General features: G+C 35.1%; 2 protein-coding genes and 1 non-coding gene across 8 annotated transcripts; 1 reads left to right on the top strand and 2 right to left on the bottom strand.

Annotated features, from left to right (window-relative positions):
* The first annotated feature begins 22,222 nt into the window (after nt 1–22,222).
* On the top strand, nt 22,223–33,700 carry IQD21 (IQ-domain 21). 6 transcript variants are annotated; one of them, XM_006852551.4, is made up of 6 exons: nt 22,223–22,362; nt 22,908–23,005; nt 23,303–23,381; nt 26,743–27,030; nt 30,228–30,596; nt 32,897–33,700. In XM_006852551.4, the coding sequence occupies exons 3-6, from the start codon at nt 23,316–23,318 to the stop codon at nt 33,425–33,427; spliced, it is 1,254 nt and encodes a 417-aa protein (XP_006852613.2). In that variant the 5' UTR covers nt 22,223–22,362; nt 22,908–23,005; nt 23,303–23,315; the 3' UTR covers nt 33,428–33,700. The 6 variants fall into 6 exon arrangements, with proteins under 6 accessions (XP_006852613.2, XP_020527996.1, XP_088725230.1 ...); XM_020672337.2 differs by having other exon boundaries at nt 22,881–23,005; XM_020672338.2 differs by lacking the exon at nt 22,223–22,362 and adding an exon at nt 22,424–22,473 and having other exon boundaries at nt 22,881–23,005.
* A 4,331-nt stretch (nt 33,701–38,031) lies between these two features.
* Nucleotides 38,032–39,579, bottom strand: LOC18442329 (uncharacterized). Its single transcript, XM_006852550.4, has one exon. The coding sequence runs from the start codon at nt 39,482–39,484 to the stop codon at nt 38,312–38,314; it is 1,173 nt and encodes a 390-aa protein (XP_006852612.1). The 5' UTR covers nt 39,485–39,579; the 3' UTR covers nt 38,032–38,311.
* A 23,817-nt stretch (nt 39,580–63,396) lies between these two features.
* On the bottom strand, nt 63,397–63,468 carry TRNAC-GCA (transfer RNA cysteine (anticodon GCA)). The gene has a single exon. It is a non-coding gene; the product is annotated as a tRNA-Cys (tRNA).
* Nucleotides 63,469–72,089: the final 8,621 nt, after the last annotated feature.

Below are 72,089 nucleotides of genomic sequence, written 5' to 3'. Positions count from 1 at the left end.
ATGAGAATTCCGTATCTATTTTCTTTTTTTAATTTTCAGTGCAAAAATATCTACTAAAAAAATACAAAAGTAATTTCCATCGATGACGCAAATAGAATGCAAATGAACAAGTTCATGTCTCATGTAAATTTATGTATTTTTATTTTTATTTCTAATTTTTAAAATAATATTTATAATTTGCTTGTTAAATTATTTTTAATTAACTTTAATTTAAAATAAGAAAATAAAAGGTAAAACATATATTTAAATAACCAATAATACGTAAAATAAAAAAATATAATTCCCTTTATATTTTTCGTTTATGCATTTATAGTTTCTCCAGTTTTTAAAATGCTTACTTATAATATTAGTTACTAATATAAATAAAAATAATTTCATTTATATTAGTGAATTATATAATTGAATATATATAAAAAAGGAAATCATGATAGTAATTAACTGTAAATGCAAAATAAAGATGTAAATAATGTAATTGAAATTATTTTTTAAAAAAGAATTAAGTCAAAATGCAAGCTACAAATATAATTATTATCATATTTGAAAGTTTATGTGATATGTTTTTGTATTTTTATTTTTTTAAATTCTTTAAAATAATATTTAAATTATTATCTAATAGAAGCTTCTATGTAACGACGGATCCAACAAATTCTCTCTCTTTCTATAAGTCTCTATAATAAAATACGACTGTTTAAGATTAATATTTTATTTTAGTGATTAATATTTAGTACACATGCGGCACATGTGCATATCACTAATATGTTTTATACAAACAGATTTTGTGGACCCGCTATAATAACATACTAATTAGGATAAAACGTAGATGATAATGATACTGATTTCATCGTGCATTCGTACAAGGCAAAGTATTCCCTAAGTTCGACGAGATCAAACTATTCCCTTGGCTCAAGCTACTAACTTCAAAACAAAGAAGAGGGAAATATATATAAAAGGGTGCAGTTTGCATTGGGACGCATCCGTAGGTGTAAAGGTAAGGTGCACTTTCAAATTTTATCGTGGTATATAATTTTGATGTAAAATGTTTTTAGGATTATCTCAAAATCTATTTGTATATCTAATTATAAAATTTTAAATTAAAAAAATGGTTAAAATCAAGTAGATCTATAAACATATGAAAATCTTGAAAATGGACGGTATAGATAATGTGTTGTAAAATGCACTTTTTTTGAGATTTAAAATATTTTTATTTTTGTAGTCATATATCTCGATGTTGAGATGATCAATCACAAGGTTTTTCAATATTAAAACTACATCACCTTTTCGATGGATCTTTGAGAGACATCCGTAATTCTACATTATAAGGTAACATCCTTATATAAACTTTTTCCTATATAAAATAAGGGTTGAAACCCCTTTATAATATCACAAAAGGGTTAAAAGAGTACAACTTTCATTTAAGAATATGCTTTTAAATTTAATGATAGATTAGATACTTCATCAAAATCAGTTTTGTAAAATTCTCAAATTGCTCTTGTTTCGTATTGGGAACGCTGAACAAGAAGGAGATATTTTAATAATTTTACCTTATTTCAATAGAATTATTGGTTCAAGAAATTTTTTTTTTTTACCCATATTTATTCCTTTAGAAGTGTAACCTATGTGTTCCTAATATGGAACTGTTAGGGCAACCTGGTATTACCCAAGCAAAATGGCCTTTTTGGCCATAGTTATTCAACTGTAGGAAGACGGAATTGAATTTTTTCCGACCAAACCTTTTGTCTACTTCCCTAACGTCGAACAACGAAGGGCAATTTTTGGAAATAAGATGAATAACTTCAATTTTAAGCGTTGGTTAAACCACCAGCCCATCAACTAATGATTAAAGGTGGCAAAGGGTTGGGTCTGATGGATTCGGACCCAAATAGTATTCGGATCCAAAATTTGGACCTGTACCTAGAGTCGTTAGGTCCCGGGTATACCCATTAGATTTCGGGTCTGGTCGGATCCATTGTCCTATGAGTATGAGCTTATTTATTTTATTTTTTTGTCTTTTTTTTTTTTTACCATCATATGCCATATGATTATGAGCTCTTTTTTTTTGTATCAATAATACGGTAAATGTTGTCAATATTATGACAATATGAACACCTAAAGCACACCTAAAAATACATGAATGCCATCATATACACCATAACTATGGGTACGAGCTGGGTACATGGTCTAGTTGGGTCCATTGCCACCTCTACTAATGATGCCTTGAAAATGAAGTTATTCATGTTATTTTAAAAAATGCCCTTCATGGTCCAATTTTATCGAAGTGGAACAAGAGGTTTCATAGGGAAAAATTCAATTCCATTTACCTAGAACTGACTTAGATTGAGTGAAAAGACAAGTAGCTCCTAACAGTTCCTTAGGAGCACAAATAGCGGTAAAAATGTAATTTTTGTGAACCAATAATTCTAATGAAATATAGTAAATTATCAAATTACCCCTTATTGATCAGCTTCCCCAATGCTGAACAAAGGTAATTTGGGAACTTTGAAGTTGATTTGGAGAAAATATTTGATCGACATAGAAATTTAGAAGCATAACCTTAAATGAAAGTTGTGATCTTTTGACCAGTTTTATGATATTTTAAGGGATTTCAATCTTTTTTTTTGATATATTTTTTTAAAAGTCATATTATGTTTGATTTTTGGAGATGAGATCTAGGTATCAAAGAACTCAAAATCTAATTTTTATTTATTAAACATGGTTTTTAGGTAGATCCCAAAATTTCAGATTTAAAAAATACTGGAATTACCTCCTCTCCTACTGGAGGGAGTAAGGGCATTGAAATACTCCGATAGGCACATAGCATACTCGACATCATTTTTATTGTCCAAATAATCTAAATAGTCTCCATAAGCTAGTATAAATTATATAATATATAGAAAAATATATAATGAGACCATTTATCTTTGGTATAAGGCGGTCACAATTAATCTTGACCATTGGATGTGAAATCAAATGGTTGCATTCATTATATTGACCAAACACAAACTTCAAAAGAGATTTTTTCGAACGTTGTGACATATCAAAGCTATCAGATTTCACATCGAAAGGTTATAAATAATTGTGACATCTTTGTATGAAAGGTAAATGGCCTCATTACATACAATCTCCTAATATATACCGTAATCAATCACTACATAATTGACGGATAGGCATTGACATGTGGTGATGGGACCACTAGAACAAGGCCCACGTGCTTGGTCCCACCTCCCCTCCTCCACAATGAATCACAATAACATTTGAACATATTAGAGCACCCTCATACCCAACATGAACATCCAAGCCTTGTATCTAGCGATGAGATTCCTCTTAGATCTTACCCTCTGAAATTTAGATGGACTCTATTCAATCTTAAGATATTTTTTTTCAAGTACATAAAGGGGAGATGATGATGTTGAGATGGATGAGTGACAAGTCAAAAAGGAAGAGAATTAAGAATGAAGACAATCGAGAGAATTTAGATGTGATGGCGATAAGATTAGATAAAGTAGATTTAAGTGGGTTGGCCATGTGCTGCGTAGACACCATGCAATAATCGATAGGAGGTGCTAGTTAGTTCAAGTAGAAGGCTAAAAAATGATAAGGGTTAGCTCCAAGATGACATGGTTAGAAGTAGTGAGAAAAGATATGGAGATTTATGACCTCACTGAATGTATGATCCTTAATAAAGCAGAATAGCGGACCAAGACTCATGTAGCCAAACCTAATTAGTTGGGAAAAAACTCTCACTACGATAATGATAAAAGGTGTATTAGAATTTTTTTATTATTAAGGTAATGGATTTTATACTCCAATTGGAGCATAATATCTTTTGGCTTAAAATTGTCATTTGTATTCTAGTTTAGATTTACCCGCAACTTAAATGGAAAATGAATTTCAAATGCCGGAACATTTACAAAACGATTAAGGGGGTTAGTTAGCATTAGATGGTTACTTTTGAATTTTCATTTACTCGTATCATCATCGTCATTGTCTTTTCCCAACTTCTCATTTTCTCATATATCTTTTCAAAAAAATTTGTTAAGAAATGCTCAAATTATCATCGTTCAGCATAGACATATCAATAATTTCATCAACCCTGAATACACATGTGCACTCTTCATTTGGTTGAGACCAAAGTTTGCAAGTTGGTGTTTAAAACGCAATTTTTTCAAAAATATAGTTTTTTTCAAAAACGTTTAAAACTACGACTTTTTGAAAAGATCTTAAAAAATATGCATTTTTTTTCACTTTACCGACTTTATGAAAAAATTGGTCCAAAAACACTTTGCCTTTTTTACCTGTATTTTTTTTCTTCTAAAAGATGAATTTTTTTTTCCTGTTTTATGTAACTGTTATTTCCATGCATTCTAAAAAGTATATTATTTCTAAAAAAAAAAAATTCCCTAAAAAATAAATTTTTATCCCGAAGTATATTGTTAGGGTTTATTATCTTAGGGTTTATGCTCAAATCCATTGAATCAAATTAGGATAAAATACCATAAAAGCCATTAAATAAAAAATCCCCAAATTTTGATTTGGCAAAATTCCACAAAAAAATCCATCCAAATTAGGGCTCAAAGACCCAAATTATCACAATTTGTAAAACATCTTAAATCCCTAAAACAGAAGCTTAAAAAAAAAAAAAAAAAAAAAAAAAAAAAAAAAAAAAAAAAAAAAAAAAACCAGATTAGAGCTCAATCCCCAAACCAAATTCATGATTGGAAATCTTGGATTAGAAAATCCCTAAAACAAAAGCTTAAAAAAAAAAAAAACGAGATTAGGGCTCAATCCCCAAACCTAATTCAGTACTAGAAATCTTGGATTAGGGTTTATGTCCACCGTGTTCTTCATCTTCTCGAAGATTTTATATCCATCTTGTTTCTCTGTACCTATGCATGCTCTCTCTCTTTCTCACTCTACATTTCTTTATGGAAGATTTTGTGTTTGCTTCTCTCTCACTTTGTGTAATGCTCGTCTTCTTATTATGTGTTTCTTCTTGGTCTACTGCGTTTGTTGCTCGTCTGACCAGAACAGGTGTATATCTTCCCATTGCTTAACTATGGTTATAAATGTGTTTGTTGCTAGTCTAACCAAAACAGGTGTACATCTTCCCATTGCTTAACTATAGTTATAAATGGACGGTCACCATACAGACAGAAATGAATATACCCAACTCAATTCTACTTATCTCACATTACCTTTTTTTTTTTTTTTTGCGTTATATACTAAGTATGTGTAATGTGTGTTAAAGCATTTAATGAGAAAATTCATATCGTATTTTTATCAGCAACTTATTATTTTATTTTTTATTTCAACTTAATTTTATTTTAATTTCTACTTAATTTTATTTTAAACATGTTCGATTTTCTTCACTCCGATTTTTTGAGCCTAGTCCGATATATTTGCAATATTTTTACATAGAGTATTTTTGCCGATCCGTATTTTTTATCCGATTTTTTTATTCAACTTTTTAAAATAAAAAAGATTTATTTGCGATTTTATGTTGGCCGATACAGTGATCTTCCCCGACTTGCTAACTAAGAGTCATTAGTTGGGTCAAATTTCTAAAGAGTTCTCAACCAAACCTTGGTATTTTAGGATATTTTTTAAAGTGGTATTCATATTAAAAGTAAATCCTGCTTTGAACCCTAATAATTTTGTAAGGGCATAGGACTCCTGATGATATTTTTCAATGAGAAAGAAACTCAAAAAATGAATTGAAATTTTTTTAGGAACCCTAGCAACTAATGAATGTTTGGCTTCCCCAACTGCTCCATGTGTTCTTGTATTCCATCCTTTTCCATGTAAACATCTTTAAAAAATTCTTATCAAGATTGGAATCGGTCAATCCATATTGAGATTCAGTGGGAACCACCAGTCCATTTCCCGATTGGAATTTGGAATCAAATGTTCCCCACAAAACTGGCAGTTTTAGAAACCGGGCAAATGGTTCCCGTATTTTTTATTTTTTATTTAATTTTTTTTGTTTTGTTTTGAACTTTTCATTTTTTTTTTTTCCTAATTCTTTAGGCGTGATCACTGATCAAGAACAGCTATTCGCCAATTTAAACCGTTTTCCTTACTTGCTGATTTACCGAACCGATCCAGGTATTTAAACACTCGTTTATATAACAAAGTGGTTGCGCTTCCACAGGTGTTTCATGCGTAAATTATGAATTTCCCAAACTCCTATATCCTTTGAATAGTTCCGGTAAGAATTCTGAAAAGGATAAATAATTTAGCTTCAGTTAGGTAATAGTATTTCGTCATTTATTTCGTATCTTCTATTTAATTTTTTGTAACGTAAGACGTCTTGAAGACTATCTATGTTTAAAGGGTGTGGTTTGCATAAGGTTGCAACCTTAAACAATCAAAGTAAGATGCACCTCCAAACATTATTAGAAGATGCGATTATGGTATTGAAAATTCTTAGGATAGCCCGAAAATCTATTTTCATATTTAATTTCAAATTTTTTTAAACTCTACAAATAGTTTAAATCAAGTAGATCTATAAATGCATGAAAATTTTGAAAATGGACAGTCCAGATAATGTATTTCAAGATGTACTTTTTTGAGGCTTAAAATCCATTTTTGTTTTTTTTTTCCCATATCCATATATCTCGATGTCGAGATGATCAATTAGATGGTTTTTCAATATCAAAATAGTTTATGAGTTTTTAAGGCGCACCTTAATTCTACAATATATAGCCTGGTTCGCCATAATGGAGCCACACTGAAATTTGTTCGCTTCTTTAAGGATTGGGAATTATTGTTCGTAAAGGAATTGCGGGTGTCATAATGGTTGAAAGTGATTCCTTCGATGTTATAAAATGGTGCAAGCTAGAGCAAAGAATCTCCCGTTCTCTTCATGTTTTTTGGCTGAAAATCTATGATATTTGTTCTACCTCTGGACTTTGGATTTTTTTCCCAAGTCTACCGAAAGGCCAATGATGGAGCGATCGTTTAGCCAAACAAGGAATTTTCTTATCCTCTTTGTTCTGTGTCTAACGTTTTGATTCCAAATGTGGAATCTGATGCTTTTTCAACATTCTATCAATAAAAGTTCTTAACCTCGTCAAAAAAAAAAGAAAAAGTGTCAACCTTATGTACACTTTTTCCATGTTTAAAAATTAAAAATATCTATGGAACCGCTTGATTCTTCAAGGAATCAGGCAATTCCCTTGGAATTTACTGAGAATTAAGACAGAAGGGGCTTTGAAATTAGAAATGAGATTCGATTGTTTCAGCTTTCCAAATGTTTACAGAGATATGATTTAGCCCCAAAATGTGATTGGTTTTTTGTTTGGAATTCTCTAATGAAAAATTAGTAGGTTTGGATGCTTGAAAGTTCTCCTTTTCATTTTCAAATTTGAAAGAGCTATCATTGTTTCTTTTTTCTGTGTCATGACATTTTCAAATTTGAAAGAGCTCTTATTGTTCCTTTTTTGTGTGTCATTACAAACTTCAAATTATTTAGAATCATGTGGCCCAAGTCACCACGTACGGCAGGGCTAAAAAATGGTTAAAAAAATTTAAAAAAATTTCAAAAAATAGGAAAACCATGTTTAAAATACATCCAAATGAAATTACAAAAGTAGTGAAAAGATAAATTTTAAAAAATCGATTTGTGCCCAGGGGTATTTGAAAAATAATCTAAAAAAGAATGAAAAATCTAACGAGCCAAATACTTCTCAATCTTTTACAAAACAGTAGAAAACATTAAAAGACCTATTACAAACAAAATTCTAATTTTTTTGAATTTTAATACATTTTTTTATTTATTTTAAAGTTAGGGTGGTCAAGTCGGTTGACCACCCGAAATGGCCAAAACTGGCCACGGCAATTGGCCAGTTCCAGGTAATCCCCCTGGGTCCGAGTGCCGATCCCCAGTAACTCGGTTGGGTCCGAGTTGAACCAACCGGTTTTCAAAACATTGTTCTCAATTTTAAATTTATAAATTTTACACACTCAAAAATATCATCATTATCTTCATTAGAGTCTTTTTTCGGTTACTCTAAAACATATCTAAGCGTATATAACTTAGAAAGTATGCAAAGAGACCATTAACTCCTAGTATAAGGAGGTCATAATTAGGGGTAGCAATGGACCCGGACCTTACCCATACCCGCCGGGTATACCCCACATGGGTCGGGGTATGGGTCCAACTTATGGACCTGCGGATAGGGTCCGGGTCCAATAAAGGATACCTGGATAGTCCCGGGTATGAGTAAGGGTCCTACTATACCCGACTTGGCGGGTACTCGGACTCGAATTTTTAGTTTACTCAAAGACCAAAGCCCCAACCCTAAAATCATTTCAATATTTTTCGTCTTTCCGGGTTTCTCAAATGGCCAAACCCTATCGCCATCCTTCCTCTCAGCAATTCTTTATCTCTCAGTTTCTTGGAGACATAACTCTATCTCTGGATCTCGAATGTCTCTCTCTCTCTCTCTCTCTCTCTCTCTAATTTAAAGATGGATTTACCATACTCATTATTATTCGAACGGTTACCAGACTACTCCTCACTTCGAATATTTGGTTGTTGGTGTTTTCTATAAATTCAAGAATATGCTGCAAACAAATTTAGTCCCTTCTCTCTTCCATATGTATTTTGGGCTATAATATCTAACGTAAGGGATACAGATGTCTACATCCACCCACAGGCTTAATCTATATCTCTAGACATGTTGTATTTGATGAAAATATTTATCCTTATGTTAACTCCAATTCTTTGTTTGATAATGCTTAAGTTCAAGAGGAGCTATCTTTCTATGTAGAATGGTTAGATTGTTATGAGTCTGACTGATAAGATCATTTATCTTTGTTCTAAAGAAGTCATAATTATTTTTAGTCATTAGATATCAAATTAGATGGCTTGGGGGTGTGTCACAAAATTTGAGAATTTTTTTTTTTTTTTTTTTTTTGAGAATTTTGAGTCTTGTTAATGATATTTTTACAACCACCCGATTTAAAATCTGACAGATAAAAGTATTTGTAACATCCTAATACCAAAACCAAACGGTTTCTTTTCGTACTTTTTCTTTTGATTTTTGCACCCCCATCAAAACCAAAATGACTTTTAAGAAAACTTAATCATGTGATTTTTTGGCATTTTCCCACGTCAAATATCCGACATTAACTTCTCACCCTATACACGTTATAAAATATTGGATTCACAATTACTAACATCTCAAAGGTGATTCAGTGAGATATTTGTGTTCGAGAGCAATAATACCTAATTGGAGTAAATTGGTGATATCTTGGTGTTAAAAAAATACTAGTATGTCACTGGTTGGTTAGAAGGATATTGTTGCTTGTTAACACCAATATCGCGTGAAAGCTTGGCATTGTGATTTTTTTTTTTAAAAATAACAACAAGGTGACTTAGTGAAATACTGGCATTTGAAAATACCAAAATCATGATTATTTATTAAGATATTGCTATCCGAAAATCCCTGAAACTCGTATAGTGTTCAAATTGAAACCGTGGTATTTATTTACCCACACTAAGTGGTTTAAGAAATAGATCAGTGCCTCGGATCGGGCACTCCAAAAACCCATTCGGATCGGTGAATTGGTGTTTTGGATCGGGAATCACCCGAATCGATCGGATTCGGCCTTTAAAAAAATCTAAAAAATTTATTAAATTATAAATATTATTTTTTTGGAATCCAATACGAAATAGGGGTACTACATAAATTTTATTTTTTTTGCATCAATATACGAATATTGAGATGTTATTTTCCTATATGAACTACTGTTAACCATTAAATTTACATCACACAAAAGAAGAAACATAGAATTATCATGGATGAAGTATAATCATATATAGACTATAATAAAGCATATAATTCGTAAAATACGACCAAATATCAAAATAAAAGACGATGTTGTTCTTCAACTTGGTCATGCTTGTGCCATTGATTGAATTTGCGTGACAATTCATTGACTCGATCTAAGAACAAATCATCTAACTTAGTGGGCACCTAAGATTAATTCACAGTTTTAATCAACAAATTGTTTAAAATTAATTAGTCAAAGAACCCTAAAATTTTACAATATGTATTTGCATTAAATAATTGACAATAAAATTGAACAATACAAGTTATTTTCACATGATAATTATAAATTGACAATCTATTGAATATAATTCACAATGTTATGATATTAAAAATACTATGTAATGAAATTGAAATTATGTAATGAAATTGAAATTGTTGTTTATATTGTATAATGATTTTAGTATACAAATAAGAACAAATCTAAAATGTCTTATAGTATTATCAAATTTAAAAAATCTTATTTACAACTATAAGAAAAATAATACATTACATAATTTATAATGTAAATAAATAAATAAATAAATAAAATACAATATTTGGTTATCAATATATAGTTATTAATTAGAATATTATAGTAAAAGTGATTAAAAAATTATTAGAAAAGGCTTCCATATCATATGATTAAAATTAAAAATAAAACCTCTAATAAATTCTAATCATACTATATTTAAAATATTTAAAAAGGCTTTACGCAAAAAAAATGAAAAATAAAGATGTCAAAATTAAATAAGAAAAAAATCTTTCGGTAATATGCAAAATAGCTACAAAAAAAATAAAAATAAAAATAAAATATTGTAATAAAGCCCATCGTAAAAATCATTTTACTAATGAATAGCAAAAAAATCTATATGGCCATTTTTTAATTTGACACAGTAATTAATTTATTTAATTAAAAAAATATGTTGATGAGGCTCGACACATTAATTTAGAAACATGATGCACTCATTTTCGTATGGATGCTAAGCGCATGGTTTGCATGGCTATTAGGTTTGTTGTATGTGTTCTCAATATGGACAATGGCTTGCACGCTGCTGAAGGCAACAGTGGGAATTGTTCCACATCGAAAATGTCATAGGACTTTCACGTCTATAAAACACGCGAGGACGAATATGTTGCCAGCTCGTAAGTGAATGGGACATGGGGCACGCAGCTCGTGAGTGAATGGGACATGGGGCACGTGATTGTGCGTGGGTGATATCAACTTAGTGCTCCCAATTACCCTTGAAAACGTCATACAAGCCGAGTCATGATGTCACCTATCGGTGAAACAAATATCCCAATTACCGTTGAAAACAAATATCCCAATTACCTTTGAAAACGTCATACACATCGAGTCATGATGTTGCTGATGAAAACAAATATCCCAATTACCCTTGAAAGCAAATATCCCAATTACCTTTGAAAACGTCATACACACCGAGTCATGATCTCACCGAGTCATAATGTTGCCGATGAAAGCAAATATCCCAATTACCCATGAAAACAAATATCCCAATTACCTATGATGTTGCCGATGAAAACAAGTATCCCAATTACCCTTGAAAACAAATCTCCCAATTACCTTTGAAAACGTCATACACACCGAGTCATGATGTCACTTGCCGATGAAAACAAATATCCTAATTACCCTTGAAAACATACAAATATCCCAATTACCCTTGAAAATGTCATATACGCCGAGTCATGATGTCACTTGCCGATGAAAACAAATATCCCAATCACCCTTGAAAACATCATACACGCCGAGTCATGATGTCACCTGCCGATTCTATACATGACTCGGGATATGAAAACAAATATCCCAAGTCATGATGTCACCTGTCGATGAAAAAAAATATCCCAATTACCCTTAAAAAATGATGTTACCTGCAGATTCTATACATGACTCGGGATATGAAAACAAATATCCCGAGCCATGATGTCACCTACCGATGAAAACAAATATCCCAATTACCCTTGAAAAATGATGTCACCTGCCGATTCTATACATGACTCGGGATATGAAAACAAATATCCCGAGTCATGATGTCACCTGCCGATTCTATACATGACTCGGGATATGAAAACAAATATCCCGAGTCATGATGTCACCTGTCGATGAAAACAAATATCCCAATTACCCTTGAAAAATGATGTCACCTGCCGATTCTATACATGGCTCGGGATATGAAAACAAATATCCCGAGTCATGATGTCACTTGCCGATGAAAACAAATATCCCAATTACCCTTGAAAAATGATGTCACCTGCCGATTCTTTATATGACTCGGGATATGAAAACAAATACCCCGAGTCATGATGTCACCTACCGATGAAAACAAATATCCTGAGTCATGATGTCACTTGCCGATTCTATACATGACTTGGGATATGAAAACAAATATCCCGAGTCATGATGTCACCTGCCGATGAAAACAAATATCCCAATTACCCTTGAAAAATGATGTCACCTGCCGATTCTATACATGGCTCGGGATATGAAAACAAATATCCCGAGTCATGATGTCACTTGCCGATGAAAACAAATATCCCAATTACCCTTGAAAAATGATGTCACTTGTCGATTCTATATATGACTCGGGATATGAAAACAAATACCCCGAGTCATGATGTCACCTACCGATGAAAACAAATATCCCAATTACCTTTGAAAAATGATGTCACTTGCCGATAAAAACAAATATCCCAATTACCCTTGAAAACGTACAAATATCCTATTCTATACATGACTCCGGCGAGTCATGATGTCACCTGCCGATGAAAACAAATAATCCCAATTACCCTTGAAAACGTACAAATATCCCAATTACCCTTGAAAATGTCATACACGCCGAGTCATGATGTCACCTGCCGATTCTATACATGACTCGGGCAGGACAATATACTATTTTTTAGTGACTAAAATTCACTAAAACCCTCAAATAAAATTCACTAAAAGAGGTTATTTTGATGCTAAAAAACCCTATGACTAAAATTCGCTAAAACCCGCAATAAAATTCACTAAAAGATGTTATTTTGATGCTAAAAAACCCTCAAATCGATTATCTCAAGATGTATGGATATAAGAGAAAATGGTTTTCAAGTCTTGAAAATAGTGCATATTGTAAAACATTTTTTAGACCATCAATTTTTAAGATTTTCAAATGTTCATAGATCAGCTCGATCTACATTATTTTTGAAGTTTTAAATCTTATAGTTAGAGATAAACATAATTTTCAGGTCATCACAAAGATTTTCAATTCTGAAACAACATATTTCATAACCATTTGAAAGTCTTTACTTTGATTGTTTAGGGCCTTAACCTTATACAAACCACACCCCTTAAATAATGCATATCTTGGGAATGACTTGATAACTTTTGGTTTGACAAACTCTCATAGAAAGGAAAATTAGTTAATCTTGTTCAGTTGTAGTTAAACAAGCTTCAAGGTTTCAAACACTTGATGTGATAAGGTCCACCACCGGGTTGAAGCCAAAGAGAAAACACAGGTTGCAAGCTTGGTTGGACATACTGGTTGGACTTACTGGAGGGTTCAAATTCTTGACCTTCCTCATTCAAAACTCAATAAAAGAAAAAGGGAAAATTGTTTCACGAGTCAACGGCCACAAAAGCCTGCTGACATCCATAAATAAGATATGGGCGGTGCATAAAAAAATATTAAAAAATTATGTTTTTAATTTTAAAGGTTTATTTTTCTTTTCATATATATGATCATCTTGATGAATATACCAAAAAAAAAAAAAAAGAAGAAAAAAAACATCTAAAATAAATTTTAGTGGGGGGTCGCATATGTACATATGAGCCGGCCGAGTCATAGAAACCTCATCAAAAAAATGTCTCCAACTAATTATCATTCTTTGTTTTGATTTTGGTAGAAAAGGAAGCAATTTTGCAACTTGAATCAAGCTAGTCTCAGTCCCATGGTCTTTCCGTGAATGGCACCTGAAGTTTGAGATTTAGGATTGAGAGGTTCCTCTTTAATATTACAACCCATTTTGTGCACTGGAATAGAAAATTGATGTGGAGAGAGAGAATATGTATTAATAGTCTAATAATTTATTTTGAGAGAGAGTGAGAGAGGGAGTTCTACCAGCACTTTAAGGATGCCAAATTTCAGGATCTACGTTAACCTAGAAAGAAAAACAAATGATACACATTCTATATGTACTTAAATTAATGTCTTAAGATTGAAGAGAGACCGGTCAATTTTTATAAAGTCGAATTCAAATGTCTAGAAACTTAAAAACCAATTGTTTGTAAAAAGATTCATATGTAATTTTGAAGTCTCGGATCAAGAAAATACTCTTGAAGAGTAATTTATTCGAAGGAGTAAATACACAACGTACTCCCAAGGGAGTACGCTAATCATTAAAATTTTGATATAGTTTCTTTTGATTTTTGCCTTTATTCAATGCAAACGACGATTAAGAAACAACCTTTCTTTTCTGCAACATATGTATATCTTTTCTCTCTCTCTCTCTCCAATTTTGTTAAAAATTGTATTTCTATATATTTGGACCTTAAGTTTCCATGGAACTCTCTCTTTATTGATTAATCAAGAATAGAAACAACCTTTCTTTTCTGCAACATATGTATATCCTTTTTCTCTCTCTCTCTCTCCAATTTTGTTAAAAATTGTATTTCTATATATTTGGATCTTAGGCTCCCATGGAAGTCTCTCTTTATTGATTAATCAAGAATATACAAGATTCGTATAAATATACTACCAATAACAATTAAAGATAAATACCAACGGTTATCGATAACTACTAACTAATTTTATCATAATCAAGAGACACCTAAGAGATATATAGCCATAGATATCCATATCTCAATATGTATTCATAATGATGTGTAGCAATATAGATATACATACTCTAATACTCCCCCTCAAACTTAATATGATTTTACACAAAACAGCTGGAGTTTGAACAATATAATAAGTTGCATAAACGAATGAGTTTGATATTTAAGTCTTCATGTGCATGGCGTGACCAATAGAAGCACTGGTCTCTTGCTTGAAGAACAAGTACATAATGGCACTTAGAAGAGCCAACAAAACTTGGTAAAGATTCGAGACAGATTTAGCAACTCGCAGTCCAGAACACATGGCAGAACAAAGACATGCTGTTTTGCAGAGAGTCGAAACAGAGTCGACATATAGTTGAAGAAAGACTTGGCAAAGAGGTGAAAAAGGACTCAACTGAGAGTCAAAATACGACTCATCAGATAGTCAAAGAACGACTTGACGGATAGTCGAAGAACGACTCAACAGATAGTCCAAGAACGACTCGACGTATAATTGAAGAAGACTCGACAGATAGTTGAAAAATGACTCAGTGGATAATCGAAAAACGACTCAACGGATAGTCGAAGAATGACTCGGCGGATAGAGCGGATCGGCCATTTTCAGAGGCTATTTTTCTAGGTAGATTTAGACTGTGAGCAGTAAACACCTCTGCAACCATCTAAGAATTTACACAGCTGTTTTGATGAAGATGCACACAAACTGGCACAACAGTTTGTTGAAATAAAAAGCTTTTGCTGAGACTCACACAAATAGTTTTGAACTACACGGAGCTTTGCTTGCAAAAGAAATAATTGATGGAATAGAACAAATAGTTTTGAACTGCACAGATATTTGCTTGCAAAAAATAATTGATGCAGATTTGCAAAGCAAGGGCCAAGTGATGCAAAGGCGAAGATCTTTGATGTCAACTGTTTTTAAAAAAAAAGGTCTTTTGATGCAAAGACCCATGAAGAAGCGTTTGCAAGATTTGCTTGCAAAACAATAGGTGCAGATGCAAAGATTTATGGAGAAGCTTTAGCAAGATTTGCTTGCAAAATAATTATAAGCAGCAGTTGCAAACCTTCAACAGGTTCATCAGGAGCAAACGATGCGCGACCTAGTGTAGATGGATGACAACCGCATGCTGCTGCAAATTGTTGGTTTCAACAACTGTTTCTATTGCTTGCAAAGGATGCAATAAATTGCTTGCGAATGAGAATATTTTTCTTGCGAGTTTCTATTTGCTCGGAACTCTTGGTTGTACCTAGTTGCTCGAGAGCGAGCGATAAGATGGAACAATTTGCTTTGACGAGATCGGCTTGGATCGGCTTTGAAGACAGCTCTGATATCATGTTAGGCTCCCATGGAACTATCTATTTATTGATTGATTACGAAGATACAATACCCATATATATATACGGCCTTTAACAATTAAAGATCAAAACAACGGTTATGGATAACTACTCACTAATCTTGTAATAATCAATAGACACCTAAAAGATATATACCATACAAATACATATCTCATTATCTATTTCTAAGGATGTATAAACATACTCTAATAAATTTGATCACGAAGCATGAAGACGCACATGAAATATGGCCCAACATAGGCTCATACTCAAAAGAAAGAATGTCTATTTTGGTCAGATCAGTTTGTCCATGAGGGTGCATATGTATGCACTCTTGGGTCTTGGCATCATCATTCTCAAGCCAGATGAAGCGCTTGTTTGGTGCAATTCCTTTTCACTCACCATATATCGATGACTTATGCTCACTTTCTAATCTCTATGAATGGAGAATATTAGGGCTGAGAATTTACACGGTTTGGATTCAAAACTTGAATTTCGCATCCTATCCAGTTTCGAATATGGATCCAAGATTTGGATTCGACAGGTCGGATCCGGATCCAAAATTTGGATCCAAATAGTAATTTAGATCAGATTTAGGTACAGGTGGATCTGATCCAGATCAGACCTAGTTATATATATATATATATATATAGACACACACACATGTTATATATATTTTTGTTATATATTGTTTACGATGCAAATCAGAGAGATCTTCAAAGGAAGATCCCTCAGCTCCGTACTACAAACGGATTTTAAAAAAATGCGATAGAGAGTGAGACAATCAAATTCTGATCCGATGCCATATCTACTCAGAAGTGAGCAAATCTGCTCTCAGATTAATGGTCGAGCCAACATTTATCCGAAATACGACATAAAAGCCAATAAAACTAATTTAACTCTATTAAACTAAATGAAAATGAAAAGAAACATAATAAAGAGTAAAAATGTATCAGACCGGGCCAGTTGGCCCAGGACTCTTGAGGCTTCGAGGCCTCGCCCGTATTAGTACCAACAGAGTTTATGTTCTCTTCACGTTTTGACTAGGCTTTGGCTTGGTTGAATTATCTCTTAATCTAAAGGCTGTAGGTGGCCTAAAGTTAGGGTTTTCTTTGGTTTAGGTCAAGTCTTATAATCTCAAAGTTTCTCTGGGCTCACGAGCTAATCATGTCTAAAGAGTTTCTAGAGTCTAAAAGTCTCAAGAGTCTAACTTAAAATGATCCCGAAATGACATTTTTATAAGCTGAAAATCATTAGGAATGGGTAACATACCATAACCAAACGATTTTCATGCCAGGACTGTTGTTTTTGATCAGTCTGGGCTGGGCGACACTGGGAACGTTGCCCATATAAGATATGCACAAAATTGGTAGATTCCTATATGGGCTGATTTTGGGGCTGTCGAGATGCGGCCTACAAACAATCAGCCAATTGGGGTCAGTCTGGGCTGAGCGAAGCTGGACGCCTCGCCCAAATCAAATTTGCTCAAAATTGATAGATTCCTGTCTGGGCTGATTTTGGGGATGTCAGGATGTTACTTGTAAAAAATCAGCCAATTTGGAGTCTGGGCTAGGCGACACTGGGAGCCTCACCTAGGGTGGGGCGACACTGGGAGCGTCGCTTAGACCAAATCTGCCCTAAATCACAAAATTTCAGCTCTGGGATGATTTTGGGGCTATCGGGATCTTACCTGCAAAAAATCAGCCAATTTGGGTCAGTCTGGGGTGGGCGACAATGGGAGCATCACCCGGGCGACACTGAGGGCATCATTGGGAGCGCCGCCGGGGCAACACTAGGAGCATTGCTCAGACCAAATATGTCCAAAATCATAAAATTCTAGCTCTGATGCTGCCTACCAAAATTTAAGTCAAAAAGAGGTGTTTTACTATTTTTAATAACTATTTTTACTAAAACTGGGCATTTTGAAGGATTCAAAATCACAAGGCAGGCCGTATGGACTATAGTGGTCTATGGTCTAGGGGTATACTGAAAAAGTGTGGTCTTATGGGTTTAGAAAAACCACAGAATTTGTCAGTTTTAAAATGGGTGTCTACATATATTATTATATATATAAAAAATAATATATAAAATAATTTTTTCAAATCCAATTAGTTCAAGATCTGATCCCATAATTACTATTCGGATTTGTTTCTGGATCCGATAGGATTGGAACCCAAATCCAGATTCCATGGATACTTTCCGGATCCAAATCTTAATCTCCGTGGATCCTAACCTGATCTAACCCATTCTCAGCCCTTGAGAATATACGTTCTCGTTCTATGTAACCTGTTCTTTCTTCTTCATTATCTCATTGTACCTTGCATACCCAACAAATTGCTTTAGGGTATCATAATAGAGAACAAGGGAAAGCATTTTGTCCTTTTCTCTATTTGTTTGGGAAAAGTATATAAAGAGACTATTTTTTTATTGGGTACAAGAATATCACAGCCACTCTTGTTCATCAAATTTTAAATTAGGTTGTTGTAATAGTATCATTGACTAGATTCAAAATATGAAAAAAAATCTTAAACTTTGTGATACATCCCAAGCCATTCAATTTGACATCTAATGGCTAGGAGTAATTGTGATCTCCTTATGCCAAAGATAAATAGTCTTAAAGTATCCAATGCCCTTTTGTTTGGGACACACATAGGCATGTTTATTTTCTCTATGTTGAGATATTGAATGTGCAACAATATCAATTCCAACATGAATAGAGAACGAAAATTATAGTTACCCTGGACTCGACTTTCTAGGCATCCCTCCTACCCCCAACCCCCAAAAAGAACTTCTTAAATCATATTATTAACTTCAAAACTTTTTTTTTGTTTGGGTGTGGTTTCTATAAGGTTGCAACCTTAAACAATCCAAATAAGGTGCACCTCCAAATTTTATCATTACATGTAATTTTGGTATAAAAAATTCTTAGGATTATCTCAAAATCTATTTTCATATCTAATTTTAAAATTTTAAACTAAAAAAATAGTTAAAATCAAGTAGATCTTTAAACATATGAAAATCTTGAAAATAGACGGTTTAGATAACGTGTTGCAAGATGCTCTATTTCTGGAACTCAAAATCATTTTTCTTTCATATTCATACATTTCCATATTGAGATGATCAAATAGAGGGTTTTTCAACATTAAAACTACCTTTTTCCATAGATTTTTGAGGTGCATCTGTAATTCTACATTTTAAGGTTGTAACCTTAAATAAACTTTTTCCTTTTCTTTTTGGAACCCACCTCCCAAATAAAGAAATTACTTTTTAAAGTCAAAATACCCCTTGTATAACTCAAGTTTCTCTCTCTTGTCCAAAGATCTCATGTAGTTTCTGTCTTTAGCCCGGTGCAGTCTTGACGATTCATCCGGATGGGTAGGTTTTAAAACACTAGTATGATGTATCAGTTTCTTTAAACATTGATTTGTCATGTATTTTAACATAAAACACAAGTAAGATGTATCGGGTTCTTTTAAAATTAAATTTGCATGTCTTTTTTTATAAAGGACACGGTTTCTATGAGTCCATATAGAAATGAATCGCTTTTTAAAAAATTTATTTTTGAGATGGATTTTTTGACCTAAATTTTAAGCGCATGTAATCTCTAACATGGAAATCATGAATATGAAAAATTAAATAAATTTTGAAGATAAAAAATAATATTTCGACAAATGTAATTATGCACTCCCTACCGCATGAAACGACTTTCCTTCTCTAAATACCCCACCTTTTGGAAATAGCAAAAACTTGGGCAACGCTCCAGCATGTTAACCAGGGAGAAAACGAAAGGAGGAAAATTTGGTTTCCCATTTCAGCCTTTGACAAGGAAATTAAGATTTTCTGTGGAGGAGCCATCACTCTCTAGCTTTTATTCGCATTTTTTTGTGCAATTTAAATCCTTTTCTCACAAAATGGACCACTGGAAAGAGAGGACAACAATCCTTAGCGATCATGTTTCCCAGGGGTTTGTCTTCAGAGACATAGTAATGTGATTGTTACATAAATTTATGAAGTGCCCAATATCCTTCTGCTTACTAATAAAAAACCAATACTATTTTCTTCATGAAATTAGTCAAAATTGGGGTGTTTCTAATTGACTTCCCTCATTAAATTTTTCCTCTTTAAAGCACAGATAAGACCAAAATGTGTAATTATCGATAATGACTTGCTCACTAATTTCCCATTTGTTTTGCACAGTATGCAAATCCACTGCTCAGGGACGGGACTCGGCCCATCCCCGAACCGAGTTAACTCGGCCCGAGTCTAGGCAAACTAAAACGTGTTACAAAAAGAGAAAAATTCTCAAAAATTGGAAAAATATATTTAAACTAAAACTAAACGAAACAAATATAAATGAGGTTAAAAAAATAGTGAAAAATGGATTGTAAAAAAAATCATTTTGTGTTGAGGGTATTTTAGAAATAATCTAAAAAGAAGGGAAAAATGTAAAAAATAAGTATTTATGATCAAAACACTATTCAATCTTTGCTCAAATAATAGAAAACATTAAAAAAATATTACAAATAGTTTTTTTATTTTTTATATATATATTTTTGAATTATTTTTAAGATCCTCAAGTGGAACCATCCGACTCAAGGAAACTCGGACTGCCAGGGAGGTAAGCTGAGTTACTCGTTCCGAGTTGGCTCGGGTGTGAGAAAAGATAAGGTCAAGCTCGTAAATAATTTATGTACATTGCTTACAAGTACATGCCAAGATTAATGGGATAGGTGTCTCCCCACCAAACCCATCAAATATAATTAAGACTACCCTCCTAAAAGGCCTTAAGAAAGCCCTTCTTTTACGCTTGGTATGTAAGTGACCACAATATAAGCTATTTAATCGTACCTTAAATTCGAAATATAAATCATATAATTGCTCCTCTCACCCTAACCGTCAGATCATGTAGTGGGCGGTGACTTTCCATGAAGGCACATTTTCTCATGAAGAATCTAGGCCCTCAAAATTAGCTTGCTTCTTTAAATATGGTAGAAAGGTTATTCATAACTATTGAAGTCTTGAGCATGTTTTGTGTGTCTTCTTCATTTAGATGCAATTCATATTGGCCGTTGGATGTCAGGTTTAAGGAGGTTACTTTAATTGAGGAATTATGGCTTCCACCTTAGAAACCAAGGCATCCATTTACGGTAGTTAGAAAGTAAATAAGAAAGTTAAAGGCATGGCTAAAGGCCTTTAGCCAAGCTCAAGCTTTTGGTCACAAGATACTTTCTCTCTCTCTCTCTCGCTAACCGACCAACCCATAATTGTTCGGGAAAGGTTTTTATATTTCTCCTACTGTATAGAAGACATATATTCCTTCTAATCTAGCTGTCCGGTTTAGATTAAATGAGCTACTGGCCGTTTGATTTAGATTCGATACTTCAAAATATTTTATTTTTAATTTTTTATGCAAATTATATGAATATAAAATATGATACTTGCCATCATCTCAATGGGGTGCTCTTAAAACAAATATTTAAAAAATATTTTTGATAAAATACGAAGACAAAAATACAAAAACTTTTAAGGCCATTTTGTTATTTTATTTTATTGAGAATATTTGTTTCGTATGTTTTACCTTTGATATTTTAAGAGAGGGGTAGACTCTCAAAATTTGATGTCAAAATGTTTTGTAAACAAATATTAAAAATAAAATAGTTTAGATGCATGATATTATGATTGAGACCATCTCAACCATTTATTCAAAATAGACGGTTGGATACGGGGAATATATATAAATTTCATACAGTATGAGTGTATAAAGAACTTGCCCCTCTCTCTAACCAACTAATATGTGTCAAACAAAAATCACAATCTAAATTGTATAAATTCCATCATGAGACCCGTCTTGGATTTGAAAAAATAGGGCATGGGCCACAAACTGTGACAAGGGGAATGAGCTAAGGGCCAGTGCAGGCCTGGACAGGCCCAGCACCACTCTATACGGGAAGGGGCCGGGCCAGGGCGAGGCCCAAGCTGTCCCGTTACTAGCCCTAAGTTTGGGCAAGGTTGTATTAAGTTTAACGACAACAAAAATGGCAAACAAGGGGAAATCTCTCTTGTTAATGTTAGGGGTATTTACGTCATTTATTGGCAAGACAAAAACAGCCGAGCCGATGTGGGCATGGCTTGTAGTTAAAGCTTTAGGTTGGGAAGGCCACGTGGCATAAAATGATTGGTGGAAGCCAACCACTCGGCTAGAGGGCGAGCTCGTGATCTCGATAAATATAAAGCCGGGACTTGGATCACAGAGTTGGGGAGTTATTGGACACATCAAGTTTTTGACGCTCTCTTTTTCGCTTTTAGTTTTTTGTTTTTTCTTTTTCTTTGATTTATTGCAGTCGTCACCGTCAAATTCTCGACACTTGAACCGTCAACTCAAGGGTAGGTTGAAGGTCTTATGACGCCCTGATTTTCCAATTGTTATATGTACTCCTCACCCAATCTTCAACTCTGTTTTACTTCACCGTTTTTTTGGGCTGTTACGTTATTATTGTTAGTATTTTTCGCGCAATGCTGATTGCATTTCGTTTTTAGTTTGTGTTAGAATATGTTCTTATTTTCAATGATGAATGAATTGAAATTTCCTCCATTTTTTTCAACTAAATTATATGCAAATGCTGTTATTTAACGTGTTTTCAGTCTAGTTTTTTTATTTTTTCTACAGCGCATCGTTATTTGTGAAATTGCATTTTTTTTTTTTTTTTGTGTGTTGATATTATTGTTGTGATTTTTTTGATGTTTCATATTCTATTGCCATTTTGATCATTCTTGAATATTTCTTTCTTTTACACTATTTCAAACATAATTTAACTATCTTTCTGTCTGAAGAAATTCAGATTTCATAGAATTTGAAAAAGCATTTTGACTTTGTTTGCATGTTTCTAATTATTCGAATATAGTGGCTCATTACATATGCAACTCAGCAGCGAAATATGTGATACCAAATTTCTCGAAATACAAAGATGAAACTTTCGCAATTTGCCGGGTTCCAGAATAAAATCGGCGAGTAATGCTTGAAGATAAGGTAAGACAAAAATGTTATCTATTTCCTTCATTTCTGTTCTCTAATTGTTGCGCTCAGCCTGTTAATATTATTCTTATTTCTTGCTAAATTCTTGTGTTTTATTAATTTCGACGATTTTGGGTCTAAATTTTTTGAATTTCACCTTTTCTTGGTCAAACATTCACATTACAATTTGCAGAGTCTTGTTGTGAAAAATCACAACTTAACTTCGCTGCACTGAGGAATTTTCATAATAATTATTGGAATGTTCGTTATTTTTATTTAGAAAAATAACAAAATTTATTTTGTTGTGTTAAGGGGTTCGTGTAGGATGGGAAAGAAATTTAGCTGGCTGAGGAAAGTCTTCAAATCTTCCTCAAAGGAATACGAAAAGAAGGTAAAAACTCCCCACTGCTTTTAATTTTATTTATTTGTTTTAAATTTTGTTTTTGGAGAGCGAGAGGGAGCAAAACACTCATGTAATCAGGGTGTTCACAAATTAAGAACAAAGATAGATTTGCAATAAGTGGGGGTGATTCGGATCTGTGAGAGTTGGGAAGTATTACTGCAATTGGAGTATCAAGGCAATCCTTTTTTTCTATTATGTTTACTCCTTGCCTTTCTTACTTAGGCTCTAACTACCTTCAAAGTTAAGATCTTTAAAGTTAGGCTCTAACTACCTTCAAAGTTAAGACCTTCAAAGTGTGTCAGCATGCCGATAAGAGCGTCAATCTGAAAGATATGTCCATACAATTATTATTCAATATATATGTTATAATTTTTTTATAACATATTTACGAGTCGTATAAATACAGGTGGCAACGGACCCGTACCCGACCGGGTATGGGTTTGAGAATTGGACCCGATGTGTCGGGTCTGGGTTCATCTGGACCTGGTCTAGATCCGAATCAAATAGTGTTGATGATGAATTAAATATTTAATATAGAATTGTTTAATAATAATTAATTATTATTTAAATAAATATAATTATATATCTTTAGTTATAATAATTAAATAATATATGTTTATATTTAACATAATACTTAAATATATTTAAATAAATATATATTTTTATTTTGGATCGGGTTGCTTGGGTCGGGTTTGGGTCTGGGTCTAGGTTCGGGTCCGGGTCCGGGTCTGTTGCCCCCCTAGGTAGAATAAATAATGGTTAGCTAAAATGACTTCATTTCAAATCAATTTTTTCTACTTTTTGGAGAAATTGATCAAAATGCACCTAAGAATGATCTATTTGACGTTTTACCATTTTTATTTAATTTTAAAAATCCGATAATAATATTATCCGGAATTGGAATAGTTGAAATATATAAATATTTAATAGTTACATTTGAGTTGTATTTTGATAGATTTTCCTATCTTAACGTATCGAATTGTTCTGAAGTGTTTACACGTGACACTAAACCAAAAGAGTTTGGGTAAACACTCCCTGCAAATTACCAACATCGAAGCACGCTCGAGGCCATTGATATGGAATATTGGTGAAGGATTCATAGTTTGTTCCTCGTGCTATTCATGTCAACATATCTAGATACAAAATATTACCATTAAAATCTGTTCTGTAAATTTTGTTATGGTAAAGTATACAAAGACCATTTACTTTAAGTATAAGAGGTTACAATCACTCTTTTATCTGTCATATTTTAAATCGGATAGTCGTAAGTGTGTCTTTGATTAGACTCTAAGTCGAAAGAAATATTTCTTAAGTGTCGTGATACACCTCAAGCCATCCAATTGATAATTTAATGGATATAAGTACTTGTGATAAAAATAAATGGTGTCATAGCATACAACCCCTTTAATTATTCATAATAAATGGCTGAATTAGTGTAAAATTCACTTAAAAAACTTATGCAAGTTTCATGTCAAAGAACTATGAAAAGGTTCTTATATGGTTAGAAAATATATAAAGCCCTCCAACAATAAAATTTAGTTGTAGCCTAATTAATATAAACCATATTTCCGGTGCCATCTAAATTGCAAGAACGGCGTATATAATGACTAAGTGAAGCTTTATTCTAGCGTTGGAACCACTCTTGAAAAATTGGTAAATCTAACCACTAACCGCCTGGTTAGATCGGAACTGGTCGGTTATGGTTTTGGGCAGTTCTGGTGATTGACTCGTACTTTAAAAAAAAAAAAAATGTACATAATTTCTAAAAAATAAGGAATTTGGGCTGTAATGTATTGTTTTAATATTCTTTACATTATGGTAAAAATTAAAAATTGCTTTGGTCATTAATACTCACTTTAATTAAAAAATCGATTCGTTAAAAAACTATTTTTTTCATTAATTTCAATTTCATTTGAATGTGTTTTGTTTTAATAGTTATTTACCTACTTTTCATATTTTTAGTAGTCTATTTTATTTTATTTTTTTTTTCGACACTTTTTTGACTGTCCAATTAAAACGGTTGAATTGACCGATTTATTGGTTAGGCTGGTTAAACCGCTTTTGAACCCATATTCGGTTAACCATTTCTGTTCGATTTTGCGAACACTAGTTGGAACAACCTTTTTGGTGTGTTTTTGAGATGCACTTTACTTTTATAGCATTGTAACAACATTTTTCAGTGAATTTTTGAGGTGCACCTTAGTTTAAAATTTCCCTAAATTGAACCCTCACGAATAAAATTATGTACTAAGAGAGAAAAAAAAGCAAATATGTACAATAATGGTTCGTCAAGGAAAGCTTGCGTATCATATATGATGAAAAGTACGTAGGTGAATTCATAGCAAACAAAACAAATCAACCCGTACAAGTAAAATTAAATTGGTCGACACAAATTAGGTAAGATACACCTACCAGAAATGTACTGAGGATCGGAAGATTTTAATAGATTATTTTGTACACCCTATAACAAGTATTGATTCAATGGCTTCGAAAATCTATTGAAATTACCAACTGCTTTCTAAAGTAGAATAATAACAATAACTTGAAAATATGTTATATTTTGGCCTAGTTCACTAAACGACCCCATCCTATCTCCACCTCATATGTTATATTTTGGCCTAGGGTTTTACAATGACCTGAAAATAGGAAAACAAGATGTAATGATCTAGGGGTGGCAATGGGTTAGGCGGCGTGGCCCTATAAAATAATGGCTTGGGCCATAAGATGTAGCTCGAGGGCTAGGCTAGGCCCGGGGAGGGCCAGGGCCACAACAAGGCTGGCCTGGTTCGGCCCCGACCCGATGCTTTCTTTTTATTTGTTTTTCTATTTTTTCCCCATAGATTACATTGGCCCTGCCTTGGCCCTAAAATGCCTAAGGCTAGAGCCTCTTAGGCCCTGTCAAAGCTGAACCGGGCCAGGTCCTAGGACTGGCCTGGCCCATTGATGGTCCTACTCAATCCTAAGGACTATAAATGAGCCATAGTGTTTAAGACCACTGCTAAAATGTTGGGCAGTATTGAAGAAAGGGCGGGCCACCAGAACAAAACATGATCCAGTGGTGGGTCATAATCTCTCTCCATCCCTTCCTTTGAGCATTGGTGGCCCCAAGGACTATGGTTTTTGCATGGTCTTTAAGATGATAAGACACTTTCCCCGGAAAAAATAAAGCATCAGAATGATCCCTACTTCCCTCCTGAAAGGAAGGGATGGAGAGAGAATATGATCTTTAGGTACCTAATTCACTTGCAATACACACTGAATTAGGTACGCTCATTTAATTTATTTGATGAAAGCTTCCAGTTGCTTCATGATTTCTTCAGTTAAGGCGGAAATGGTATGTACATTGCAGAAAGACAAAACTGAGAAATGGAAAGCAGGCACAGTAGAGACTGCAGCGGAGGAGAGCTTTTCTATGGATGTCTCAACCGACAAGAACCCAGAGGAGAGTGTGGCCTCATCACCAGAGGATGAAAGAAACCATGCAATCGCTGTTGCCATGGCCACGGCAGCTGCTGCGGAGGCCGCCGTTGCTGCCGCACAGGCCGCGGCCAAAGTGGTGCGGCTTGCCGGATTGGGCCGCCAATCGAGGGAAGATCATGCTGCAACTTTAATTCAATCGCATTACAGGGGATACTTGGTATCACACACTGCCTCTTTTTGGAAAAAATATTTTTTGGTTTTTTCTTTTTTGGGTAGTTCAGTGGTGATGGCACTTACTCATTAGGAATAGAATTGAAGACGTTGGGTAGTTCAGTGGTGATGGCACTTACTCATTAGGAATAGAATTGAAGACATTATAGTGCGGCAACCTACCACCTAACCTCCTCTTCTTAAAAAAATAAAAAAAAAAAAAAAAAAAAAAAAAAAAAAAAAATATATATATATATATATATATATATATATATATATATATATATATATATATATATATATATATATAAAATTAAAAAAATTGTCAATATTAGCTTGCGGAAAAAAAAAAAGAAAAAAAAAAAAAAAAAGAAAAAAAAAAAAAAGAAAAAGAAAGAAAAAAGTGTCAAAGTGCACAGCACACATTCCTTGCGCTTGAGGAGGGGCAGACCCTGCTTAACGCACCAACATGCATTAGAGATCCATTACGCGTGTTTACATCTAATATAGTTTTAATGGTGCTACAAGAAAAGTAGTTTTAGGTTTAATTTACAGGAGACATATATTTATTCGACAAATATTAAAGCCACAAATAAGTAGGGAGACACGGCATTCAACTAAAAATAGGATCCCATCTATTGGTGGCTCTCCTCATTTGTTAAATAACAGTAATTAGAAATATTTAATAGGAAACCAATTGAAAATGAAACTCTCCTTTTAATAGACATGTTTTCTTTATCCAAAAAGCAAAGATCTTGGATGTACTTACACATAAATATTGTTTTACAAGTTTTATTTCAAAGGCCTTAGAATTTGTTTTTTTGTTATTTAAAACCTCGAACTTTTTGTAACTTTTACTTTTGTTTAGATTTTTCTAAAAACATAAATTTTTTAAAATTTTAAAAAAATAAATTCCAAATATTATACTATATATACCACAAAAAATTGTTTGTGATCGCCTCTAAGGGCACAACTCTGGCTCTCGAATCCAGCTTCCGCACTCTAAATTAGGGATCTCAATCAAAGTTCTCTGTTTTATGTTTTTGGGCTGGGGCTCCTATCCTCTTTCTAAGAATCTTGATCACTTATTCGAAGCGATCTGGATCCCCCTAATGAGGGGTCTGATCCCATTATTTGTGGATCTTGATCCCAATCATGTTGGGATCTCGATTCCCTGATTCTGAGTTCTTGATCCCTATATTTGTGGATCTCCATCCACATCATGTAGCGATCCCAAGCATCGTGATTTAAATACTTAGAATTTCAGATTGTGGACTACAGAGTATTCTACTGGAGTTGTAAACTGTGTAGACCATATAACGAATTAAAATAGTTAAAACATTTAACACAATAGGAGGGAACCACATTCGTTGCGCCATGGGATCTAGTTTCTGTGAACATTGGGATTACGATCCTTTATATTTATCTATCGAGGATCCCAATTTATACAGATCGCGGTCCCAAGTATTTGGGGTATTTATGGATTGAGGACCTCAATTTATACATATCGTGGTCCCCATGTATTTGGGGTCGAGATACCATGACAAGTCGGAAAGGCAGCCTCGGTGAAATGGGATCCATATCCCTTAAGTGTTCGCACTGAGATCCTTTGTATATGGGATCCAACTTTGAGCTAGATAATTGTACGGATTGCGATACCAGACTACTGGATCTTTTGGCCCATGTCATAAACAATCCCGTTCGCGATCCCAAAGGTGTTCCCACTCTGGTTCCCGATAGGTATGAGAATGAGATCTTCACCATATTGGAGTAGTTCAGGCTCACAAAAACCATTAAATAATATTTGTATTACAGTTACGTTTTTTGCCTAAGTAGATCACCCAAGAGTATTAACATGGGTGAGGTTTGTATAGAGCCTAGGCTCTAAACAATCAAATTAGAGTCTACTTTCAAATAGTATCGAGAAACGTGATTTCACTACTGAAAATCTTTATGATAGCCTTAAAATATATTGTTATATTTATTTATAAAGTTTAAAGCTTTAAAAATAGTGTAGATTGACATACCTATGAAAACTTGAAAATTTTGAAAATTTACGGTCCAAAAATACATTACAAAATTCATTATTTTCAAAATATGAAATTCATTTTTTTTTCATGTCCATGCACCTTGATTTCGAGATGATCAATGATATTTGGGCATTAAAACAACCTCTTTTAATGAAATCTTTGAAGTAAGCTCAAATTTGATTGTTTAGAGCCTCGGCTCTATATACACTTTTCCCTTTTAAACATCCTAGATGTACCATGCGTATTACGCTGAAGGAAAAGTACACGATATTCCATTGTGGTGTATATTACTTTGAAAGTCCTAATCAGCCACGGTCCGCTCCAGTGACAACCTTACACAGGACAATGTCCACGTGTAATGAGCATCTAATATCTCTATGGTGTACCATACACCATTCACAAGTGGCACATGGTAGTGCACCTACACTTTTGTGCCATCACAAGGCCTAATAATAATTAATTAATAATAAAAAAGGACTTTTTATTATAATAGTACTACAAAATGATGACGATGATGAAAATTCATAGATAAATCTTCTAAGGGAAAGAATATAATGGAGCTATTTAGCTTTGGAATAAGGTGGTCACAATTAATCTTAACCATTAGATGTGAAATTGGGTGGCTACATTTATTTTATTGATCAAGCTAAAAGTTCAAAAGAAATTTTCATGAATGTTTTGATACAACCAAGCAATCAGATTTCACATTGGATGATTGTAATTAATTGTGATATCTCTATATCAAAGATAAGTAGTCTCATTGTATACAAACTCATTTGCTTATGTGATCTACATTTAAAATAAGTGTCATAAATTTTAAATCTATGCAAAGGTCTCACTTTTTCGTCTTTTTTTTTTTTATCTCCAAATTACCAATTGTTTGAACACCCAATACCCCAACCAATCTCCTCCCACTTACCAAAAGAAAAAGTGAGGGGGTTGATACACTCAATGTCTAATCCTACTCATCTTTATTATATTTTTAAGTGTGATATAAGTTTCAGACATTGGGTGTCCAAAGCAGAGTAATATGGAGATGAAAAATAAAAGTAAGACCTTTGCATGTAATGCAAAATAGACGATTCTATATTTAAATATAGATGTTACAAGAATATTTATTTGTGAACGATAAGGATGATGATGATAATGTCTTATTTATAATTAATTATTTCAGGCAAGAAGAGCCCTACGAGCTTTGAGAGGGCTAGTGAGGCTGCAGGCACTAGTTCGAGGCCACAATGTTCGGAAGCAGGCCCAAATGACCATGCGTTGCATGCAGGCGCTAGCACGCGTGCAGGCCAGGGTCCGGGCTCGTCGCCTGCAAATAGCCCAAGAAGAACTTCAAAATAAGAAAGAAAATGAAAAAGAATATGCAGAAGAAGAGGAGGACGAAGAGGAATATGAAGAAGGTGATAGGAGGAGACTGAGTAATAGTTGGAACGCTGGGCCACAAAATGTAGATGATTTTCGGATGAGTTCGAGGCGAAAACATGAGGCTGTGATCAAGCGTGAGCGAGCTCTCGCATATGCGGTCACACATCAGGTATTATTCTGTGTGCCATCTTTCAAAATCTTTCATCTAATAAATTTTTTGGATGCAGTTTTTTAGCTTACTTTCAAGTTTCAAAGTTACAATTTGAAGAGATGTTTTTTTTAAAGGGAAAATATCTCCATACTTTTATTTTTAAGTTTTATTTTACAATAGACCTAATGTTTTAAAAGATATTTTGAAGCACTGATTTAAACCTGTTTTTTTAGGTCAAACAAATCTAAAAAGACATGTCTTTTCTAAAAGCCATCCTTCCAAACTTCTAAAGAGAGAGAGAGAATGGCTTCATGGAGGTGAGAAGTTACCGGGAGGAGAGGGATGTGTTTGGAAAAACATAAGAGGAGAGAAAAAGTACAAAATATGTACGAAGAGAGAGAAATAGAGAAGTTTGGAGTATATAAGTGAAGAGAGAAAGAATTGGGTTTAAAAATAGCATGCCTTTCTCACATTTGTTTAGGTTAAAAAGTACGTTTAAAGTTACCAGGGGTTAGACGATATCTTTTGAAACCTTGGGTTTATCAAAAAATAAAACTTAAAAATAGGGGATATGAAGATACTTTCTCGTTCTTAAATTGGATCTCTCATAAATCTGTAGAGTTTTCTTTTTTTTTTTCAAAAATGTTATTGGGGTGGTGTTAGTAAGAATGACAACCACAACGTAGTAACTAGGATATAGGGATGCTGCCACCACGCCCCAACCCCTTCCAATAAAATAACTTTTATGGATGAGTTTCTTTGAAACATTTTTTAAAAGTTTACTATGAATCCGACATGTTTTTTGGGGGTTTTGGATGTGAAATGTTGCCGCGGTTCTACAGAAGTGGGCAGGCTTTTGAGAAGTTCGGCCCGGTTTTGGTGTCGTAGGGACACATGCTAAATTAATGCAAATCCATTTGTACCTCTCATCTCCCTCAACTGGTGGAGATCTGATGATAATTGAAGAATTAGACTCAAATACTCAAATTTGGAAGGCTCAAATACTCAATTTTTTTCCCATGTTCAAGACCATGGAAGTCGACAGAATAGACCTGTGGATTTCCATATATATAATCTTCCGTTTCAAGTGGATGGACTAGAATTGGTGCCTGAGAGGACACAAAATCACCGGGAAAATGGAAAAGATAGAAAAATCTCAGTTGATAAATAATTAAAAAATGGAAAAGATAGACTAAAACACATAACTATCTAACGAAAGGTTGTGAAAAAACTTCTAGTTATATCATGTGAATCTAAAGCACCACAAAGTTTGGGAGAAGATATTATTCTTCTACTAAAAGTTTTCCGATCTAACTGTGCATAAACAGTACCTACCATAAGATTATCATATCATATTATAAGAAGCCATGCATTGTGCAGGCCGAACCCGTGTTGAGTAAAGTATGAATCGCTGCCAAAGATCGGACCCTTCCCTTAAGAGAAAACCCCCATTTGCCAAGAATATAATAGATATATATGGCCAATCCAGTTGACTTGGTCGATTCAATCCGAGGCTTGTGATTTAGAAGTGCGAAATTTGAGTTTTTGCTAAAACAAAAAAAAAAAAGTGAAACAAGATTGCGTTTATTTTTTATTTTTATTTTTTGAGTAAATCAGTAGGGATATTGAGTCCCTACCCATTTTACTAAAGAATCAAACGAGGTATTACATGAACACTTCTTATAAAACCCTTGGCAAGGAAACACTAGGAACATCAGATAAAAATAAAAAATAAAAGACATTACAAAATCAGGGGGTGCACACTCAATACAGTTGCTTCATTTAAAGAGACAGCTGCTTTGGCCAAAGAGTGTGCAGCCATATTGGCCTCTCTATAAGCATGTTGAATTTTCCATCGCTGATCAGCAATGCAAGGTTGCCTTCTTTAAAATGAGTTTACAACGTAACAAGTTTACACCGCTTTACATATCACAAATTATATGTTTCATGTAGTTTTTCTTTTCTTTCATATAGTTTTCCTTTACTTACATATTGTTCTCTTTCACTTTTATTTGCAGTTACTCTTTCCCTCTAATTTCTCTTATGATGGATTTAAACATATTGAATATGGCTTCTAAATTTTGAATCATTTCTATAGCAATTAGTTTTCCAAATTATTTTGGTTATATGCTTGGTATGGTTGACTCGGGAACCAATTGAAACATTATCATCATGCAAGCTTTATTCCAATTATTTGGATCAGTTCGGGAACCAACTGAATCCAAATTTATATTTATGAAATCCATTATTTTCTCATCTTCTGTATCTAAATCGGCTTGTCTGATAACTTCCCATTTCATGACATTTCACTGCTATAGCTTTGGCGATCGGACTCCAACAACCACCTGCAATTTGTTAGCGATGACTCCTCTTCTGGCAGGCCACACTGGGGATGGAACTGGCTTGAGCGTTGGATGGCCGCCCGCCCCTGGGAATCCCATTCTGGAACTGCACCACCTCCTGAGAGCTCCTATGTCACCCTCACCAATACTAACACGGATAACACCTCCGAGAGAACTGTCGAGATGGACACAGGTGCCGGGCCACACTCATCTCAAATTCCGAGCAATCACTCTTCGAGTCCTGCAAGGGCACGTTGGTGCGGTTCGCCCCCAATCGAACACAATGAGGAGAAGCCTCAAGGAAAGTTGGCAATTCCTAGTTACATGGCTCCAACTACATCAGCACGAGCCAAGGCTCGGACCTTGTCTCAGACAAAGCGAACTGGGTGGTCCGGTGGTGGAGACTCGTCGAGCTCAGGTGGGGGTGTGAGGCCAAGCCGTATGCTGCGGAGCCCAAGCCCTAGGCACGTGAAAGCAGGGTGGCAAGGTGGGTATAGCCCGGATTAGGGTATAGCCCGGCAAGGTGGCTAGGGTTACGGGCATAAATATTTCAAATTCTTTCGTTCGTTAGGGTTTTAAATTGCAGCTTGCCACTATGGGCTGGAGCCCACTTGATTATTATTTTATATATATATATATATTTTCCATGGGAAAATAAGCTTTGAATGGAAGCGTGGATATAATTTTGCCGCTTATGTTAATGATCGCGCGTGTGAGAAGGTTATGCCATGTAAAGAGTGTACTTTGATAAAGATATTTATAAGTGCAATTCTTACAAAACTGTTGAGCTTTCCTTAAATTAGGCCAAATATTTTATTGAGTAATTAATGTACGGACGAAAAAATATATGAACTGGGCCAATTTTAGGTGAAAATTACACAAAAGGTCAGTCAATGCGTTTCCCTTTTTTTTTTTTTCCAAAATATCTCTTCGGTCTGAAGCCAATACTATCTTGCTCAAAGAGAGTTGTAGGGCAACAATGGTTTCTTGCTAAGAGATATTTGTAGGGCAATAAGAGGCCAATACCACGTTGAGTTCTTGTAATCATGTGATGAAAATGGTGCTTATGGGCCGGTAAAAAATCAGATTGGTTGGTTTCTTGGTTAGACGACATTTTCATCACCATGAGCGCACAATGCATCATCTTTGACATCTTGTATTGGTGTCATAGTGATACATCTTCCTCTACAAGAGAAATGAGAGGGCTATTATTATTGGGAGGCAAATCAGTTGGAGGAGCATAAACATCTCGGGAAACTCTTATGGGTGGTTTATGTGTAGGTGATGAATAAGAAGAAGATGATGTCGGTATGTCAAGTTCATAACACTCATACCATTTTGCATAAGCAGTCAGCTCCCCCTACCCGAGAACTATCAAACAAAGAGTTTGGATTAACATATGGATAAATATTTTCATCAAATACAACATATCTGGAACTATAGACTCGCCATGTGGATGGATGCAGACATCCGTAACCCTTATGTTGAGTATTGTATCTCAAAAATGCACATGAAGGAGAGCAATGACTAATTTTATCTGCAGCATAGTCTCGAAGGATACCAAAACCCAAAAACCTTGAGCAAAGAATAGTGTGGGAAGCGACCAAACACCAAAGAGTACGATGAATCTATTTTTAAATTGGCCAAGAGAATATTATGAAAACCTTCAAGCCAAAATTATTTAGGAATTCCCACATAAAACATCATTTTAAGAACCCATTACACAATATTTATAAGTTTCATTTCATCTATTCCATTTTGTTCGGGGATTCATGGACATGATATCTGTTACACAATTTCATTATCACTAAGATGAGCAATGAATTCTTTCTTAGCAAGCTCATTACCTCCATCACATTGAAAGATTCGAATTTATCTTTCAAATTTATATTCAACCATATGATGAAATTCCATAATTGCCGAGAAAATTTTAAAATTTCTTTTCAAAGAATAAATCCAAGAAATAATGAGCATAATTATCTACAAAAACCACATAAAAGCAATAACTCTGAATAAATAAAATTGGAGCAGGATCCCATAAGTCTGAGCAAATCTTAAAAAGAGGTCCTGTAGATGTTCTTATCAATACTATTAAATGTGAATTATTACTTTTTTCATCTGACAACTAGCACAAATAAAATGGATACATCAACATTAATCAACTATTTTAGATTCCAAGTACCAGATTACTTTATTTTGAGGATGTCCGAGCCGTTGATGCCACACATCTACTCAGCTGTTGATGCCACACATCTACTCACGCTAGTTAGAGTTCTCCCTGTGCTCCTTTCCTTAATCAGAAAATCTCTTAATGAGAACTAAGAAATACAAGGAGATTTTTATGTAAACTGTCCAACGTAATAAATTCTTTTTCATCTCTATCACCAAAAAAACTTTCCAAATATTAAATTTTCTAAACCAAATATCAATATTAGCATCACCAACTTGTGAAAGTCCATTGCTCACCATTGCCAACCATGACTCTATATGTACCATTATAAGGGCAAAGATTTTGAAGTTTACCTGGGTCTCCTGTCATATGAGTTAAGGCACCGGTGTTTAGGAACCATTTTGAGTCTTGTGAATCAACTATAGTAACTGTAGCAAGAGCTTGAGGAATATCTTTTGTTTGGTAAAATGCCAATACGTCAAAGCCAATATATCCAAATCTTTCATAAATCTGACATTTTTCCTAGGGTGACTAAGATGAGCATTGTATTTTAGAATCATGTTGGAAGCTTAGATTTATATGCTCCATAGAAGGTGTACCGCCACTTTCTTGGTTTGTTTGTGATACCACACATCCCACATAGGACTGGCAATGGATCGGGTGGCCCTACCAAGCCAAGTTGGCCTTGCCTTAAAAAGTACAGTCTGGGCCACCAATTGTGGCCCGGTTGGCCCTAGCCCTAAAAAAAGGAGGGTCTGAGCAACAAACTATGAAGTAAAATATGTGAAGAGTCTCACGTTTCTTTGAAAAGACTCCTTGTGTATCATATGAATATATAGATTTATCTTTTATAGACAAATTACATATGATAATAATAGAAATTAAATCATAGATACTTAAAGTATATCTAGACTTACCATGAAATACATATACTCTACTAACCATTCTCATATATATTGATTGCAATTTATATTTTTTGTATTAACCTGATATACAATATATACTTTTCTTTCACACTCCCTCTCAAACTCAAGATGCTATGAGAGAGAGCAGTTGGAGTTTGAACACTAATGGCTGAAACGAGCAGTTGGATCTTTAGATCTATAGCATGACCAGTAGATGTAATGGTTGTTATGCTCAGATTGCGTGATCAAAAAGCATAGAAAGCAGCGGCTGATCAACAAGCTTAGGAACAGAAAAATTCCAGATTTTCACCGAAGACAGAAAAACAGTTGAGATAGCCGAGAAAAACATAATGACAATTGGAAGAGCCAACAGATTGACTAGCTCATAGACTAAAACACACATGATTGTGTAACAGAACAAGCAAACTCAATCATACGAAGTACATATACCATAAATCATACACAGACTTGTTGTGCTCTGATACCACTTGTTGTGCGCGGAGCTCTAAACCCAATGGGTTGATTTTTGGCAAATAAAGTATAAGAAATATAACACGAAATACACACCACAAGAACACAAAGATTTACGTGGTTCACCCAAGAGGGCCACATCCGTGGGCACGACAAATAGAAATTCACTGTACCAATGAAAATAACATCAAAATTTTTGGAACAAACCTTGACAAAAACACAGTCGAGCAAACCCTTTTTAAACTTGCTCTCCCAAATGGCACCATGCAGATTCTCTCATCTCTATTCCATAATTTGACCACTATCCAGAAAGAGAACAACTTTGATAGCAAACAAAACTTTATCTCATTAAAAAGGGAAACAACCCAAAATCTCCATGGAAACTGTTTCTCTACAAGAAACCAACCTCTCACTCTGCAGGAGTTTTCAGGAGAAATCATCAATGTTTCTCTTCATAGGAACCTCTACTCTCTCTAACAAAGTATCATCAATGTTTCTCTTCATATGAAGCTCTCTTTTCACCGAGAGAAAATCGCATATTATGCACAAGAGGCTCTATCTCCCTCTCTCTCTAAAGGAACCACTATTCCCATAAGGTGACCCAAATAGGGCACATGAATTTTTTGCACTTTTATCCTATATAAGATTAGGAGTCCATACTAAATAAAAAACTTTTTATAGATTTTACTTATATCTCAAAACCACGAGATAAATCTAAGAGTCCTAATCTTTTTGGATTTCTATTTTTTTTAAAAAACTTATCAATATCAATCTCAATATCACATAATATGGAAATATCTCAATCCCATAAATTATAGGATTTCCTTATAATGGTGATTTGGATAGCACCAAATCCAACAAGACTTATCATAAAATACAGATACTCTACTAACCTTTCCCATATATATTGATTGTAATATATACCTTCCATTTTAACCTGCTACACATACTTTCTCTTTGCAAAACAACATATCACTCAGGCTTTAATGGTTAGTAAATACGCATTTTTATTGCTATTATCTAAGATTATATCTCATCCAAACTACCTTTTAAAAGTTTTAATATATTTTTTAATGATTTCGACCTGCAGGGCCGTGCCAAGCCATAAAACGCTGCCCATGACTAGCCTAGAAGCCGAGCCCAAATTTAATTCTTGGACCCAACTTGTAGGCTAGAGTCAAAGGGTTCATGCCTGGATGTTATTGGGTTGGCCAGCCCATTTACAGGCTGCGTATGAGTAAAGTTTCATATACAACAAAATCTCATTATCTAATAAACTTCAGCTGATAAAATTTTGAATTAGATTATTAAAAAAATAAAATAAAAATAAAAGTTGAATCAATGTGATTGGATTTGAAATCTGAAGGTTAAATACATTCTTGAAAAAACAATTAGATCAAGCAGTTAGATGGCTAATGTCTTATTTATGGAAATATATACTATGAGACTATTTATTTTTTATACAAAGATGTCACAATCAGTATTGATTATTGTATGTGAAATCTGACAATTTAGGATCTACGGTTGATGAGCCCAAAATCCAAAATAAAATTTCTCAAATGTAGTGACACACTTCAATATATAAATTTTACTTCCAATAGCTAAAATTGACTGTGACCTTATTCAATCATATTACACTTCATATATCTTACACTTGTACATGGTAAATCATGAAAATTCCCCTGAATATCTATCATCCAGCATAGTCTTCAAGTGTCACACTTTAGAGAGAGAGAGAGAGTAGAGAGAGAGGAAGAAAGAGATGTAATGTGAAAAAGAGAGGGAAGTAATGAGAAAAAGAAAAAAAAAATCATAATAAATAATCTATGCATTCCCCATTGCATTTCAATGGCAAATTGGGCATAATATGAGACCATTCTCGTTGCAATCAGGACATCTTTCCACAACCTTCTCCTCATTCAAAATCTTGCAACTCCCACTGCATTTCAAGCATGGCATGAACCTCATCCCCCCACAACCACCACACACTTCCAAACCATTCTCCCCAATCTCTCTCTTAATTCCCACTCTCTCTATCATTGGAACAAGCTTTCCATCCTCATTCAGCTTCTCAACCTCCTCAATGCCTCCTATGTATCTACCCCTGATAAAAAGCCTGGGCACATTCACCTCCTCTCCCAGCAACTCTCTCAACTCTGTCAAGAACTCCGAGTGCAACGACACGTCTCGAACGTCGGCCGGGATCCGACATATCTCGATCATGGATTTCATCTTTTGGCAATCCTCGAATGTTCGCCGGACCCCACGTAGCGTTGTTGTGTAAAACACCACAGAGCCTGCGCCGTTCGGAGGGCACATTTCAGGGTAGCCATGTAAGGGGTCCATTCTCCACAGCCATCTTTCTCTTTGCTCTGGGTTTTGGAATTTGGCCTCTCTATCTCTAACTATGAAGATATTGTCTTTCACAGATTTGAACTCCCCACCTTTAGAAACCTCATTAATCCTCTTATTTCTAACCTCTAGGGACTCTCCTGAGGGCAAAGATGAAGATTTTGCCATTGTTTTCTTAACCACCTTCAAATCCAAATCTTCATTTTTGCCTGTTGTTTTCTTGCTCAATTTCGCATCCAATTCTTCAACGGTGTGAAATGAAAATCCCTTATCAGCCTTTGTTCCTGTTGGGGGAATTGATATTTTGGTAGGCTTAGTGTTAACACTTGCATCATCCTCTAAACCTTTCATCAATTCTTGCGAATTTTCAGATTCGACAGTCGGTTTCTTAGTCTTATTCTCGTCTAAGGCAGGTTTAAGGTTTTCTAAGATTTTACTTACCTCAGACCATGAGTGTGGAGCATCAGAGGCATATTCAAATGTGGTGAGTTTGTGTAAGATGAGTTCATCATCTTGGGGCTTAGCCTTTGATGGTTGCTGCTCCGAGGGGAAGAGGAATGGATCTCGAAGAACATCGATATCGAGGAGAGCAATGCTTGCTCCGGCGGGGCGATAGGAGTCGACGGCAAGCGAGGTCTCTACACTCTTTGATGATGCACAGCCCATTGATCAGTTGCAGTCTAGAGGAAGAGAGATGAGCTTGGAGGAGGGGATTTGGAAACAGAGAACAAGGTGTTGTGTGCCTTGGAGAAGACGAGCTCAAAGGAAAAAAACTGATTAGTGTATATGTATGGAGAGAGAGAGAATTTATGTCCACATATAGAAAAGAATTTAATAGAATATTATGCGTGGTGTCCATAAACTGTGTTATCTTACACATACTGCGATGTCTTTTTGTTTTTCTCTAAAAATTTGTGGTTGCCTTAAGCTTGCACCTCATTTTTTGAGCTCATCGAAATGCCAGAACATATCTTGATCGTTACCCTTGTGGAAGAGACAGAGTAAGAGGTTTCTATTGAGACAGGAGAAAAATTACGCTTAGGACTGACAATGGGCCCCGCAGCCCGGATTGGTCGGGTTAGGTCTAAAATATTACGGCATGTGGCCTGGCTGAGGGCCATGTGTGGGCCTAAAAGGCTTGGGCTGGCCTGTTTTGTTTATTTAGTTATTTATTTTTCTTTTTTACTTTGAGCGCATTAGACGCAGATAGGGCCATGGCATCTTTGGCCCAATTTAGGCTTGGCTCACGTCTGACCCATATGTGGACTAGGACCATGGTTGGGGTGGCCCATTGCCAGCCCTTAAGCGAGTTAGGCCTCATATTTTTTGTTTGAGGGATCCAGCTTATACTTTTCGTTTGAAGGATTTTTCCATTTTTTTTGGTGTGGTTTGAATAAGGTTGCAATTTTAAATAATCAAATTAATGTGCACTTCTAGACTTTGTTAATTTTGGTTTAAAAAATTCTTAGAATGGTACAAGAATATATATATATTTTTAATTATAAAATTTTAAACTTCAAAAATGATTAAAATCAAGCAGATCTATTAATGTATGAAAATCTTGAAATAGACATTCCAAAATAATGTTTTACAAAATGTACTATTTAAGACTTGAAATTTTGATATTGTTGAAATTATTAAGTAAATATTTTTCAACATCAAAACAACCCTCTTTTGTAAAAAAAAGAAAAAAAAATGTTAGAAGTATACTTTAATTCCACATTTTTTTAGGCGTCTTAACCTTTTTCCTTTCTTTTTTAAAGGTTAAGTTGGGTAAAGAGCTCTAGGAAGTTAGATCTCAGCTTTCTGTTTTGCTAAACCTAAGGGTGTTCTTATTGAGAAGAAAAAATTGCGAGTAATTGATTGGGTCTGAAGTTGACACGTGCACACCAAATGCACCATAAATTCCTTTTAAATCCAAGAAAAATATGACATTCTCTTGGACTTAGTTGGTGGTATCGCGCGATCTCTTTTTGTTACGTGTACGACTCGTATGGTACGAGCCGAGCGTTATCTCATTTTATTGAGACAGTATTTTTCTGCTCTTGCGGGATCATACTGTGAGTCTGTTATTAGCCGTGATAACTGGCCGGTGACGACACTATGTTAGGAACAAATGGTGCTTTTAAACTGGGATTGTATACTACTGAATTTTGGTTGAAGGATGTCAAAATTATTTTTAACCATTGGATTTGAATCCAATGGTTGAATGCCCATCACGACGTTTTGAGAACTCTGATTTTTTGACTTCGGACCAAAATAATGACGTACCTCAACCAACCATCTCATTTCAAATATAACACTCACTGAGATCTCATCGTTTCAAAAGTAAATAGTCTCGTTATATACATTAAATAATCCCATTGTGTACATTTCCTTTAAGGGAGCCGATTGTACGGAGCCCAGGTTCTAAACAATAGCCTAACTTTAAACAATGTCAAAAAATATTATTTTATTATTAAAAATCTTTATAATAACTTTAAAATATGTTTTTATATTTATTTATAAAGTTTAAACTTTATAGCTTCAAAAATAATATAGATCGACAAAATCTATGAAAACTTAGATCGACAAAATCTAAAAGTGCGTTACAAAATACATTATTTTCAAAACTTAAAATCCAATTTTTTCTCATATCCATGCATCTTGATGTCGAGATGATCAATTTGAAGATATTTGAGCACCAAAACAACATCTTCTAATAAACTTTTTGAAGTAGGCTCAAATGTGATTGTTTAGAGCCTCGGCTCTATATAAACTTTTTCCTTCCTTTAAAACTAAGAAGACTTCATATTCTTATATTGTACACTTATCTAGGAGGATTTTTTTCCGCGTCAAATTTTGGGAACCACCTAAAATTCACTAGAGAATTTGGTATACTTAAGTCCTACTTAGGAGAAATCTTTCCAAATGACATTTTGGGAACCACCTCAGAATCACTAGACGTAGGGGTGGCAATGGACTCGGACCCGACCCATACCTGCATGGTATATCTGACATGGGTTCGGGTATCAGTCCAAGTTTTGGGTTAGGGTCCAATAAAAGATACTCGGATAGTCCCGGGTCGGAGTATGGGTCCTACTATACCCGACTTGACGAGTACTCGAACTCGAATTGTTAGTTTACCCAAAGGCCAAAGCCCCAACCTAAAATTGTTTCAATACTTTTCGTCTTCCCTTGGTTCCTCAAACCGCCAAAACCCATTGTCGTGCCTCCTCTCTGTTTTTCTCCCTTTCTCAGTTTCTGGGAGATATAGCTCTCTCTCTGGATCTCGAATGTCTCTCTCGCTCTAATCGCCCACCCCTCAAAAATTAGTTATCTATTGTTCACCATTGTAGGCCACAAAAAAGGAAGCTTATAGTGAGAGTGGCAATGGACCTGACTAGACCCGAGACTTGACATGATAGACTTGGGACTCGAAGGGTATTGGTATGGGTCCAAAACCTGGACCTGAATACATTCGGGTCTGGGTTTGGGTCCAGTCGGACCCGACCCATTACCACCCCTAACTACATTATTTTCAAAATAAAAAGATTTGAATTTGACTTTATTTAGATCTCACTTTCTAAAAATTGTACATTCTCTATTCATTCCTAAGGCATTATTTTTTTCAAGTGCATAGAGAGTGCAATTTAAAACTGTTTTCTATTGATATTAGTCTATGGGTTGAAAAGAGTTTACATCTCCAAAATTTGAGGTCCTATGGATACCCCTAAAATGGATCTTTGACAGAGTAAATGGACAATGTACTCCTGTGTGGGAGCATGAAATCTTATAGCAAAATGGTTGGTTTTATCAAACCTAATTTATTAATTAAAGTTATTTTTCAATTGCATAATTAAAGTGCACAATAAAGTGTTTTTATTATGGGAAAGGTTTCTATATTTCCCCTACAACATAGAAGTAGGTTTCTATATTTCCCCTACAATATAGAAGTTCTATGCTTTCCCTACCATCTAGCCATCCAATTTTGATTAAGTGAGTCACTCACCGTTTAATCTTAGATCCAACATCTCAGAGCATTTTATTTTTAATTTTTTTTATACAGATTGTATGAATATGAAATTTTGTACGTGTCATCTTCTCAATGGGGCGCACCTAAAAAAAATATTAAAAATAATTTTTCAATAAAATATAATGACCAAAATATCTTTTGAAACTTTTAGGGGTATTTTTATTTTTATTATTTTATTGAAAATATCTTTTTATATTTTTTAGATGTGCAAGTTTAATAGAGGATTGGACATCTAAAATTTGGTGCCAAAATATTTTATAGAAAATTTTTTTAAAATAAAATAGTGTTGATGTGACATTATGATTGGGGCCATCTTTAGCCCTCCACTCAAAACGGACGGTTGGATAAGGAAAAGTATATAAGTTTTATATTGTAGGTGAAACATAGAAAGCTTGCCCTTTTATTATAGGAAGGGTTTGCTATGAATGGGCCTTCTCATTTCTACACATCCGTCTCCCTTCGAAATTTATCTTAAAGATGATTTTTTTATCCAAATTTTGGGGATTTCATGATCTTGGTCAAGATGATTATGAATAAAGAAAAAAAACATATATATTCCCTAGCTACCATTGGTGCTCTTTATATACAACCTCCAACTTAAAGATGGAGGTTAGGGGGTCAGCATGCTCTTGCATCTACTAACTCCCATAAATTGCACCCACTGACACATAAAACTGTACTTTTATTCGATCACAGTCTTTTGGCTTAGTATTATTGTTTTAAGGAATTTTTTTTTTTTTTGACAAGAGTACGAAAATTTTATGGCTTGAACCTGCTTACATACGAATTACAATCAAGCAAAAGAAAATAAAATCTCTTGTAGATAAGCTCTCCCTTTTGCCAAGTTGTCAACTTTATCATTAGCTTCCCGATAAATATGTTGAAAAACAACTTCCCGATTTCGACAAACATCCCAGATTTCATTCCATGAATCTCTCAAATTCCAAGGTGGCTTCCAATCAAATTACACCATTTATAGCATTTAACGAGTCCCCTTTCACCAGTTAATTGAAATCAACATATTTATCTCTTAAAATTTTCATGCCCTGTAGGAGAGCCATAGTTTCAGCTTTGTTAGCTTCACCATAAGGATGTGAGAAGGTATACCTTATCTGACCATTTAAATTTGTAATTAATCCTCCAACTCATGTTGGTTCTAGATTTCGAAAAGAACGTCCGTCAAAGTTCAATTTCACACATCCTTGATTTGGTGGAATCCAACGACTACTCGGTTTAGAACTTGAGACACTTTGCAAAACTAAACTATTTAAATTTTGTACCACATCTACTTTTGAAATGCCATATCCTTCCTTTGTATTTGAGTGTCAGAACCACATGTTATGAATTATTCTCTCGTTAATTCTCTGCATATCATAACCAATCCCATCAAAAGTGCAACGATTTCTTTCCAGGCAGATTTCCAATAACAACGACCCCCTAAAATTATTTCAAATGGCCACTTCTTTCTTCGGCAGGTTGGGTAAAAACAGTAGTTGAAGTATATCCTTATGAGACGCTGACAAAGGCATCATAATACCCATAAGGCTAAAAGTCCACTGCGACAACTGGAAAGCAATAGGACAATGCAAGAAAAGTTGATCACCTGTTTCTTCATCCCCTTCGCACAAGATATAGATGTTCACAATCACCTTACCTCTAATCCTCAAATTATGTACTGTTAGGACTTTATTCTGAGATAAAATCCAAACAAACATCTGCACTTTATGAGGAATCCTCCATTTCCATATTTTTTTGGGTTCAGGTAAAGAGCATCGCACTCTATCATTGAAGAGTAGCTATTACAACTAATCTTGACTTTGTCAAGTCATCCTTGAGAAGCTGTTGTAACTATTTTGATTTGAATTCCATTCTTATGTGGGATTCTTGGTATACCCTTGTCTATTTATACGTTTCTTCTTTGAATAGAAAATATACTCAATTCAGAGTTATCATGGTATTAGATCGAGGGTTTCTGAGACCTACTGTTGGATCGAACCAGCAACCTAAGGATTAATCAGCGTCTGTATATTCCTCTGATCATAGCTCTACTGCAAGCTCTAACACCTTAGCAACACTATCGTGCCATTGCTTCCCTCGATGTGTTTCCAGTAAACTCACTGATCGCTCGTTGTGTTTCCTCACTAATCCATAACCTTGCGCTCATCTCCCAACAAAAGCTATTGTGTCTCTGCTCATCTCTCTCTCGTTTACACTCTCCAACTATCAAGATAAGATCAATTCCTTGTTCTTTTTGCAACAAAGAAAACAACATCAGATCTCTTTCTCTCTCTCTCTCTCTCTAAAATTGATGTTAAAACCAACACCATGTTGATTACTCTCTACAACTACCAAGATAAGATTAATTCTCTGTTGTTTTTGCAGCAACAGAATAAACCTGATCCCCATTGCCCTCGTCCTTCTACGCCCTTCACTAGAATAGATCTCTTATACCTCATGAGATCTCCTGCCTCTTGATCGCAGCCCATCATTGATGCAAATCATTCAAGATTGGCTGTCACACGTTGTTGTTTTCCCTCCATTCATGGATTTGTTTGCTGACCCTTTTTCATTGGCGAAACTCTTTGAATGAGTAAAGATCCATTTGTTGCAGCCCATCATCAAACTTGATCACTGCACTCAGTTGCTGCCATCATATATGAGCTCTCTATAGAGATAAAGAGTTGATGTCTTCTACTGCTGCAAAAGTTGAGTAGTAGAGACCCTCACCTCCTCCTTGATCCATTACCCAAATGTCAATAGAAAGTCTTAGATCTTGTTGACAGTGGCCCCAGAGTGGATAGCTTTGGCTGGTTGCAACTTTTTTGACATTCATAATTGTCGGGAATCAATTTTGTGGCAGCCACAGCAACACACGAGTGAAGCTTGACCTGCATTTTTCTTCGCAAAAGCTCGAAGAGGCTGCTGCGTTGCTCGAGTCTGATGCAGTGTTTTGCGAGTTTTTAAAGAGAGAAAGAAGAAGGATCTTTAAGGTTCTGAAGGCTGTTCTTAGCCATTGATATGGATAGCACCCGAGGTCCGACTCAAATATGTTCTTATCATCAGGGCTCGATCTAGCCACACCGATGGTAGCACGAGATTTATCAAGCACCAGATATATGCTTGTGGTTTCAGCTGTCCTGTCTCACGGGTTTTAGGCGCCTTGGTGTTTCTAGCTCGAACTCGAGTGGGCAAAGAAAACTGTAAACAGTTGTGGAAAAGAGACCCTCCACCTTTGTTTTCCTTTTTTTTCTTTCTCTCTTCTACTCTCGCCCGTTCACCACTAATGTCGAACGATGAAGCCAACAATGGAGCTACAACTGGTTTCATTGTAGAAAGTTCACCTTTCTTCCTCCACTACTCGGATAACCCAGGGATGGTGCTTGTTACACATCCCTTAACTGGGGAAAACTACCCTCTCTGGGAAAGAGCTATGTAAACATCTCTCTCAGTAAAAAACAAGCTTGGCTTGATCGACGGTACCTTCGTAAAGCTAGAAGAGTCATCATCTACCTTCAATCTTGGAGCCACTGTAATACAATGGTTATTTTTTGGATTTAAGACGTTGTTCACAGGGACCATACCAACAGCGTAATCTACTTCGACATCGCTAAAGATGTCTGGGATGATCTTAAAGAGCGCTTCTCACAAGGTAATGCTGCTCAAATCTATTGCATTACCCGTGACATTTCCAGCCATGTTCAAGATCAACTCTCTGTTTTATCCTACTACACCACCCTTAAAGGGTACTGGGATGAGTTGGATTCTTTCACCACCATGACCACATGTCCATGTGGTGCTATGAAAGATGTCTTACAATTGAAGAAAAATGAAAGAGTTTTTCAATTCCTCATGGGATTAAATGATTCTTTCTCCAATGTCTAGAGTAACATCTTGACCATGGACCCCTTGCCATCGTTGAGCAAGATCTATGCTCTCATTCTCCAAGACGAAAAGCAACGCAGCATGCATCTGTGTGTTTCTCAACCTCTGGAAAGTGCTACAATGACCTCCATTCACACGGACAATGCTGGTCGTGGACGAGGTTGCCCTAATATTTTCTACTGCTCTCAACATAATGACTGAGGGGGTGTGGCTCTTGAGGACAAGAACGTCCACGCTGCGACTAGTGTGGTTTCTTTGGTCACATCTGTGCATAATGTCGCAAGCTTCATGGATCTCAACGCAAGCTTCACGGCAAACCTGTTGTTGCTACAGTCAATTCTAGCTCCAACGTTCTCACCAGCTCTGAAGCACCTGATCCTTCCATTGCTCTGCATCTCTCACCTGCTCAACGCTCTCAACTAATGCCTCTCCTAAACGCTAACAAAACTTCTCTTCAACCAACTTAGCCGGTATAAAAGTTTCATGTGCTTCTCTGCCTTCTCTGTCATCCTCTTGGATTATAGATACTAGAGCATTTGATCACATGGCTTCTTCCTCATCTTACACATCCACCACAACACCTCTCCCACAACATCAATCTGTTAAGCTTTCTAATGGTGATGTTGTTCATGTCTCTCAAAAAGGAAACTGCACTCTTTCATCTAATATTCATCTCACTGATATCCTTTGCATTCCTTCATTTGATTTGAATTTACTTTCCGTGAGTAAATAACCAAAACCTACAATTGTGTTGTTGTGTTTTTTCCCGACTTTTGTGTGTTTCAGGACCTTACCATGAAGAAAGTGATTGGTGTGGGTGAGGAACGAGATAGCCTCTACCTTTACAAGGACATACAACCGACTTCCTACTGCTTTCAAGTTTCCTCTTTTCAACTTTGACACAACAGGCTTGGACATCCATCTGAATCAGCGTTTGCAAGACTTGTCCCAAGATCTTTCCCTTTCTTCTCTGCATAATAAGTGTAGTCCTCGTACTATTTGTCCTGAAGCAAGAAAAACTAGAGAGCCTTTTTCTCTCAGTTGTAATAAAAGTTCTATTCCTTTAAACCTTATACACTGTGATATATGGGGAGCCTATTCCACACCCACACACACTGGTTCACAATATTTTCTCACCATAGTTGATGACTTTAGTCGCTGCACATGGATTTTTCTAATGAAATTCAAATATTAAACCTTTTATAATATTAGACATTTTTGTGCCAAGGTCCAAAACCAATTCGTTTTTACTGTCAAAACTATTCGTTCTGACAATGGAACTGAGTTTCTCTCCCACCAAAGGCAATCTTTTCTTCTTGAAAAAGGGGTTCTTCACCAGCGATCTTGTGTTGACACACCCCAACAAAATAGAGTGGTCGAGCGCAAACACCGCCACTTGCTTGAGAAAGGTCGCGCACTTCGCTTTCAAGCAGGTCTTCCCACTATTTTTTGGGGTGAGTGTGTATTAACAGCCACCTATCTCATCAACAAATTGCCTTCACCACTTCTTCAAGGCAAATCTCCACATGAAATTTTGTTTTATCACAAACCCAACTATAAGCATCTTCGCGTATTCGGCTGTTTATGTTATGCTTATGTCAAAACATCTGACAAATTTACCCCTCGTGCTCGCCGTTGCATCTTTATTGGTTATCCCTATGGTCATAAGGGTTACAAGATTTATGATCTTGATGGACAAAAATTTTATGTCAGCCGAGACATTACCTTTCATGAAACGAATTTCCCTTTTCTTTTCAAGGAGATCCCCATTTCATCCACCATTCATCAACCTTCCACACCTCTCCCCATCATTAAGAACGTTGATACCTCTTCTTCTCCAACTGTTCAAGCTGCTTCACCACCACCACCAGTTGTTGACGCTGCTCTACCATCATCACTCCCCACCACTTCTACTCATTCGACACCACTCATTCCCCCTCGCAAATCCAACCGACCCCATCGACCACCTAGCTGGCTCGTCGACTACTCATGTTCTCCCGCCATCTCTTCTTCCAACACCCTGGACGGTCACTCTTCTTCACTGGTTCCTCACACAAGTACTTCTTACCTACTCTCAAATTCCATTTCCTACAATAAATTTTCTCCTACTCATCGAGCTTTTCTTGCCTCCGTTAATACAACCATGTACCCAAGACTTTCACATTTGCCATGAAATATGCTCACTGGCACGATGCTATGATAGCAGAAATATGGGCTTTAGAAGCTAATCATACATGTATAATCACTAGCTAATCATACATGTATAATCACTCCCTTACTACCCGATAAGCATGCCATTGGATGTAAATGGGTGTATAAAATCAAATACAATGCTGATGGGGGCATTGAGCATTACAAAGCTCGATTGGTTGAGACAGGCTTCACTCAAGCTGAAGGCATAAATTATCATGAGACATTCGCACCCGTTGCCAAACTGGCACTGTTTGCTACTTACTTGTCGTTGCAGTTGCACGAAATTGGTTGTTGTTTTAGTTTGATGTCAACAACATTTTTCTCTATGGAGACTTAGCTGAAGAAGTCTACATACAACTTCCTCCTGGATTCTGCATGGAGAACATCTAGTTTGTCAACTCACCAAGTCGATATATGGCTTGAAACACGCTTCAAGGAACTGGTTTGCCAAGTTCTCCACTGCCCTTCTTCAGGCTGGCTTTCACCAGTCTTCGACTGATCATTCTATGTTTACCTTGAAGGACATTGATCGACTGACTGTTATCCTTGTTTATGTTGATGACATAATCATCACCGGCAATGACTCTTATAGCATCAATTTCAACAAAGCATTTTTGCAAGACAAATTCAAGATCAAACATCTTGGATCGCTTAAATATTTTCTGGGCATAGAAGTCGCCCGATCCAAGGAAGGCATCTTTTTATCTCAAAGAAAATATGCTTTGGACATTCTAGCCGAATCTGATCTTCTTGGAGCCAAACCAGCTGCATTTCCCATGGAACAAAACTTGAAGCTTAACTCTGATGATGGCATTCTCCTTCCAGATCCAAGCTCCTATCGACATTTAGTTGGAAGGCTTATATACTTAACAGTCACAAGACTGGATATCACTTCTTCAGTTAATACCCTCAGCCAATTCATGTAGTCACCACGCCAACCTCACATGGATGCCGCTACCTGCATCCTCCGCTATCTAAAACCAGCCTCGGTCAAGGTATTCTTTTGGCCGCTTCAAACAATTTCCAACTATTTGGCTACTCAGATTCTGATCGGGCTAGCTGCTCCATCAATCGTCTCCATTTACTGGCGTACAAAGAAACATAGTACTGTATCCCGCTCCATTGTCGAAGCAGTATATCGCGCTATGGCGACAACCACTTGTGAACTAATTTGGCTTAAGTATCTCCTTTGTGACTTGCGAATTGCACATGCTCAACCCATGCACCTTTATTGTGATAATCAAACAGTGCTACACATTGCCTCTAATCCAAACTTTTATGAGTGTACCAAGCACATCGAGCTGGATTGTCATGTTGTTAGAGAAAAATTACAAGCAGGTCTCATCCAAACTCGTTATCTCTGTACCAATAATCAACGTACAAACATTTTCACCAAACATCTTGGCAAAGAACAATTTCTATATCTTCGGAACAAGTTGGGTGTTCTCGACCCCTCACACTCTAATTTGAGGGGGAGTATTACAACTAATCTTGACTTTGTCAAGTCATCCAAGAGAAGCTGTTGTAAGCATTTTGATTTGAATTCACTTCTTCTGTAGGATTCTTGGTATACCCTTCTCTATTTATACGCTCCTTTGAATAAAAAATATACTCAATTCAGAGTTATCAGTAGATGATATGTTAATTTTATTGAAAACAATCCATCATTGGAGAATTCCCAAATAACTTCGTCTCTCACCTCGCCAGACACATAGACCTCCTCAAGCGTTTGCATCAACTCCGTAAATTGTGAGATAAGCACATAGAATTTTGTCATATGCAAATTATAAGTTCCATCATCCTCCATTACCACTGTGATTATAGACCTCACTCACCTTAACATGCTGCGACTCACATCTATCATAAAGAACTTTATACATAACCTTCAAAAACCCATTTCCCAGCCATCTAGATGACAAAAAATGCATTGAAGCTCCATTGCCAACCACCCATCTAATATTTCTCAACACTATTTCTTTATTAGCATATATACCTTTCTAATGAAGAAAAAGGTTCTTTAAAAACAACACCCAAACACCGAGACATCCGGATAACATTCAAGCACCTCAAAACAAAAGGGTCCCAATAAGTCCATAAACCTCCAGATGCTCCTACATAATCTACCCTACAAAACTGAACTTGACCCAAACCCCAAACCTCCTTAATCGACCTAACCATCGGGCTAGGCAATTTTGTTTCATGTAGCATCACAATATCAGGCTTGAGTTTTGCTACCAAAAAACAAATTTCCTGCTTTCTCCTAGCATCTCCTAGTCCACGGACATTCTAGGTAATTATCTTCATTAACCAGTGATGTTAAGGCAACCATCCCTGGCGGCTTTTACTGAGCCAACAATTGGTTCTCCATTAGAGTCATTGTCATCATCATTGAGAATAAAAACATGACCTGAATCATCTCGACAATTAGCTCTAGCATAGACCCTTGGACCTGCTTTTGCCGCCACCCTAGTAGAGGAGCGAGTCGGCTTTACAGCCACTTTAGCCTTTTCTTTCCCATTTTTGCTAGCCACTAAACCACCTTTGGGGACCTTTCATTCTTATCAGGTTGGTTCGACAGGCTGGCTTCTCTTTCTTGATGTTATTTTTAATGGCTTCTAGAATCACTCCAATGGGAACATTGAAGTCAGCACCCAGGTCTTCTAAAATCTTCTCATACTCAGCCTCTCTCTGTACTGCCTCTTGTATCAGGCCTCCTTCTTCCACCTCCGCAAGCAGCACCGCTAAAGGTTGTGGCATGAGCTCTATCACACCGTCACCAGCTTTTGCAAGCATTGCAGCCATGTTTTCATCTGCTGCTGGTTGCTGCACAATTGGAAACTCGAACTCCTCCTCAACCAAAGGGATCCCACCAACTTCTAGCACTTGGATCAGATTAGGCATTTGTGTCTCCTCAGGCATTTGTACTATCTCCTCATCACCAACGCCTATCGCAATATCTTGGACAAGATTTTCTCCAACCAGCACCTCCTCATCGTCATCAATTTAGATTCACCATTCCTATCGTCACATCCTGTACATGATTCTGTTCATCCAGCAGCACCTGCTCCTTGAGATCATTTAGGTGCACCAAATTAGGCGAAGGAACATCATCTTGAGTAGATCTTATCATATTCATCTTCTTTGTTGTGAGCCTAAAGGGCAACAATTTAACTAGAAACATCGTGAAGGTGACTGAGATAAACAAATAGAGAAGTTATAGTTTTCCCACATACAACAATGAAGCTATCTCAGCCAAGAATTCTTCTATCCTTATCTTCCTCTCATTTGCTACATAAGCCAATGAGCAAACCTTCTCCAACACAAAACCACCACGTTTTACTAGGCAATTTGTATTTTCCAAAGATAACATGTCAGATTTTGGTTGATTCAAAGGATTTTGATCAAATCTAAAATCAACAAGGATATGTGCACAATTTATGGTTGTCTCACAACTGCCAGAAGTACCCCTAGCTTCTAAAACAAATACCTCCTTAAATCCAAAAGAGTTTTCATTTACATTCTTATCTTTCAGATTTGACGAATCCCATCTATTCACATCCCCCGATCCTCCAGATTTGGTAAGATTTTCATTTTTTTTTCTCAACCCAAATCTTTTTCTATTTTTTAAAATTTGAAATAGAGGGAGGCAAAGTAGAAGGTACCGACCTTTTAAAATTTGAATTGATGCTGCTACGTGTTTGCCTCTGATTGGGATGATTGTGCTTGTGCAATTTTACCATTGATGGACCTTTGTTTTTGCAGAGGTTCCGACCTGGTTCGAGCCCATCCTGTTGCACATTCATGTTCCAAAGTGTATATCTCATCAATCAACTCCCTGCTGAAAAGCTTTTGAGAGCTTATTGACAACCTTAATATCCTTGGTAGGGCTTAGTGATTGGCCCTCCATGGTCATTTCAATAATAAAATCATCATGGCTCAGATAAAATTTGTTAAGAAAGACCTTAACTATGACAAACCTCATCTCCTCTCTTTTTAACAGATCCCCGTCCACCTTAGAAAAGATCCCACAAAAATTTGCTAATTTCTGGATCACATCAAGATTTCCAAGCATGAAAAGGTATGCCCCACACATGAATCCAAGTCTTTTTCATTGGAACATGTGAAACATGCATACTTGGACGTCATATGTCCAGAGTTAGTTTTCTCTTACGAACTTTAAAAAGTCTCTGACGAATCACCCTTTTTGTTTCCTCTTCACTGCTTAAGTAAAAAGTTACATGGGATACCCCAATACTTTTACCTGTGGAATGTAGGACAATCCCTAAGCCCTGCTTGCCCAATTGCCCAACCAAAAACATCATCTAAGGGAGGAGAAAACCACCCAATAACAATTTTTGCAGTATTTTTTGAAGAATATGTAAGAGTCTTCGTATAAAAAATACAAAAGAAATCTCATTCCCACCATCGTCATCCTTTCCATCACCATCGTCTCTAGAGCTACTTTCCCCAGTCACAATTTTGTAAAAAATATTTCATTTTATTGTGAAATCTTTGTCCTCTATTTAGACTCAAATGGAGACAAAACATTAAAAATTTTCATACTTATTAGCCAGTAATAGATGCTCTTAACAACATGGTATCAGTTCCTTGCACCAAGCCTCAAAGGTATACAAATGGCCATTACTGTGGCATGCGCAATCCTAATCCAAAAGAAATTATGATGCTATAATCTATTTTTTTTTCTCTTTTTTTAGGCCAATTGTGTCTATCAATGGTTTAAAAAGCAAATCGGTGATCCGGATCGGGCACCTCAAAAACCGATCCGGATCGGCGAATCAACCATCCGGATCGGAAATCTGGTGAATCGGTCAGATTAAAGCTTCAAAAAAAATCCGAAAAAATTATTAAAATTCATTATAAATATTGGTTTTTAGGAATTCAATAAAAAATGAGGTACTCCATTAAGAATTTTCATTTCTTTGCATGAATATGCGAATATTGATATGTTCTTTCCCTGCATGAACTACTATTTACTATTTAATTTACGTCACACAAAAGGATAAACATAGAATTATCATTGAATAAGTATATCAACATACATGGACTATAATAAAACATACAATTAGTAACATATGATTTAAAAATAAAATGACAGATGATGTCGTTCTTCTTCTTGGTCACGCTGGTGCCATTGATTGAATTCGTTTGACAATTCATTGATTCGATCTAAAAACGAATCATTGATATTAGCAGGCGTCTGACTATATCCAAATCGCTGAGTGTTAGTATTCTGTTGTGTTCCCAATCCAAAATCCTCGAAGCTTGTCCATCCTTCATGCTCACCTACACTGTCGTGCTCATCCCTACCTTGTTGTTGTTGGGACTCGATATGTGAATAATATGGTTGAGATAGGGTGGCCTCAGAATCATCATCTCTCTCATTTTCCCTTAGACCCCCGTCCCACTCTCACTCATTAGGTGCAATATTACTGACATCTCCGACGAATTGTGGATACGTTAGCTGACTGCTTCCTCTTTCATGCTGCTCATCACCTTCTTCAAGATCTTCCTCACCGATAGCCTCAAGGAACGCTCTCTTGTGCAACACTGGCTCTTCCTCTTCTACTACCCATTGGTGTGCTGTGTCTGTGACAAATATTGTGTCTAAGTCTATCAGCCCATAGCCTTCAAGCTTCCTTCTTATTTTTCGCTCTCGGAGGTTTAAGTTGTAATAAATGTAGACTAGTTTATGAAGCTTCTCCGAAGCGAGTCGATTTCTCCTAGTAGTGTACAACCATTGGAACGTACTTCAGTTGTGCTCACAGCCAGTAGCAGAACATGTCTGGGACAACACCTTGATTGCTATCCTCTTTAGGTGAGGTGCATCAGTACCATATATCTCCCACCATTCAGCTGTATTAAAATGCAAAAAAGCATTGTAAGGGCAAGAACAATTTATAAGATTAAATATATGAATGAACAAAATATTAGCTAGGGGATAACCTGGATCCATCTTAGTTCGAGAATTCCTGGCAAGTCTAGTTCCGAAGTATCCTATAGCATCCCTATACATAGCAAGCTAAAACAAATATATTTCGTTTTAGTGCATTATTTCTCACAAATATAACAACTCAATAAAGTTTTTACCCAAATATTAAATAATACCTCTTGCATTGCTGCTACTTGGTTTCGCTGGCTTCTCTCCAACCTTGCAATAATGTATCTGACCCCTTCCATAATCTTGTAGGGATGTTCAGGTGTCAAATAGAAAAATTTTGGGTTGAAGTAGTAACCTATAAAATATATAGATAGAAAAATGTCATTCACAATTTCATAAAAAAATGATTTAAAATGAAACATTCTAATGATATAAATATATATTTACCAGCATAATGAATTGGACGTCCAAATTTGGTGTTCCACCTCCATTCTATAATCTCGATCACTTTGCTAGAAAAACTATACTTCTCCCCAATAGTTAATTTCGCTCTTTCGATACTTTCATAAATGATGCCCATGGTAGCTTTCTTGTCAGCATCCACCATTCTTAACACCGTGACTAAAAGAGCTGTGGCCTTTACGACACTGGAACATCGAGACCAGAACCTCCTATTTGAGACTATGTCGTCCACTTTTATACCGGTACTAGACTTCAAGAGACGGACATTTAACTACTCTTCACAGGTAAACAATCTCTTTAATGCACATTCAGATTCCCGGATGGAGTCCACAGCTAAGTAATCGGTCGTAAAGTGGGTTATGGCAGGCCTGCTTATCTCTTTTTTCTTAGAGTGTTCTCTAAACAGAAGTAATATTTTAGAGTGGTTGTATATAAATCTCGACACCAACCTTGCTTCCTCCAGAGCCTCCTTCACAATTTTGATCTCACCGATCTCCTCTAACATAAGATTGATGCTGTGTGCAGCACACGGGGTCCATATTAGATGCTTCTTCTTATCCATCAACTTGCTGCCCACAGAAACACATGCACACGCATTGTCCGTAATAAACTGGACTACATGCTTATCTCCTACCTCCTCCACTATCTGATCATATAGTCGTACGTAGAAGTTTGCATCTTTCTTCGTTCCTGATACGTCTTTACTAGACAATAAAGCTGTACCTTTTGAGGAATAGGCCAAGAAGTTTAAAAACTCCTTTTTGCTAACTTTATTCAACCAACCATCACTCATGAGAGTAATGCCTGTCCTTGGCCAACTCTGTTTATATTATTTAATCTACTTTGTAACTTCTTCTACTTCTTCATCTAAAATTGGCCCACTGAACCATATGCCGTCGAGGGTTTTACCCCGGGCCCGGCTCTCTGGATTGCACTGACCATAGGTGGTAAATATGGGCTATTGACTGCATTCAAGGGAGTCCATTCATCGTAGAACTATTTACCAACATATCTCCCCAACATGTTTCTTGTACCTTTAACCATGCCTTTTAGGGTCATCTATTGTGACTTAGGCTTTGAGAGATATGGGTCATACGACCATGACCTGCAATACTGGCACTCTTAGATAAGCTAGGAACTATTTCTTCAACGTTTGATTCTTGTTGACACATACTGCCACCAACCTCTCCGTACATATTTGAGCTGGGCCCGCCATACATGCTCGACCTGGGCCCACCATGCATGTCTAAGCTGGGCCCGCCATACATGTCTGAGCTAGACCCACCATGCATGTCTGAGCTCGACCTACTGGGCATTCTAAACCCACGTTCCCTCTGATATTGTTTATGTAAACTCATTCTTGTGGCCATGTCTAGGTCATTATTATATTGCTCTTCTAGGTCATTATTATATTGCTATTCTGTATTATTTCTGCTTGATGGCGTATATAAACTAGCTATCTCCTCATTCATCTTATGTTTGACAATTTTTTTACCTTTGTTAGCATTAAGAAATGCCGCCATCTGTTTTTTTACATTACTAGGGACACTACTGCATGCAGAAACATCTCCCTTAGCCCCTGCCAAGTGTTGCTTGAACCTATGTACCCCACTACTGATCACTCTTTGGAAATAATTACAAATAATTTTATCTTTTTTGTTGGGATCAAGTCTGACCCCATGTTGCCATGCAGGGTCTTCTGCAGATCTTGACATGATTCAACTGTTTTAATATGTAAAAAGTTAAAAATTAACCTGACAGGGTAACAAGAAAAATAATCACCATGTGTAGTGATAATATGTTGGGGTAGTTCATGTAGTTATATTTGTTGTTATTTGTTATTGCAAAATACTTCTATTGACAATAATATTTTCGTACATATCAATTACAAATATACAGGATAATATAATACAAAATGCAAGCTCCAAACATGGCTACAACTCAATTATCAAGAACATACATTTTTTGCATTAAAAAATTAATAATAAAATTGAAAAAATGCAGGATAATATAATTGTCATATATGCCATGATTTTTTTACAATGATATTCACTTTAATTCCTCATGATAATACAATTTAACAACATGTATTTTTTGCGTTCAAAATTTTAAAAATTGAAAATACATTTTTAATGCAAAATTATATTAAAAATATAATACAATTTTGCATTAGAAATATACTAACATGTATGTTTTTTGCTTAAATATTCTATCAACATGCAATTGTTTCAACAATAACTTTAACAATAAAAATTAAAAATGTGGTTTAATACCTCATGATAATCAAAACCTGGTCACTATTTTCACATCTTTTCAGAAAATCATGATTTTTTAAACAAAATCGATCATGTACTAAAAAAAAAAACAATTCTTCACAGAGCCACCTAAAATCAGTCATTCCAACTCAAAAATGCATTAACAACAAATTAAAAAAATACAGTTTTGCATTAAAAATATAATAACATGAATTTTTTTGCATAAATAATCTATCAACATACAATTTTTTCAACAAAAACTTTAACAATAAAAATTAAAAATATGGTTTAATACCTCATGATAATAAAAACTTGGTCACGATTTTCACATCTTTTAGGAAAATCATCGTTTTTCAAAAACTTCGATCATGGATAAAAAAAAAAAAAGTACAGCAAACTCAAACAATAAAAATTTAAAATATGGTTTAATACCGCATGATAATCAAAACCTTGTCACGATTTTCACATCTTTTCGGAAAATCATCATTTTTCAAAAAATTCGATTATTAATAAAAAAGAAACAAAAAAGTATAGCAAATTTTCAAAAAATTCGATCATGGATTACAAAACAAAATTCGATCATGGATTACAAAAAAAAAATCACAAATTTTCAAAAAATTCGATCATGGATTACAAAAAATTCGATCATGGATTACAAAAAATTCAATCATGGATTATAAAAAATCCGCTTATGGATTACAAATAATTCGATCATGGATTACAAAAAAAAAAAAAAAAAAAATTATATTCTTCACAGAGCCACCTTACATCAGCCATTTTAACTCAAAAATCCACCTCCAAGCGAATAAATGACATCCAATTGAGTACATTTTTCGATAAACAACAATATAAGGAATCAAAACCCTAAATTATAAACACATTATCATCAATAAATCAAATAAAATCGATTAAATTGAGCAAAAAAAAAAAAAAAACGCAGTTCTTCATAGACAACAGTCACTGAATCTAAAAAATGAAGCTCAAATTGAATAAATCAGATCAAATTGAATACATCTGATTATAAACAAGACTATAATGATTAAAAACCCTAGAAATCTAACACATTATTTGTAATATATCGTGAACAAAAAATCGAAAGGCGGAAAAAAAAAAAAATCAACAGAAATTTTTTTTCACAGACATCACTGTGTTCATCTAAAAAATCAGGCTGTAATTGAGTAAATTAAATAAAATTGAATATGGTAAATGATAAAAGACCTGATAAAGATTTAAAACCCTACAAATGTAACTCATTATTTTCAAAATATGGACTGAAATTGATCAAATGGCAGAAAAAAAAAAAAACCCAGAGTTCTTACCTGGTTTCGTGAACCCGTGGTTTCAATCTCCAAGTTACTCTGTTTTTCTCAAAGATTATCACAAAGTCGTAACCGAATTTTTTCATGAACACATTTACGATTAAAATGCCTAAAAATTTTCACAGACTCATGCCCTATTTGGCATGAAGCAAAAGGAAAGGCGGAAACCCTAAAATCGTAACTTTCATGATCCAAAAACATGAAATTTCTCTACCATTTAATCCATGAAAAGGCTGAAAAAAGCTGCATAAAGCTTGAATATTGGATCATATGGCAAAAAAAACAAGAAAAATAATAAAAAAATGACAAATTTTGAAGAATCCCGTGAAGAACACTGTGCAACCCGTGTTCTTCACATGACTCGCCGATTTCGTACAGTGAATCGGCGAGTCACTATACAGAATCGCTCGGTTCTCTTTGGAATCGGGCGATTCCGTGTAATTTGCAGGAACCGGCATGTCTAGTGCCGATTCACGAGTCAAACGGGCGAGTCCGGTTCGACTCGACGTTTTTTTAAATACTGGTGTCTATATATTGATAGGTGGGATTCAATAAAGAGCAATCCTCCTCTTTTGTGTGAGTTTGATAGTTTTTAGGGTTTCCATGGTCATCTTTGTAAGACCTCTTTCTTAGGCATCTTTCACTCTCAAATTGTTTTAAGGAACATTTGTGCACTCATCTAAGAGAGGAGAAAATGACCCAATAACAACTTTTGCAGCATTTTTTGAAGAATCTCTAAGAGTCGTCATATCAAAAACTACAAAAAGAGTTTGACTGTTGGAAACTTTATGAAATTCAAAATTTAAAAATTAGTACAGATCCCTTGTATGAAATTTTAAATTTAAAAAGTAGTACAAATCAATATTTATAAATACTTGAAAATTTAAATAGTAGACAATTTAGATATCTTGCTACAAGATGCACTACTTTTAGAACTTGAAATTATATATATTTTCATATCCACACATCTGAATGTCACGATGATTAATTGGAGCTCTATGTTGGAACACTCTCTTCTAGAGATTTTTTAATTGCACCTTATTACAATAGTATAAGGTTGCAAGCTTATGTAAACTTTTTTTTTGAAGGGATCATCGTCCAAATCATAAATATGACAAATAATACATGAGTTAATGATCTCCAAGAAACTGATAAAGTTAAATATTCAACCACAATTCATAATCTTGTCTAATTAAAGGGTCAAGTTAGGATGCTCACACTATAGAATATTTTATAAATTTACTCAACAAATTTTGGACAGTTATATACCATTGTTTAGTCATTAGGAGGGGTATGATATCATCCACATGAGGTGCGATATCACCCCATATGGAGCATTAAATGCCACTAGTGTACTTCATGGGGTGATGTCACTCCCGATGTGGATGATGTTATATCCCTTTTAATGACGAAAACTACATTTTTTAAAAACTATTATACTACAAAACAAATGTATATTAGCGTCTAAAATTTGTTGAGTACAATGTTAAATGTTCTATAGTGTGAGCACCCTAACATAACCCATAATTAAATTCTTGCAGAAACGTACGATCACAAAAAAATTTCATGACTCCATTGCCGAAAATGAAAAAGTCTTAGACGTATTCCTGTCCTATAATGATATATCAGATGCAATAAGAATAATCATGATTTGGTTGCTGCGATGGTTTGGCTAGACTAAAAATGAGGAAAACACCACTTGAAATTCACTAACATTAAAGAATCATAAGAATTGGGGTTGGGCTTGGGCTTGGGCTTGGGCTTGGGCTGAGTAGTAGCAATTGACAATGGCAACCTTACATTTTAAGTTCGATTCCTAGCAGTGAACTACTAAAAAAAAAAACAGAAAAAGAAAGAAGAAGAAGAAAGAAGAATCTAAACACCCTCGTACTAAAATTTTGAAGAATATGCTTTACATAAAAAAAAAAGTCCGAATCGGCATCTAAAATTGTATTTACAATAGTCACAAAAACATGCATTTATTGATGTACATATGGAAGGAATTTACACAATACACAACTTATGGAAAAGCAAAAAGACACCACTTAGGTTGCCGATCTTTGTTCACGGATCCTAACTTTTTGTGGAATACCAATGAGATTCAGCTGCATAGATGACAATGTTGATGAATTTCAATCTAACATTAGACACATTGATGTTTTATGCAATCCCAAGCACAAGTTGTGTATATACACTCTGACATTCTTGATTTCTTACTGGATATGTCAAACCATTTGATCAAAGTGCTATTTTCCTGGCAATATGGAATTTACAATGCCATTTGATCAAAGTGCTATTTTCCTGACAATATGGAATTTACAATGTATATTTAGTAGGGAAAATTTTTCCGTAACTATTTTTCAAGAGACCCAAAGATTCAGAGTATTTATAAAGTCTCAATCTTCTCTATCCTCTAACTTTGGACCCCTTTGACTATGTATTTTTTACCTAGAAAAATAGTGAAATGACACCTTGTCAACAAACCCTTTTCTTCTTTATTAACTTCTCCGTCTCTCTCTCAAAACACCGCCTCTCTCTCTAAACTCCTCTCTCTCAAATATCCAAAACACTGTCCATCTCTCTCTCTCTCTTTCTCAAAACTCTCTCTCTCTCTCTCAAAAGGCACATCTCTCTCAGCTCTTCATCCCCCATGGCTGCAATCCAAGAAACCTTAATTTAATTAATCCAATTTCAATCGAAGCTAGAGTTTTAAGCTTCTCAATTGTGATCCAGTATGAATTGATAGGGTTTGAATTTCTTTTGTTGGGGAGAAAACCTGGAAAATCTTATTTCTTACACGATTTAAAATCAAATTTGAATTTTGCGCTACTGATCAAGAAGGAAAACCTCTCTCCAATTTGAATTGAGCCAGGTTTCTAGCTTTTCAACTACCAAGAAGAAGGACACAACCCCAATTATGAATTTGTTGGTAAGAAAAGGGTTTCAGAGGCTTGAATTGAGCTCAGGTGATGCTTAAATGGGTTAAACCATGGGTCAACATTAATGAACCCAATTCTGATCCAGTACAAATCAATTTATCATTTTGGAATTTCGATCACACGGGGAATAGGAATAGGTGTCTCAAAGCGTATTTCTAATTTTGATCAACACTTGTCTGGAAGGAGTTTTAGAAGAAAAAAAAATGTATTAGGCGTTTAAGAGAGAGAGAAACGTCTTGAGTGAGAGAGAGAAAGAGAGGGGAGAGAGAGACGTTGTAGAGAAGAGAACTTTATGTAATTGAGCTCAGTTTGAGTATTTAAGAAAGAGAGAGAGAGAGAGGTTAATGGAGAAGAAAATGGTTTGTGAAGAGTGTGTCGTTTCATCATTTTTTTAGGTAAAAAATACATGGTCAAATGGGTCCCGGGGTCGGAGGATAGAAAAGAGACCTTATGACACCAGAAATATTTTGAATTCTTGAGTCTCCTGAGAAATGATCGTAAAAAATCAGAGGTATAAAAAAATTTTCCATATTTAGTATTATTTTGAACAATTTCATTTTTATTCTTCAAAGTTCATAAAATCTACAACATTTTGGAGCCCTGAAATTATGGATATGATGCCAAAATGCATTTAATGTGATTTTGGATTTGTATTGGATCCTAAAGCCCTAAAAACAAGAGCGAACACGAGTCATGTACCATGTCCAGAATTTTTTTTCCCTATTTTATGGTTCAGTTCATTATTTTCCTTATTGTTTCTAACTAATAGTAAGTATGTCACTTACTATTTGTGACTGAGAGACTCTCTCTCTTATTTTCCTCACTGTTTGTGATTCTTAATAATCTTTCTCAAACAATGGTTTAAAATTCAGCCGAGGCATAAGGGATTGCGCCGAGTTGCTCTGTCTTCTGACTATGTTGTGGTTTGGGTCCTGGTCTGCTTTGCTTTGTTTGCTATTGTTGATTGAATGGAGAGACAAACGGGGCTAAATATAATATATACCACGTTATTTTCTCTCTCTGTGTCCCTCTTTAGTTTTTTAAGCCAATCTTTAGCTCAGGTGGGGCTTGGGCAAGTGTGAGCCTCGAACTCGCCTTTCTCACTTGATTCAAGTAGGAGGTGTCGAGCCCGAGCCGAGTGTTTTGATGCTGACCTCAAATGGCAAACAATTTCACCTGTGGCTTAATTTGTATTTATATTTTTTAATTACTATTTTTTCTAACTGACTTCAAATAGTTGAGAAAAAATTCTAAATTTTGATGATGATGAACGGCTATTTTTTCTATCGCAAACAAAATTGTAACTGAAAACATTGATATTAAATATATACACAATTATTCGGTCGCGACAATTGTATATTATGGGTGATAAACGATTGAATATTGTGGATTAAGACAATTGTATATTATGGGTGATAAACAATTGAATATTGTGGATTAAAACAATTGAATATTATTAGTTGTTAAAAAAGAAAATGACGAGGCATTAGTTGTATGACCGTTGCGTGTGAGAAACAACGGCCTTCTCGCATGAAATCCAGCTAAAAAAGTATTTGTTTCCACAATAAAAAAAGGAATTTGTTTAGTTTTTAAAAAAAGAAGTGTAAAAATTGTAGGGCCCAACCGGGTTCGAACCGGTGACCTCTTGATCTGCAGTCAAATGCTCTACCACTGAGCTATGGACCCAATTGTTGAATGATGGGTTTTATTTAATTAACATAATCTTTAAGGCTTTCTTCCACGTTCTTCCCGCTTGTCATTACTCTTGCGATCCACGTATGTTCTTATTATTATCATGCCATAAGATTTCTATGTTCTTCTTATTATCATGCCATAAGATTTCTATGTTCTTATTATTATCATGCCATAAGATTTCTATGTTCTTCTTATTATCATGCCATAAGATTTCTATGTTCTTATTATTATCATGCCATAAGATTTCTATGTTCTTATTATTATCATGCCATAAGATTTAAGGGTAGTATTGCCTATTTACTCCCTCGCATGAAATCGAATATAGCAGTTATTTTAAAACTCCAATTTTGGAGGATGTAAACTTATTAACCCATAGGCTAATCTTAACAATTTTTTATTTTTATTTTTTTAGTTTTTTTATTTTTTATTTTTGCAAATTACCCTCACCAAGCTTAAAAGAAAAAAAAAAAAGAAAAATGCTTAAAGATTGAATAGAGACCGCCCAAGGTTTATCTAGTGATTTTAAATGGTTTTGAAATTTTCATATTTAAAAAAAGGCAATGATTTCATGCAATGGTTGTATAGTAATATGATGCAACAACCTTCAAAAACTACGTTATAACCATTTGTTTGATCCAAATTTTGAAACATACACTCTTTTCATTCTAATGAACAATCACGAAAAATAAAAATTTGTAAACACAACCTAGAAAGTATATTTTTAACCCAATTAACATAGGCCGTTCATTTTGGTGAGATGCTTAGATTTAGGCTTTACTAGGATTTTTTTTCATTTCCAATTTTTTTGGATGGCTTTATTATCATTAGATAAACAATGTAAAAAAAAAAAAAAAATGATTTTGAGTTTATAAAGGCTAAGATCTTGAAATTCACCAAATGAATGGTCCAGATTTGTTTTTGGAGGAGACTCATTTTGACTATATCTAGGATTCAAATTAAACTCTTTTTTTTTTTTAGATTGATTATTGAGATGAAAAGAGTGTGTGTGCAAAATTTAAGGTCATACAAATACCACAAACATGATTTTCTAGAAGTGTCAATGTGTTATACTATGATACAACCGCTACATGAAATCACTACCATTTAAAAAGGAACCCTCACCAAGTATGTCTATTGACCAAAAGAGTAGATATGCTCCTTAAAAATACCCTCTCAAGTAGGTCTATTGATTGAGAGAGTAGGTATGCTCCCTATGGAGCATAATATACATGCTCAATTATCATAATTGTCTCGGATTCTACCCTTTCCTTTGTAAGGAAGGTCGGGTGTCTTGAAGCGTCGTAGTATTCGGACAATCCATGTTTTCTTGACACAACCCATGGATTGTTTTTTGGGGCAATCCCAGTTATAGATGGATTTTTTACTGGGAAGGTTACGTACTGATAATTTTGACCGCCATGATCATGAATTTAAGAAAGATACAAATATTAAATCTTAAAAATAAATTATTTTAAATAAATTTGTTGACGATTCATTTTAATTCTTCAAAATCCTTGATTTTTTGAGCTACAAAATCCTAGGTTCAAAGGAAATATATCTGTAGTGATTCAAGCTGGGTTTCTGATCCTAAATCTGTCTCTAAGATGGATCTGTGGAGGGGACTGCTTTTGAAGGGCGTTGGAGAGCGAAAACCCATTCGGGCTCCTTCAAAAATCAACCAAAAGATTTACTGGTCGATAATTTCAGATTTTGGATGAATGCAAGTTTATAATTGTTACCACCATGATAATGAATATGAAAAAGAACTGGATTTTAAACTTAAACATAAACTATTTAAAAAATATTTTTAGACCATTTGTTTTAATTCTTCAGATTATCTATGGTTTTTGAGCAACAACATCATAGATCCGACGAAAATAAGTGACTCAAAGACGTGTTTCATATCCTAAATCCTTCTTTAAGATGAATTTGTGGAAGGATACCACTTTTGAATATGACCTTATCTAAACCTTTTTCTATGAATAATATATTTATGGGATTATCTATAAAGAGTCCATTTATCTTTTCTACATGGATGTCACAATCATTCCCATTCATTAGAAATTTGTTTTTGGAACTATATGTTTGTTAATTAATACTCTTGCAAGCACCCATTTTGAAATTTAAGGGACAAGAATAACTGTGACCTCCGTGTACAAAAAAAATAAATGGTCTCTTTGTAAACCATCTCTATATTTATTGCCTAGTTTTGGTTGACAAGTTTTTATCTTTGAAAGTGACATCAGGTTAGGGCACTAGATGCCCTAACCACGAGCTGTAAGGCCAAATCCTTGACATTTTTACATATTTGTTTATGAACAAAATAAATTCAATATGTTTGAATTTATGAAAGAAAATCATTGTTAAGATTTGCTTTTAATAATTTGTTAGTCAATAGTCCTCGTGAGCACATTCACTGATCAAAATTTTTAAACTTCTGAATTTGAATTTTATACAAGGTATTTTCAAACAATAAATAATCTAATTTTTTTTTTTTTCATTCAATATATGCAAAAATTTATTTATCAGCACCAGTGTTCAAGGAAAAGCTAATTTTAAAATGCTATATTTTGATTGTTAAATTTTTTTAATGATGAAAGTTGTAACGAAAAATTTAAAGAAATTATTAAAGTTTCATTCTTATTTTTAATAAAATTATTTTATACATTAATTTCTAAATAATGAAAATCTATAATTAGCAATCTATATAAGCATAAATTATTTCTTAGAGAAGAGGGAGAGACTACTGGGAGATCATAAGAACCTTTTGGGAGCACAGTTCTTCTTACACCAATATAACTTTATAGGCTCAACATCAATATAATTTAATAATAATATGAACATACAAAGGTCAATTGAATATGTGTTCCCCTAAGTATATGAACCTTTAGCTAAAAAAACAATCTAAAATTTTAACTGTTCTATTTTAAAATGCTCATGTGGTCATTCAAGAGTAGATCCCTAAAATTTAGATATACAAAATTTTAAGAGTCCCTTGAACTATTGCCTTTCAAGGAATTCCATCAAAGTTATTGGTCTCTATGGGCCCATCGCCAAAGAACTAAAACCAAATCAATACCATTTTAACTGGTTTACTTTATGATGTCCCTTCTACACGTAAATGCTAAAATATAGATATAGATATGAAGTTGATTCTTGAACTCCTGTTTCCAGTTCTTTGATTACAAGCCTTCATTATTAGACGATCGTCTAAATTCCTTCTAGAATCCCAGTACCAAATCCCCAGGGCATTACACCAATTGAAAGAATGTTCACCGTATTTTTTACATCATTTTTTCTATCTATAATATGATCCAGATAGGCCTAATAAACTGATGACAACAACGGCTATATTGCTTATCACCGACCAATCAATATGATGGATGATGATGGGGGAGAGTGGGAGTGGGACATGCAATATAGTGTATTCAATAGATAACATTTGGTGCGACTCAAAACTATAACTGTTGAAATCCGCCATTGCTATATGGAGTCTAATTCTGAGGTTGATTGTCTTGCAAAAGAAGGAGTACACCAATCCTCATTGGTGATTACTTCCTTCCAGTGAATTTGTGTGTATCTTGTAACTTGTTTTTCTTTTAATGGAAATTACTTGGTATTGTTCAAAAAAAAAAAAAAAACGTTTGGTGCGACTCATTCCTGTCAACTACCATTCAACTAATTGATTGGACTAGCTGGGCCATAAGCACAAGTTGAGAATAAACCAATTGAGTGGTTAGCAAATGGCTATAGCATCATTATATCTCAAGTTCGATTCCTACTGCTAGACTACAAAAAAGTATGCCAGGACTTATGTCACACTGAGAACACTCGAGGTTGGGGCTCAAGCGACTATTCCTCCACCAAATTGCTAATATACCTGCACTCAAACCAGGATGTACTGATTATATTTTAAGTTATTGTACTTGGACCATTTGCTTTGGTGGGTCAGTGGTGGATTCAAATCTTAGATGTTGTTTTTACATCATGGCTATCAAGACTGAATCATATTAAACCAACTTTTTGATCCGTGCCTTGACAGGTTTCGTCCAAAGTAAAAGTTAAGTTTAGGTAAGACCAATGTTTGACTCTTATTGGCTTATCAGACAGGCCGGTCTCAACTGATTCTATTAGCTAAATAAAATTAGGATTTTTTAATATATGTCATACTTATGAACTATATAATCTAGGAAAATAGAGAGACTGATGAAAATGTCACACATAGAATTAAAATTGGGTGGGTAAAGTGCAGATGTGCATCCAGAGTTTTATGTGATCACCATATATACCAATGAAGCTAAAGGAAAAGGCCTATAGGACAGTTGCGTCAGCTTTATGTTATGGAACAAAATGTTGGGCGGTCAAGAAACAACATTAGGATGAGTATAACTGAAATGAGGATGTTGAGATGAATGATTGGTAAAACAAGAAATGATAGAATTTGAAATGAATACATTCGAAAGATGATGAAAAACAATATTAGGTAGGTTGGCCATGTGTAGCTTAGACCTAGTATAACACCGGTTATGATGTGTGATTTGGTTCAAGTAGAAGTTCTAAAAGCCATAAAGACATGGATAAAAATAATGAAAAAAAGATATAAGGACTTATGATTTTATTGAGGGTATGACCCTTGATAGAGAAGAACGATGGAACAAGATTTGTAAGCCAAATCCAAATAATTGGGATAAGGCTCTGATGATAATGATGATGTCACACTTTTGAACTATGATTCATATACCTTTTTTAAACATGATCTAACGGATTTGATTAATGACCAAATTAGTTTTGACTAGACCTGAGCCCCATCGATTCAGTGGTTGGGCCGATCCTGAGATGTAGTTGATGACGCCATCTTGCGTATCTTTATTGCTTTCAACAGTAACCTATTGTTGTAGTTTCTAAGTACTTGCTTTAATACTCTATGATACTAGAAAGTCGAATATCATAAGAGTGGCCAAAATGAATTCAAAGAAGAGCATGTATATTATGCTCGTTCATGAACATAATTTACTTCTACTCCCTCAATTAGAAGAAATACTTGGGAGGATGTTTTTCAATCTAAAAATTTGGGAACCGCTTAAGAGTTATTAGATTAAAAAAGAGAGTTGAAATTTGACTCTCTAACTCTTAAATCTCACCATATAAAACTTGTATGGTCTCTATTCAATCTCTAAGACACTATTTTCTTCAAGTGCATAGAGGGTACAATTGGGATATTCTTCCATTCAAGTTAATCTATGGTTTGAAGAGGTTAAATCCCAAAATTTGGAATCCTAAAATCAATTTTAAAAATAGACATTCTACTCCCCGTAGGAATATGACATCTTTTGGCTTCAAAGAAACCTATAAAATTCAAGAGCAAGCTTTCTATACTTTCCCTACTACATAAATATACTTCCCCTTATCCAACCATCCATTATGAATGGACAGCAGAGATGGCTCTAATCACAATGTCACGTAAATAATCAAAGTAAGCAACACTTTCAAATAATGCTGAAATATGTTGTTTCAATACTAGAAATCTTTGTGATGGCTTGAAAATTTATTTTCATATGTAATTATGAAATTTTAAAGCTTCAAAAATAGTGTAGATCGAGCAGATCTATGAACACTTGAAAAACTTGAAATTGATAGTCCGAAAATGCATTACAAGATGCACTATTTTCATGACTTGAAATACATTTTTTCTCATGTATATACATCTTGAGGTCAAGATGATCAATTTGAGGAGTTTTGGGCATCGAAACAACTTCTTGTAGTGCATTTTTGAGGAGTGCCTTAATTTAATCGTTCAGGGCTTACCTCTATATAAACCTTTTCCAAAAATAAATGATCTTATGTGTTGACAATCACTTAGAATAAGAGTACTAACTTTATTTTCAAGCAACAAAATGGGCATTAATGCCACTAACCAGTTAAAAAACAAAAAAAGTTACTAGCTTTAGTTTTAAGGCAATTATAAAAAGGGAAAAGTTTATAGAAGGTTGCAACCTTAAAATGTAGAATTACAGATGCACCTTAAAAATCCATCAGAAAATGTTGTTTTTATGTTAAAAACACTCTAATTGATCATCTCGACAATGAGATGTATGAATATGGAAAAAAAAAAAAGATTTTGAGTCTTAGAAATAGTGCATCTAGCAACACATTATATAGACCATCTATTTTTAAGATCTATTTTGCAGATCTACTTGACTTTAACTATGTTTGCAGATTTTGAGAACTTCATAAGAATTTTTTACTCCAATTACATGTTATGATAAAATTTGGAGCTGCACCTTAATTGGATTGTTTAAGGTTGCAACCTTATAGAAACCACACCCTTATAAAAAATATCCCCCAATTTTTCAAGAAATTTAAAACATACCTTCCTTTTTTTAAAAAAATAAAAGTCTACATCCATACCCATTTTTTAACGGTTTATCTTTATTTACCAAAATTACCCTTTACAGCTTGTCATCGTGGTCCAAGGCCCTTTTTTTGAGAGACATCCATCAAACTTTATTAATCACAAAAGAGAGATTACATCATTGGCAATACAAAGAGAACCAAGCGACACACTGCCCTTCGCTAACATATCAGTGATACCATTAGTTTCATGGCAAACATGGGAAAAGGAGATAAAAATAGAAGAAGAAAGATCCAAAATCCGTAGCCAAGGAGAACGATCCAAAATCCGTAGCCAAGGAGACCGAAGTTCCCATAGGACCAATTGCTCCTTTCGACACCAGTGGATAACATTTAAATAATCCCCTTCAACCAAGCAAATAGCTCCCAAATACCTCTCTCTAAAGATCTCCAAACCTTTAAGCACCGCAAGTAATTCTGCCAAATTAGCCGTAGCCATACCAATAGGGCTCGCAAAAGACAATAAAACATTACTTTCAGAACCTCGGAAGACCCCTCCAATCCCAGCAGGCATGGGTTTCCAATAGAACACCTATCAAAATTCAGTTTAATGCATCTTATTGGCGGCTTAACCCAAATTCCTTTAAGCTTACATCGCGCCATACCAAGAGAAAACAAATTAGTAAGATTCATCATTACATCCATTTTTGAAATACCCCAACCTTCCTTAGAAACCGATAGACTTAACCAAATAGACAACTTGACCAAATGAATTACTTTATCCAAAGGCAACACAGTCCCTTCAAAGGTCCTTCTATTCCTTTCCTTACATACTTTCCACAGGATCGATCCTACAACAATTTTCCAAATCGCCCTACCCACTGTAGGCAAAAATAAAGGTGTGAACTGATGGACAATGCCCAGCACATCTTGAGGTAATGGAAGTGACACACCAACCATATTCTGTAACCAACTCCACAACATAGAGACAAAGGGGCAGTGAAGCAGCAAATGGTTAACCGACTCCCCATCTTGCTTACATAAAAAGCAAATATTAGACAGAATTTTACCTCTTAAGAAGGTTATCAATTGTTAAAATCTTATTCTATGATGCCAGCCATACAACAATATGTACCTTGTGCGGGATTGGCCACTTCCAAATTTGAACAATAAGAGGAGATGACCACCTCCATATGTCATGAAAAAATAGGTTATACCACGACTTAATAGAAAATATGCCATCATTTTCTACTTCCCAAACAAAAATATCCTCTGCATCTTGTGCTACATATACTTGCTCTAAAAGCTCCATCATCGCACACCATTGTGACTGTATCCCATCACTAATCCTCCTGTAAATGAGAGGAATACTCCAAGTAATTTGATTTCTTCTTCGCTCAACTATATTACAGACTAAAATATTTTGATTTGAAGTCAACTGAAACATATCACGGAACGCCACCTTTAATGGATAATCTCCTAACCATTTATGATGCCAAAATAAAATTTGTCTACCACTACCAAGATTCCATCTAAAGTAACCTGAGATCATCGGCCTGCAATTATAAATCGCTCTCCACATATACGAACTCTCTCTACCTCGACCACTACTAATCCATACATTATAACTTTCCAACCCATATTTGGCAATCAACACTTGGCACCACAAATGACTTCTGAAATGAGAACTTCTCCACCACCATTTACAGAGTAAGGTAGCATTAAAATATCTCAATCACTGGATCCCCAAACCCCCTTCCCGCTTAGGTGTGCACACTCTATCCCGTCTAAGCAAGTGATATTTGTTGTTTTCTCCATGCGTACCCCACAAAAAGTCCCTCATCAATATCTCGATCTTTTAGCAACCGATGATGGCATATGAATCACCGACATCTGATACACAGGAAGATTGGCTAAAGATGATCGTAAGAGAGTAACCCTACCACCCAGCGATAGGTACTTATATTTCCAAAGGTCAAGTTTCACCTGCACCCTCTCAATAGTCTTATCCCAAACAGTAATAGGAAATTTTGAGTCTGAGATAGGCAAACCCAAACAAGTGATAAGGAAAGTTTCTAATTTGCAGCCCACAACTAAGGCCAAACTTTGCAATGCCGGGCCTCTACAGTTAATCCCCATCAAAGAAGACTTATGCAAATTTACCTTAATTCCCCTGACAACCTCACAAATTTTCAAATATCTTACAATATTATGAAGTTGTGTCTGATCCGCATCACAGAAAATAATTGTATCATCAGCAT

Source organism: Amborella trichopoda, chromosome 1 (assembly GCF_054954075.1).
Source record: "Amborella trichopoda isolate Santa Cruz 75 chromosome 1, AtrichopodaSantaCruz75HAP2 v2.0, whole genome shotgun sequence".
Lineage (NCBI taxonomy): Eukaryota > Viridiplantae > Streptophyta > Magnoliopsida > Amborellales > Amborellaceae > Amborella > Amborella trichopoda.
Note: the sequence above shows the minus strand (reverse complement) of the source record. Positions and strands in the feature narration are given on the sequence as shown.

What these genes read in the sequence shown, in the direction of transcription:
- IQD21 (XM_006852551.4), top strand. Translation starts at nt 23,316, where the DNA reads ATGGGAAAGAAATTTAGCTGGCTGAGGAAAGTCTTCAAATCTTCCTCA. An exon ending in CAAAGGAATACGAAAAGAAG is followed by an intron (nt 23,382 to 26,742) that starts GTAAAAACTCCC and finishes TGTACATTGCAG; the next exon opens with AAAGACAAAACTGAGAAATG. An exon ending in CGCATTACAGGGGATACTTG is followed by an intron (nt 27,031 to 30,227) that starts GTATCACACACT and finishes TAATTATTTCAG; the next exon opens with GCAAGAAGAGCCCTACGAGC.
- LOC18442329 (XM_006852550.4), bottom strand. Translation starts at nt 39,484, where the DNA reads ATGGGCTGTGCATCATCAAAGAGTGTAGAGACCTCGCTTGCCGTCGAC.